This window comes from Nyctereutes procyonoides, unplaced genomic scaffold (genome assembly GCF_905146905.1).
Source record: "Nyctereutes procyonoides isolate TBG_1078 unplaced genomic scaffold, NYPRO_anot_genome, whole genome shotgun sequence".
Classification (NCBI taxonomy): domain Eukaryota; kingdom Metazoa; phylum Chordata; class Mammalia; order Carnivora; family Canidae; genus Nyctereutes; species Nyctereutes procyonoides.
Window position 1 is genome coordinate 17608321 of NW_026575139.1, and position 72089 is coordinate 17680409.

A 72089-nucleotide genomic window follows, 5' to 3' on the forward strand; every position below is an offset into this window, starting at 1 on the left:
ATTAGAATTGAGAAGCACTTGCATCCCCTTCTCTCCCTCTAGGGTTCTATAATCTCTCTATGTATGCCCAGGGCATTGTGTATCATTATTGTACTTAACTCTCATTGGTACTTGTGTATTTTCTTGCCTATCTAAACCCAAACTACAAACTCTGGCATATAAAAGACTGTCTTTATTGTTGGCATCTAATTTCTTTTTATATTACATAGTAGCTATTGTTATTATTAATTATTGAAAATAATGAAGCCTCATAAAAGGAAGCTAAATACATTAATTTTGACAAGTGCAAATCTATATGTTATCATGGCTATAACTAGCTCATCTGGAACTACTGATTGCCTAGAGCTGGTCTTCAGATTTCAGATATTCAACAAAACCTTTCTTTTGACAACTGAATTTGATAGCCTAAAATGCAAGACCTCTTGATCCCAGTAACTCACCTCCTTATATCAACAGTAAAATAAAACTTGGATAAATCCCTATGATAGCAAGTGTGAGGAAACAGAAGTTCTAATCTTCTGTACCTATAGACTCCAGAGTTTCTACAAAGGATAGAGAGGCCCAGGGGGGTAACAATGTTCTGTAAATTTCCTTTCCCAGTTAAAATGCCCAAGGTATTCTTCTGCTTCAGTGTCCTTAATGCCTGGAATTGACATGAATGTTTTCATGCAAACTCATCAGGAAAACTATTTATTAAGGAAAATAAAAATAAATAAATAGATAGATAAATAAATAAATAAATAGATAAATAAATAAACAAACAAACAAACTATAATATAGCCAAAAAAAAATATCCCTACAAAGCTATTCATTCTACTGTGTTACTTGGAGGCTCCTGCCAGCATATGCTTTCAAAACAGCTTAAGTGTCCCTTAACCATAAATCTAACCTTTGGGCCCACTAACTTCACAGTGCCTCTCCCCAGCAGCCATTACCCACTCAGACTAACCAGAGCCCAACAGCATTTGCCCTCATTTATGGCAAAGTGAATGAAGTGAAAATAGATGCTATTAACTAGTCTGGTCTGGACTTGAGAACCTGGAGACACAGGGCTGCAGAAGTAGAGAGATTTATTACAATCTTTTAATTTTCCTCTATTAGTTGGATACACAGGCAGTAGTTAAAAGAAATTGTTTGTCTCCCAAAAAGGTGCTTTCATGTTCCAGCAGTTTAAAAAAAACATTTAGTTATTTGTCTTATGGACATCCCACTTTTACTCTTTTAATTCACCCAGCTGATAGCTTATAGAAAGTGGCCCTGGTCTCATGCTCTCTCCCATTGAAGAATTTTAGAGAAACGGCCATCTTTCTTTTTTTTTTTTAAGATTTTATTTATTTATTCATGAGAGACACACACAGAGAGAGAGAGGCAGAGACATAGGCGAAGGAGAAGCAGGCTCCATGGAGGGGGCCCAATGTGGGACTCAATCCCAGGACCCCAGGATCATGCCCTAAGCTGAGGGCAGACACTTGACCACTGAGCCACCTAGGTGTCCAAGAGATGGCCGTCTTTCATTTAATAAACTATCAATCTAGCACACCTAATTTTTTTTTAAGATTTTATTTATTCATTCATGAGAGACACAAAGAGAGTGGCAGAAACAGAAGCAGGTTCCACGCAGGGAGCCCAGCATGAGACTCGATCCCAGGACTCCAGGATCACGCCCTAAGCCAAAGGAAGACACTCAAACACTGAGCCATCCAGGCATCCCTAGCTCACATAATTTTAGTTGACTAGGTCTATTTCTTCTCCACTTGTGCATAATAGTAATGATTTTCTCATCTATCCATGGCCTCTCTGCCTGTTTTTCCTTTATGGAAACCTTTTTTTTTTTTTAAAATCCTGATTATTAATACTGAATTGCAACGATACTTAATTCAACCACAAGAACACATATGATGTATTTAATGGTCACAAATGACCATGATATCTCTACTCTTTAAATATGAAACACTTAACAGCATGTCATCTTCAAGTGTGCCAAAGTACTGCCTTGGTACCACATTCAGCAACAGCAGAGTCTCCTTTAGACTGGTTTTTGTATTCCAAACAATGGTGCTCATTGTTCCTTAGTGAGCTGAACCCAGGTGTTCACCAGGTAGAAATACACAAGTGTCTGTTATTCTTGACAAGCTCTTAGATTTACAAATTGTGTTCATTTCTTTAATTTGTCAGTATTAATGTCAGAAAGCATCTGTAGAATTTATAGAAATGACCCCCTTGAGTTTATCAAAGATAAAACACTCTAAAATGTCAAACTTTGTTTTAGGTAGTTGCTATCTGAATACTGGTGTTGGGAGGGAAGTCTGAAAAGGGAAGGGAGTTGGAATGATTAAGTAGGCTAAAGACAGGAACCTTGTGAAGTAAGTGAAAACAGATGGGACTTATGGTTTAGCATTGCTCATTTTAAATGTCACTGCTGGTCAATGATTTGTTTCTGTATCACATAATATTTATTATTGATAACCAGTTAGAGATTTAGGTAACTCAGATTCCCAGAAGGCAGAGAAGAAAGAGCGCATGTAAAAACTAGTGAAATCTGAATAAGGTCTGTATGAGTTAATATAATTGTACCAATGTCAATTTCCTGGTTTTGACAATGTATTATGTTTATGTAAGATGTTATCATTGGGAAAAACTGAATGAACCATACACAGAAACTCTCTGCATTATTTTCACAACTTCTTTTAAGACTTAACCAATTCCAAAATAACAAATATTTTAAAAAATAAAGAACATAGGCTATCAAATGGGGAAAAAAAAAAAGATTCTCATAGAAACGTAAGGATGGCCAGTTATTTACCGTTTAAGAACAATCGGCAACAGAAATTAATGAAGAATATAAGTGGCAACCTTCTTTTACTTTTTTTAATCTTTCAAATGTTTTAGGTTCAAAATAGCACTTGCATTTCATTAGCTATTGCCCTCCCAGTAAGTAGTACCAGATTTGACAACACTGCTAATAAGGAGTTGGTCTTCTTAATCTAAAACATATCTTAATGTTTTTGATCTTTGCATCATTTTTTATTGTGACTCAGGGCATGATTTGACAGCTCTTTCAAAATTCAACATTCTTACCTAGTGGCAACAGAGCAAGTCTTCATATTTGCCAAGGTCTTTCTTGAAAGCACTTGCTTTGCACTTGTAAAGAATTTGACAAAGGTGACAGGCTTAAAGACTAAAATACTTTTGAATAAAGTTTGACAACTGCCAATCTCCACAATACCAAAATATTTTGTCATAAGATGTGTAGCTTGTTTCAGAAAGTTGAGAGTGTTCCTTATTTCTGAAATCACTAAAATATGACATAAATCAGCACTGTCTCACATTTGCTGTGAACTCTTCCCACCTCCAACAATACATGGGCACACAATCCTACAGGAGACACACACACATATTTTGTTTCCTTCACAGCCCAAATTCTTAGATTAGAAAATATGTAACAAATGAGAATTAATAATCAGTTTCTTTAAACTAGGGATGTTTGAAATAATGTACTGAGATTTTTCCTAGATTCCAATTTCTTTTTCTTTAAAGCCATAATGTCAGTTTCAGACACTCAAAGGGAAAGCTTTTCTCCACCATGCACTTCTCATGGGTATTTAGTAGTTTCTTAGAGTACAGATTTCTAGTTAGCTTTTTTGCTTGTGTTATTTTTCTGTTAAGTTTTCTACTTTGCATTCAGAAATACTTCTTGAGCAGATGATATGTGTTCTTTGCAGCTTCTGAGATGAGTAGATTGCAGCCTTGCCCTATCCTACAACAGATTTTCTATTACATGGCGAAGAACTTAAAAGCTAAAATTATAATACAGCATCTATTTTGCCCATCTGATATAATTCCTTGTTCCAAAGATAATACTAACATTATCTGTTTTTTTTAATCTTATGCCTTTCTTGGGGGAAAAGTGATTCCTCTGATTTAAATTTATTTAATTTTCACAATAATTCTACTAGGAATCGGGAGAGCCACTTGAAAGATGACATAGCTGAGCTACAAGAGAAAGTATGATTTGCCTGTTTTTATACACCTAGACAGTGCTAGAATCCAAAAAAATGATTCAGAGGTCTTTCAGCCCTGTGCGTCTACCACTAGGCTACAGGCATTGCGAGCAGGCTGATGATGGATGTCTGTGCATTAGAACAATGGGACTGCTCTCTGGCAACTCATGCCACAGACCAAACATTCCTAATTAAGATGTTGTCATTTTACCTAAGGGAAAAGCTTTGGCCACATTCCAACAGGCCCATAAATAAGAAAGACCACTAGAAATATGAGTAAGAATAGTTTCAAGCAAAAGTATCCTTCCATGATTAAGAACATAATTCAACATACTACCCAAACTGATTTATGGTACACTGTACCAGCCTAGTTTGTAACTCAGCCCTTTGTACAGTGTACCTTCTGCTGGCCAAATTTGAAACTACACTTTTAAAGCTGGAAAATGAGCTCATTTATTTAAAGAATACCCCGTTTTTTTCTTCCAAATGTCTCCCTTTTTTTCTAATGAAGAATTATTACTAAAAATTTTGCTTACATATATATATATATATACATACCCTTACATATATATATATATATATATATATATATCCCCTTTTATTTCTCAATGTCATTCTCTAAAACACAAGTATATGCATAGTCTCCTTCAATACCTGATTGCATCTTTTATTTTTTGTGAAAAATGTGTTACATTGCACTCTTTTAGGAAAATATGAAAGATAATCTCTTCAGTATGAAATCCAAATGAACTCCCTTAGTTTCACTACAGATATGGCATTCCACATCTTCCCACTTCATACATATTTCCTGTCCTTAGTTTCTTTCAACTGTCCATTCTTCTTTTATGTCCTGTTGCATTGTACATCAGCAACAACAAACACGAATTTATTTCACTATTTGATCAGACAATTCTAACCTGAAAATCATTAATATAAAATAGTGACCCACTATAGAATTTTTTTTTCCTAAAAAAATATCCACATCATGTTTTAAAATATGCAGAATATAATGAGTTGACTGGTCAACTCTGTATTCAGGGCATTAAAAGAAACATCTATGTCTTTCTCTTTTATGAGCACAATCCCATGGATGCCATAATATTAAAGAGGTTTCCTAGGGAAATCTGCAGCTGAAGAAAAAGGAGTGTTGAATTATTTCAAACTAGGAATCCTGACCTTGTGCTTTTGAAATCTCCATAGGAATCCAGGTTCACAGTCCTAAATCAGATGAGTTTGACGGTCTTTGCTTCATTCCATATGGAGGGCAGAGCATCTCCTGCATGTCATAATGTTAGTGCAACTAGAATTCCCTTCAGAAGGAAGCTGGTGCCTTCTCCACAGCCACTGTCCATTAACTATGCATGCCTAATTACTCCTTCACTGATTAGCAGCAAGAAAATCCCTGTCTGGACTGTGGAAGTGTTTCTAATGGCAACAGTCACAGACAGTGGCTGCTTTGGTAAAGTGAGTTGCAATACTATCAGGCTGGGGACAGGCTCTCCCAGCAGCAGCAATAGATCTTTGGCAGTGAAGATGTCTGGCCCCAAGAATCTCCTTTCCTTTTACTCTAATAGTAAAACCTTTAGGAAGGTCTCCAAACCTTTAGGAAGGTCTCAGCTGTCCCATCCGGGCATGTTTTCCTGACCCTAGAAGGGAAGGCTGAAACGCAGTACCCAGACATCTGTGCATGATACTTGGCTTGGAGGGCCAAGCCCCTCAGCTCAATGCCTCCCCCTCTTCTTTCTCTGCAGGCGACTGAGTGAAATAAGAAAGCCTTCACTTTTATTAGTACCTCTCTATTTGGCTTTTAAAAAATATGATTCTTTTTATGATGCATAGTACTTACTCACTTTAGTTTCCCTCCTGTAAAATGATAAAATGCATTAACTTGCTCTATTCCCTTTGTTGTTTGAGCAATAACATTCCTTAGATTTCATGTGGCAGTTCCTAGGCATTTATGATAGGGAAGAAAAATATTAACGATAATGAATAGAGATATAAATCACTGTGGTTATGGCATCTTGACATTTGTTTTCCTTAAGTTCAAATCCACAAGTTTTCCAGAAACTGAGGGCTTGTAGCTCTGGAGTCATGAGTCAACTTTGCTCCAACTGAGTTGGGAAAAGGATTAAAGATGTGAGAGACAGCCTGGAGTTGTTTTTAGAGTCTGTCTCTGTAGAAGAATTGAAAACTATTTACACCTGTTCCTAAATATGCAGGCTGCCATTGTCCCTGCTCTGGGATAATCTGCCTAAAGACTTTTGGAAGTTTCCATGGGAATTCAGAATAAAATAGCTCCTCTATCTTCCAAGGGTTGATGGCAAAAACATTGTGCAGTTACAATCTTGCTTAGGGAATGAGGAACAAAACATGACTTTATCCTAAGAATCTATAGAGTTAACATCCCTCTGTTCTCTTAAACAAGAACTGTGTACTTACTGGAAGATGGTTAAATAAATACAGGGTTAGAATGGGAGACACCTTTTCAGAGCAACACCTTTTCAGAGCAAGTGAAGAAGCGATCCAAAGATGTTGTCTCAGGGTTTTTTACAGTGAATACTGTCCTATTACAATATTTCTACTTAGAAAGATGATCATTAGTCCATGTTTTTTATTATTATTATCCCAGCATCTTTGGGTTCATGAGAGGAGGTATTCACTGCAAAGGATTTTTTTTTTAAAGAGTTGTGAGAAAAGTAGCTATTCAAAAGCTTGGAAGAGCACAAATCAATCCCAGAAGAACACTTTAATCTTTGCCAAAAAGGGAGGTAAAATAATCTCCCAGGTGGCATTTTCTGAGTTTTCATAGCTCTGAAATTCCTACAGGGGCTGAAGAGATCTTTGTTTTATTGCAGACAGATGGACTGGGAATGGCCAACAAAATCCATTAAAATCAATAGTTAGCAGAGGCTGAGAAGCCTTTGGAAGTGTAAGCACTCTGCCAACAAAGGCAGCTAGAATAAACCTTGCTTACCAAACCTTTTGCTCTAAGACAACTTGCTAGCTAAATTCTAAGGCAGAGTGTGGAGAAAGTCATCTTAGATGTTAAGGGAAAGGGGGCGAAAGAAATACAATAGTTTTCCTTTTAATACAGTTAGGCTAAAAGTATTTTAAAGAGCAGATTAAAAGTTGCCACTCTGGTAGGGGGTGCTGATAATGGGGAAGGCTGTGCATGCATTGAGGTGGGGGTATAGAGGAAATCTCTGTAAAATTCTCTACAATTTTGCCATGAGGCTAGAATTGCTTTTAAAAATAAAGCCGAAACAAAGAAACAAAGAAAGAGAACGGAGAAAGGGAGAAAGGAAGAAAGAGGCTGTTTCTAACAGGCGCATGAAAAGGTAAATGAGTTCATTAGAACGACAAGACTATGGTTAATGTGGGTTTGTTTGTTTTTTTGTTTTGTTTTGTTTTGTTTTCCAATTTTACTACTGAACTTCTATTTCCTCATTCCTAATGGGCAGGTTCAGGGTCTATTCACCACTTGAAAGGTGCCACAAATAAAATCCTGAATTGGGAATGAAATGTGCATATTTAATTTAAATAGAGTTAGAAACAAAACAACTGACACTTAAGAGAAGGCTAATATGTTATTTGTATGTGCACATTCAATGAATGATAACAATATATTGTCTGTGATATATTTAGCAAGAACACTGACCTATTAACCTGGTCCCCAAAATTGAGCTGCTGGCAAACTCCGAACACTTGGAGGCAGGACTATCCTGGGTTCTCTAAGGATATACCAAAAAAATATTTACTTTAAAAGGACAAAAAGAATTTAGGGGATAAGAGTAATTAAATTTTATCCTTGTAAATACTGTTGATACTTGTTAATATTCTTGATTGTTCTGACTATGGGGTTTATTTGGAAAGACTTCCATAAACTGCAATTCAAATTTAGACAAACCTTAGAGTAAAATGGAGATATTAAAAATAAATTTTCAAATACAATATATTGATGATAAACTGATTTTCTTATATTACTTATGTTTTTATATTATACTGTATGTGTCAATTATATTACATATATATACACAGTTCTATTCAAATGTATTTTCAGAATTATTTCTAAAAGTTAAAATACATCTGAGTACATGAAAGCACAAAATTTTTTAAATCTCTGTATTTATTTCCAAACACTAAAAAGATATGCAAAATGGTTCCTTTATTATATACTAAAATAATTTAAATAGTTTCTTAGCTCTATCTGTATTTTAATGAAAAATCTAGTTTTTCAATATAGTCTTATTCTTTATCATAAAATTGCCTGTAATTCCCTTCAAAGTTGGTCTTATGGATAATAAATGTGTAATTTAAAAATATTCAACTTATGATTTTCTACAGCCCATCATATTTAAGATTTTTGAATTGAGAAAATGATATTTCAGATTCTGGGGTAACTAGTAAACTCAGATAATATTTTGGTGAATGGAGAATATTCTAAATTTTACCAGTATTTATATTGACATGTGTGACTACTTCACTCAAAATATTTTCACAGCTGCCTTTCTTTATCTATCATATTAATACGTGTTGATATTTCACTCAAATATGTTTACAGATATTGCTTTATTTCTAGAAAATTTTTATAGTAGTTGCTTCTACTTAGGACTTTAAAAATATATTTCTTTAATTTACAAGTTTCAAAGTTATAAACCTTTTAGATGAAAAATAAATATATCCAATTAATAAAAGAGTTCAAACTAAAAGTTTTATCTCTAGGTTAAGATAGTCACAGAATATTCACAGAACTCCAATATTAAAACTCTTGTACCAAGAATGCACTTAGTTTAATTTTTTAGCTTCTCATTTGCTTCACAGGGTTAATGTCAATGACTTCCTGTCTGCAAGCTTTTTTTCCTCAATAACTGTGATTTACTAAAAGCTTGAAAATCTGAAGCTTCTACATTCCATCATTTCTACTTTGATTAAAAATTTCCAACTTTCTTGAACAGTATCTTGAACAAAACCTGAGAATTCTTCCTCTAAGTCAGGAACAAGACAAGGATGTCCACTCTTGCCACTTCTATTCAACATAGTACTGAAGTCCTAGCTAGAGCAAACAAACAATAAGATATAAAAGGCCTTCAATTGGTAAGGAAGAAGTAAAACTTTCACTATTCACATACATGATACTACATACAGAAATTCCTAAAGACTCCACCACTAGAATAAATAAATTTAGTAAAGTCACAAGGTACAAAATTAATACACAGAAACCCGTTGCATTTCTATACACTAATAATAAAGTAACAGAAAGAGAAATTAAGAAAACAACCCATTTACAACAAAAGAATAAATAACTAGAAATAAACATAACCAAGAGGTGAAAAGACCTATACTCCAAAAACTATAAAACCTAGATGAAAAAAATTAAAGATGACACAAATGGCAGGATATTCCATGTTCGTGGATGACAAGAACCAATATTGTTAAAATGTCCATACTTCTCAAAGCAAGCTACAGATTTTAATGCAATCCTAATCAACACCAATAATATTTTTCGCAGAACTAAAACAAATTATACCAAAACTTGTATGGAACCACAAAAGACTCTGAATATCCAAAGTAATCCTGAGAGAGAATTACAAAGCCGAGGTACCACAACCCCAGATTTCAAGATATACTATAAAGCTGTAGTAATCAAAACAGTATAGTACTGGCACAAAAACTGACACACAGATTAAGGGAACAGAATAGAGAGCCCAGAAATAAACCCACACATATATGGTCAATTAATCTATGACAAAGGAGGCAAGAATATACAATGGGGAAAAAAACAGTCTCTTCAACAAATGGTGCTGAGAAAACTAGACAGCAACCTGAAAAAAGAATGAAACCTGGAAAAGAATGAAACCAGGCCACCTTCTTACATCATACACAAAAATAAACTCAAAATTGGCTAAGGACCGAAATGTGAGACCAGAAGCCAAAAAACTCCTAGAAAAAAACATAGGCAGTATTTGTCATTGACCATAGAAATATTTTTCCACATATGTCTCCTCAGGCAAAAGAAATAAAAGCAAAATTAAACTATTGGAACTACATCAAAATAAAAAGCTTTTGAACAGCAAAGGATACCATCAACAAAACAAAAAGGCAGGGCAGCCCGGGTGGCTCAGCGGTTTAGCGATGCTTTCTGCCTAGGGTGTGATCCTAGAGACCCGGGATCGAATCCCACCTCGGCTCCCTAAATGGAGCCTGTTTCTCCCTCTGCCTGTGTCTCTGCCTCTCACTGTGTCTCTCATGAATGAATGAATAAATAAATTAATAAATTAATAAATTAATAAATAAATAAGGCAAACTACTGAATGGTAGAAAACATTTGCAAATGATATATCTGACAGGCAGCTAATATCCAAAATATATAAAGAACCTATATAACCCAGTACAAACACACACACATACACACACCCCCAACTGCTGAGCCTTCCAGGCATCCTGACAATTTAATAGTCTTAATTTAATGAACTGAATGAAAAAAAAAATCTATCCATTCTTGGCATTAATATCACTGATTTTCTCTTGGATGCACCTGATGCTAATGATACTAAGTTGTCATTAATTTTCTGCCTTTATATGATTTTATTAACGGAGCCAACACTAACCGTTATAATAGCACCAGAAAACAAGAGAAATTGTGCAAGTATTTGATCTAGATGAAAGACCATGTTTAACAGGATATTCCACTACGTCCTTCACGCTGGGTAGTAAACGCCCACAGACATTTTACAGAACACAAACTTTATCTTTTGTTGAGACGTACACTTTTGTTAACTATGCACCTTTCAGAAGTCATCGCTGTTGAAAGGATTTATGGAAGAAGAAAAGAAGAAAAGAAAGAAAGAAAGAAAGAAAGAAAGAAAGAAAGAAAGAAAGAAAGAAAGAAAGAAAGAAAGAAAGAAAGAAAGAAAGAAGAAAAGAAGAAAGAAGAAGAGAAGAAGAAGAAAGAAGAAGAAAAGAAAGAAGAAGAAGAAGAAGAAGAAGAAGAAAAGAAAGAAGAAGAAGAAGAGAAGAAGAAGAAGAAGAAGAAGAAGAAAGAAGAAGAAGAAGAAGAAGAAGAAGAAGAAGAAAAGAAGAAGAAGAAGAAGAAAGAAGAAGAAGAAAGAAGAAGAAGAAGAAAGAAGAAGAAGAAGAAGAAGAAGAAGAAGAAGAAGAAGAAGAAGAAGAAGAAAGAAGAAGAAGAAAGAAGAAGAAGAAGAAGAAGAAGAAGAAGAAGAAGAAGAAGAAAGAAGAAGAAGAAGAAGAAGAAGAAGAAGAAGAAGAAAAGAAGAAGAAGAAGAAGAAGAAGAAGAAGAAGAAGAAGAAGAAAGAAGAAGAAGAAGAAGAAGAAGAAGAAGAAAGAAGAAGAAAAAACGTAAAGCCATCCTTTCATTTCCTGATCCGCGTGTGCTGCCTGCGGCTCGGGTCGCGGAGCGCAGGGTCTAAGGCACAGCCGGCCGCTAAACCCAGTGAGGAGCAGCACGAGGGGAGCAACAGCAGAGGCCGCTCTCATCGACTGTCCCGCGTTTTGTCCCTGAAAGAGAAGCTGAAGGAACGTTTATAAACGTGCACACGTACGTGACTGCAAAGGGTCGGGAGAATGGGGCAGGCGTCGTCTCTGTTCATCTTTCAGCTTTTACCGCGTGTGAAAACAGCAACTTTTGTTTCCCCACACGAGGTATTTCAGAGCTCTAGATGAAAAACGGCACCTGGCGGCCTACCAAACGCACCGTGCTGCTTACTGAAATGCAACTATTGTTACTGACACACCGTGGCTCACCAACTAGGATTCCACACCGACCCCAACGCCTGTGCTCCGTCCCCACACGAAACAGGCGTCCCTCCCGTCGAGGCGCCTCCGGCTTGGCCGGGTTGTGACACCGACAGTCGGGCCGAGGTGGGTGGGGCAGGCGAACGGCGCCCTCTGACGTCATCTGGGCGTGACCAGACGCTCTAGCGCGACGGGGTCCGCTCGGTGGTGCGACAGAGGACCGGCTAGAGGGGGATTGCGGAAGATGGTGGCTCAATCGAAAGAGACTACACCACCTCTCTGGCGCTACCCAGCCCCTGCTCTCTTTAGTCTTCTGGGTGAAGTAGTTTGAATCACATGTGACTCCCTTTTAAAAATGAAAAAAAAAAAAAAAAGAAAGAAAGAAAGAAAGAAAGAAAGAAAGAAAGAAAGAAAGAAAGAAAGAAAGAAAGAAAGAAAGAAAGAAAGAAAGAAAGAAAGAAAGAAAGAAAGAAAGAAAGAAAGAAAGAAAAAAGAAAGAAAGAAAGAAAGAAAGAAAGAAAGAAAGAAAGAAAGAAAGAAAGAAAGAAAAAAAATCAGGTGAAAATGCTGAGCTGGACTGGAAACTGGGCGATAGACATGAACTGGTATTGTTTCAGGCCAACTGGGAAGTGCCTCCAGCTTATGGGGATAGAATCCCGACTATAGGGACGACTGGGTGGCTCAGTGGTTTAGCGCCTGGCTTCGGCCCAGGGCGATGCCGTCCCCCATCAGGCTCCCTGCGTGGGGCCTGCTTCTCCCTCTGCCTGTGTCTCTCATGGATGGGTGGATGGATGGATGGATGGATGGATAGATGGATGCATGAATAGATAGATAGATAGATAGATAGATAGATAGATGATAGATTAGATAGATAGATAGATAGATAGATAGATAGATAGATAGATAGATAGATAGATACTTGGATGCATGAATAGATAGATGGACAGATGGATGAATGGATGGATGGATGCATAGATGGATGGATACATGGATGCATGGATAGATAGATAGATAGATGATAGATACATGGATGCATGAATAGATGGATGGATGGATGCATGAATAGATAGATAGATGATTGATAGATGATAGATAGATAGATAGATGTGTGAATAGATGGATGGATGGATGGATGGATGGATGGATAGATAGAGGCATGGACACATGAATGGATGGATGCATGCATGCATGCATGAATAGATAGATAAGTAAATAAATGAATGAATAAATAAATGAATGAATAGATAAATGAATGAATGAATAGATAGATAGATAGATAGATAGATAGATAGATAGATAGATAAATAAATAATAAATCCTGACTATAAAGACCATGATGAGATTCACTCTTGGAAAATATGTCCTTCTTAAGTCATCGGTAATTAATTCCCTCTAGTTACTTAAATCGAATGTATACACAGACATTTGAACCTAGAAGTAGTACTTTTATAATAAAGAAATAAATAAAAAGCACCGTGTCAATACAGAGAGAAAGGGAAAACCAGGAAAGGGTTAAAAAAGCTGGCCAAGAAGGCAGAGGATGGACCGCTATATGAAAAGTAGTTTTCAATTCCAAAATAGACCCAAGCCCCTTGAATGTTTTCAAAATACCTATAGTTCTAACTAAGTGATTTGCTTAACACATTTATTTGTATTCATCTGAATCCATTTTAAATTTGACATATCTCTTGCATGGGTAAATTGTTATCGTTCATTCATGTGAATATGAATTAGTGTAGCCTGATGGTGTTGCCTCAAACCTACCTTACATTGCCTGCTGGATGAGGACCTGAAATAATGTTTAAGTGGGTGGGAAGCAATACAGTAGTATTTTAAATTTGGGTTTGTATTTACAGACTCTGAATCCTTTCTACCATACCAGAATAAGTTGGGGTTTTGTTTGTTTTGTTTGTATAAAGGATAACTACCTTTTTTAAGCTTTGCTGAGGAATGGCAGAAAAGCTGTGGTATAATTTGCATGATAACTGAAAAATTTAGAATTTGACATCAGATTGGTGGACCTGAATCTTTCAAAAGAACTGCTTAGGGAATAACCATAGAAATTGCTATATTCAAATATTTCTGGTATAGCATTAAAAAGTGGTTACATTTTTCTATCAGATAAGATCAACAGCTGGTCTCTCCCACTTGCTCATGGACTTATTCAGCTATTATATTACCAGCACCACACACACACACACACACACACACACACACACACTCATGCACACAGCCCACATATACAATGCATGTAAGTATTTGTTATGTCACTGTTGCATAGTGTATTCTGAAAAGCACTGTCCAAAAAACAATGTTCTGCTTCATGTGGTAACTTTGGAGATTCCTTCACTGGACAAGTATACTAACTTGGATAAGGTAGAAATGATCTAAATGATACATCATGACTGAATTGGAGATATGTATTTATAGTTTTATACAATTTTGAGGCACAAGAGTATCTCTCCATTTCAATTTCCTAAAGGCAAAAAAAAAATCATATCTTTGGGGCAAGAAGCTAGTATGAAATGTGCTTATTTGTGTCTTTCCTCAAAGCCTAGCTGAAAAGAACTGATTTCTCTCAAACTGTTTAAAAGCTTCTATCACCATTCTCCTGCCTATTTCCCAGTAGTTGTATTTTTCATCCTCCTACGCTCAAAATGCACACGTGGAAATATACAATTAAGTATACCTCTTCATTCTTAATAAGTTTCTTTTCTCTTTAATAGTTTTTGATTATCGTGTTCATCCCGAGCACACATATCAATTTTTCCCTAAACAAGAAAGGTATTCTCTTAGGCCATCGTCTCCGTGCCCTGCATAAATATTCCCACGAAGAAAGTGACCTGTTAATTATGAGTGATTGCTTTTCCCATCCCAGGGTGACTGAAGAATAATTTCAACTAAGTATTCATAGTCAGGGATCATCAAGTGATTGCTCTCCAGATTAATCTCCCTGGGCCCAAATGCTGCCTGGTTGTAGCCTGAACATGGCACTGCATTATATCTGTCCTATTCAGCCCAAATAAGAAGACCTTATTTGCTAAACCATTTTAATTCCTTCTGCACAATTTAATTATGCTTCAGTGCAAAACCACCTGTGACCTTGGGCTTAGTAATGAAATCCACTCCCCAGGCAACACTACAGAGCGTAGTCTGTTTGGTAAAGATGGTGCAAAATAGGAATCTTAAGTATTGCTCATAACTGAGAAATAATCTTCTTTTTTACTTGTTCTCTTTTAGTTTGCTTGCAGGCATCTGGCTGTTTTGTAGAAGAGAGTTTATATAAGAAGTACCTTCACTGGAAGATGTGAATGAAATTCAAAATGACTCATAACTGTTCCAGTGAGAAAACAGGGGGAAATGTGGGGTATTTTCCCCCTGTATATTGTAAACCAAAGGGTATTTTTTAAAAATAGTCTTTAATTTCTGTCCCTATGAACTAAGATAAAAGAGAATAACGTAATTAAATGCTACTTTTGTATGAATCTAGGTCATTTGATAGTCAATTATTAATTAGAGGTGTTATTCAGTTTACAATGATTCAGAACCCAGTTTATTTGGCAAGTTCTACTTGATCAAGGTATGGAATACTGGTTAGAAAAAGTCATTGGGACACAATGCAGCTCAGATCATGATCTCATGGTTCTGGGATCCAGTCCTGCATCAGGCTCCCTGCTCAGTAAAGAGTTTGCTTCTCCTTCTCCCTCTGCCCCTCCCCCCCACCTCACTTATGAGTGCCCTCTCTCTCTCACACACACACACAAATAAATAAAATCTTAAAAAAAAAAAAAAGAAAAAGGCATTGGGAATTTTTAGATTCATACACGTATGCCTTTTAATAGATCTTTGTATTTGCCATTGTATCTGCCATTTGTATCTGCCATTATTTTACGTGTTACATATTTTATATGTCCTGCCCACCCACCCCCACCCCCAGCTTTTCTTCTCTGGGCCTTGTAATTTTTCCTCCAAGCAATGTCCTCACTTCCTTCCATATAATCCTTTGCCATTCTAGCCACTAGCATAAACACCCCATGGCCTTACCTATAAGATATGTGCTAGTCCATTTTGCTGATTTTTAAGATTAAGCACATTTATTTTGTCATATTTTAGCATCTCTGAAATTACAGTCAAGAGCATCTATCATTTCTTTTGGCCAGGTGGCAGTTACGACTAATTGTTGTTGACTATGTTCGGATAAACTTGGTCATAGCTGTTCAGGTGATCCTTTCTCTTATATCCAAATTGGAATAATGAAGCTTTTTTTTTTTTGATTGAGCTATAACTGACATATAACATTACATAAGTTTCAGTGTGTGTGTGTATATATACACATATATATCATGATATATATAAGGCTTATATATGAGGCTACACATATATAAGTTTCTGTGTGTATGTATATGTATATACATGCATATGTATATATATGTGTACATAAGGCTTGTGTCTATATATATAAACTTAGATACTTAAGGCTATATATATGTATATATGGCTTATATATATTTAAGGCTATATATATGTATATATAAGGCTTATATATATATAAGGCTACATATATAAGTTTCAGTGTGTATATATATATGGTCAATTCATATATATATATGAACATAATGATTCAGTGTGTGTATGTGTGTATATATATATATCTTTCATAAATAAATAAATAAATAAATAAATAAATAAATAAAATCTTTTTAAAAACTCAACTATATGATACAGTATTATTAACCATAGTCACCATGCTTTACATTACATCCCTAGGGCTCTTATTTTCTAACTGGAAGTATGTACCTTTTGACCATTTTCACTCATTTTGCTTACTTCTTGCTCTTCATCTCTAATAATTACCAATCTGTTCTCCATATCTGAGTTCTTTTTCTCTGTTTTGTTTTAAATTTCACATATAAATGAAATCATATGGTATTTATCTTTTTCTGTCTTACTTATATCACTATGGTGCCCTCAATGTCCACCCATGTTCTTGCAAATATATGTATATAACATTTTATTTATCCATTCACTCATTCACACATCCATGGGCACTTAGATTGTTTCTGTATCTTGACTATTGTAAATAATGCTGCAGTGAACATGGGGGTACAAATATCTTTTTGACTTAGTGTCTTCATTTTCTTTGAAGAAACACCCAGAAGTGGAATTGCTGATCATAGGGCATTTCTGTTTTAAATTTTTTTTTTTGAGGAAACTCTGTACTGTTTTCCATAGTGGCTATAACACTTTACATTCCAACAGTGTATAGACAAGGGTTCCCTTTTCTCCACATCCTTGCCAACACCTATTCTTCTTGTCTTTTTGATAATAGCCATTCCAATAGGAGTGAGGAAATATCTCATTGAGGTTTTGATTTGCATTTCCCTGGTGATTAGTGATGTTAAGCGTCTTTTCATGTACTTGTTGGCAATGTGTATGTCCTTTTACAACCAAATGGGCATAAAGGAGCTTTTTAAAAATATATAAAGTTAAAAAGGAAAAGATAACAAAGCACATAGTTGTAGTTTAATTGGTAGTATTTCACCTTTTAGCAATGCATAAAATAATAATGTGTCTTATACAGGCATAATTTGAAGATATTTCAGGTATGATTGCAGACCACTGCAAGAAAGCAAATGTCACAATAAAGTAAGTCAAATAAGTTTTTGATTTGTTTCCCAGCATATATAAAATTCATGTTACACTATACTGTAGTCCATTAAGTGTACAATAGTACTGTCTCAAAAAACAATATATATACCTTAATGAAAAATATCTTACTACTAAAAAAATCTGAGCTTTCAATGAATTGTAATCACTGATCACATATCACCATAACAAATGCAATAGTAATGAATATGTTGGAAATATTGTGAGAATTACTAAAATATGCACATATACAAATACTATTGAAAAAAATGATCCCAAAGACTTACTTCATGCAGAGGCTCTACAAACCTTTAACTTGTAAAAAACAATCCCTGCAAAGCACAATAAAATGAGGTATGCCTGTAATTGATGATATTATACATTTGATGGAATATGCTAAATCCATTATTTCCTCTCTCTTAGGCCATCCACCCTCTAACTTCAACACTGGCCCGTTTTTGCATCCTCCATCAACCCTTTCTAGTAACTGCAGTTGCTTTTTCCCCCCACTTCCTGATCATACATAGAATTATCTGTCCTATCCATGAAGGTTGTGTATTATATTTGATTTGGCACTCTGTGGCTTACTGTCTTGCATGATTCTTATTTCAAGAATCATGGAATGTAAAAAAAAGAAAGGATCATAGAGCCAATTTAGTGTAACCGTTTAATTTACAAAGACATTGAAATCGATGGAGTTTAAGTGTTGGTGACAGGTCTGAGACTGTGTGACCATCTCTCATAAGCTAAATGTAATCCCAAAATTAGTTGTGATTCTGAGCTTACAAGAGCTTACAAGGATCTGGTAGTATGTTTCCGTTTTCTCAAAGCATGTTATTTCAAATATACCAAACCTTCTATGTCCTTGAAGGATGTTTCATTGTGCCAGCTATTGTGCCTCCCCTACTATCTAGCTGTATACTAAATGCTTGTTTGGTTGAATTACATTAAATGCTCGTTTGGTTGAATTAAACTATCAAAGAAGTTTAAAATGTCTTTAAAATGACAGGCATGGGTGAAGTTTGCAATACCTCAAACCCTGAACAGCCTTATTTTAGTTGTCAGTCTTCTCAGACTGTGTGCTTTCCCCCCAACTCCCAAAAAAGTGAATGACAGAGAACCAAGAAGCATAACAAATGAGCTCCTCTAGCCCAGTCTGAATGAAAATGCCAAGATTCTCAGTGGATGTTCATAGACATCAGATTCTCTTGATAATAAAATTGCAACATTGTAACTTGTTCAAGCATTATAGTCCAATCAATGCCCTCCTTGTTTTGAGGGGAAAAAAAGATAATAAAGTTTTTGAAGGATGCAGAGGACCATTAGTAGTGACTAATTATAAAAAGATTAAAAAGAATGGCAAAAAAACAGTGATTAAAAAAACACTAAGAGGAAAAATACTGGGATCCCTTGTGATCTGCATAACTATTCTTTTGAGAATGAATTTTTTAAAAGAAATAAGATTTTCAAACTAAGATACAAAAAGGACAAAGGAAATTACTTTCCTCCAACCCTGCTCCAACCTGAGTGAAGGTTAATTCAGTGTTAAGAGTCAAACTGGGGATCCCTAGGTGGCTTAGCAGTTTAGCGCCTGCCTTCAGCCCAGGGCATAGTCCTGGAGTCCTGGGATTGAGTCCCACATCAGGCTCCCTGCATGGAGTTTGCTTCTCCTTCTGCCTGTGTCTCTGCCTCTCTCTCTCTGAGTCTCTCCTGAATAAATAAATAAAATCTTAAAAAAAAAAAAGCCAAGTCATGGTTTGAGTTTAATTCTCCTAAAAGTAGAAGCAATGGCATTATATGTAGTGATACATTTTTTTAAAAATTTTATTTATTTATGATAGTCACACAGAGAGAGAGAGAGAGAGAGAGAGAGAGAGAGAGGCAGAAACATAGGCAGAGGGAGAAGCAGGCTCCATGCACCGGGAGCCCGACATGGGATTCGATCCCAGGTCTCCAGGATCGCGCCCTGGGCCAAAGGCAGGCACTAAACCGCTGCGCCACCCAGGGATCCTCCATGGTACATTTTTATATGAATTTCTTTTCTAAAAAATACTTAATTAATCATGAGAGACACAGAGAGAAGCAGAGACACAGGCAGAGGGAGAAGCAGGCTCCTCACAAGGGGCCTGATGTGGGACTCGATCCCAAGACCGGGATCACACCCTAAGCCAAAGGCAGACGCTCAGCCGCTGAGCCACTCAAGCATCCCATGCAGTGACACATTTCTAAGAGAACTGCCTAACTTGAAACACTAAAATTTGGCATTAAGGATAGAATCTTGAAGGAGGACTAGTCTTCCTCAAAGGAGTCCTTGAACATAGGTAAGATTTTAGAAGGTCTCTCTCACCAACCAGAAAAGGATGCACCCATGCTTTGAAATTTGTTCAGGTTGAATAAGGAAAGTTAAATGAAAATGAAAATGTACCAGGCCATAGTTAATACTAAGCAATTATATACCATTAGGATCTCAGAGTGATTTCATTCATCAGATGTTGTTCTAAAGAGATAACTAAATAATGACACTGTTCTCCAGGATATACTCAATGGATATAATCTCTTAGGAGAGGAATGAGTGAATGGTGGTGAGGCCAAGGGAAGAAATGTGAATCAGTAAGAGTAATTTAAGGCATCAGGAGATCTTGGGCTGACCTAATAAGTGACAAAAGACATATGCTAAAAGGCTTCTTCATCTACATTCAGTCTTCTAAAGCATGAGACAAACAAGAAAAACGGGATAGGTATAATATTGATGGGAGGGGTGGAGCTGGAGGGAGAGGGGGAAGGAAGCAAGAAGGAGGGATAGGAGGCAGAAAGCTGGAGAGTTTAATTCTCTCTTTAGGATGCTATGAGTCCATGATCTTACCTACTGGCTTTATTGAATTAACCTAACTAACTGGAAAGCCATTTTATTCTCTCTTGGGTAATACTTTCTAATATTCAGTTAATTTTAAAAAATCCATCTGTAAAAATATTAAAAGATTTCTGTGGTTTAGCTTTTTAAACCCACGAGCGATCGATCGATCGATCTATCTATATACACATAAAACCAAATACTGCACTTACGCAACAGGCTAAGTTGTTAAACCATCGCAGATCATTCAGAAACACTGAAGGCTCGTTTCTTGTTGGATTACTCTGTACTAGGCACTTATCAGTATTCTAAGCACCATACAAATATTAACTCATGCATTCCTCACAATAAGCCCATGAGAAAGTTCTTCTCATTATATAGGTGAGGAAGCTATGGTACAAAAATATTAAATTACTTGCCCAAATGAGGAATAGATAATAAACCATGGAGCCAGGACTTTAACTCAAGGAATCAAAGACATAGAGCCACATTCTTGACCACTGGGCTCCTCTGCCTCATGACCAACACTTGCCATTCCCTACCACCCACTCAGAGCTTCTAATGACTCACTTTATATAGACTAGATCTTTTAGGATTCAGAGATTTGCAAATGTTGTCCCTCTTCTTGGAAAATCTCCCCCCCTGTGATGGTTAATCTTATGTGTCAACTTGACTGGCTTAAGGGATGCCCAGATAGTGGGAGGGTGTCTGTGAAGATGTTTCTGGGAGAGATTAGAAGTTGATTCAGCAAGCTAATAAAGAGATCCACTCTTAGCAATGTGGACAGGCAACATCCAATCTAGTGGGGGTCCAAATAAAACAGAAAAGCAAAGGAAGTGTGAATTCTTTCTCTCTTCTTGAGCCGAGACATCTGAGTTTCTGATATTCAGGCCTTTGGACTCTGGGAATTATACCAGTGATTCCACGGTTCTCAGTCCTTTGATCTCAGACTGGAGTTACGCCATTTCTTAGACATTTGGACTCAGGCTGAAATTACACCACTGGCTTTTCGGTTCTCCAGTTTGCAGATAGCAGATTGTGGGACTTCGCAGTTTCTATAACTGCCTGAGACAATTCCTATTATAAATCTCTTCTTATCTATAATATGTATAAATATCTGGTGAGAGGAAGAGAGAAAGACAGAGAGAGAGAGAGAGAGAGAGAGAGAGAGAGAGATGGGCTCTGTTTTTCTGGAGAACTCTAATACATAATCTTTCTCTGTTTGGTAAAACTCTGACCAGACTTCAAGTCATAGCTCAAATGCCCTTTCTTCTCTGTAGGCAGTCTTCCCTGATCCGTACTGCACCCCCCACCAAATAGAGTTAGGAGTTCTTTCCCCTCCCAACTTCCCAAATTACTGGCATTGGCTTATATTTCTGGCTCTTCTATACCAGAGTCCATCCAGTTGGCATTAAACAATTATCTTTTTTAACTTTATCACTTGTATCTAGCACACTGCCTCTCAAAGAAAGAAGTACAGAGAATATTTGCTAGGATTCCATAGTCAGCATATCAACTCAGTCACCTGGTTTGATGACACCTATTTTGCAACATAAAGGCTTATCCATTCCACCATTAGAGTCTGTCTTCACATTATTGATGTGCTTTGAAATATGTGGCATCCATCATGAAAGCTTCCAGTAATTTTTCAAGAACATGAAACCTTATAACCTATAGGATAAGAAGTGTAGGAAATGTTTTTACTACTTCAAGCTCAAATCATCAGGCCACTGCACCTCTCTGTTTGAAGTACTAAAAATTATTTATGCTAATTCAATTCATTTGGTTCTAATGGTCAGTCATGATTTTTTTCTGTAAAAACAATGGACAATTCCAAATTTCACAGCAATTTTTGTTCTCCTTATAATTTTAAGAACTAAAGGTTGGGCTTAAAAGAAGTTATTTGGCTTCCTTGTCCCTATTATATTTATTATGCAACTCAGTGGGAGTAGGGACCTGGTCAGGGAGGTACGTTATTTCCCACTTAGCTATTGTTTTTTATGTGTTTGTAGCTGATTTTTCATGCTACCTAGGGGGAAGGAAAGGAGAGTAGTCAGATTTGGGTAGTATTCTCATCCCATTTACCATAGCTATTATTATTATAAAGAGGTTCAAAAATCAGAAGAGAGAGAAAAAAGTTAATTCAATCAAACAGGCCTAGAGAGACTTGGAAGAGGAGTTAATAACTTTCTAATAACTTAGAAAGGCTTTAAGCGAGTGTGTATATAGAAAGAGGAGAAGACATTCCGAGTGATGGGAAGAGTAGCATAAGCAAAGCTGTGAAGAAGAAAAGTTTGAGAAATACTTGGGACATATGACTTGTCTCTTTGACTTGACTGTAGGACACAAGCATAAAAGTCAAAGGAGTGAAATTGGAAGGAATGTTGGAATTATATTATATTATGAAAGGAGTTATAAGACAGAATGAGGAATTTTATTTGATTCTTGAGGACACAAGGAATAAGATACTGTCTTAGTCATCCTAGGCTACTAGAACAAAATATCATAGACTGAGTAGCTTCAACAACAAACATTCATCTCACAGTTCTGGAGGCTGGGAAGTCCAAGATCAAGGAGTGGTCAGATTCTATGTCTGTGTGGGTCCTCTTCTTGGTTGACAGATAGCAATTATCTTAGTGTATCTCGTCTATGGTAAAGAAAGAGATCATCTCTTCAGTATCTTTTATTTAAAGGCACTAATCCCATCATGAAGGCTCCACCCTCACAACCTAATTGCCTCCCCAAGGCCCCACTCCTAATAGCGTCAAGTTGGGAATCAGGGCTTCAACATGAATTTTGGGAGAGCACAACATTCAGCCCATAGTAGATAGTGATTTTAGGGAGGAGGGGCACGATGGCGGAAGAGTAGGATCCCCACATCACCTGTCCCCAACAAATTACCTAGATAACCTTCAAATCATCCTGAAAATCTACGAATTCGGCCTGAGGTTTAAAGAGAGACCAGCTGGAACGCTACAGTGAGAAGAGTTCGCGCTTCTATCAAGGTAGGAAGACGGGGAAAAGAAATAAAGGAACAAAAGGCCTCCGAGGGGGAGGGGCCCCGCGAGGAGCCGGGCTGAGGCCGGGGCGAGTGTCCCCAGGACAGGAGAGCCCCGTCCCGGAGGAGCAGGAGCTGCACCAACCTTCCCGGGCGGGCGGAAAGGGGCTCGCAGGGAGTTGGAGCAGGACCCAGGAGGGCGGGGATGCCCTCGGGCTCCCGGGACACTGACAGACACCTGCGCCCCGGGAGAGTGCGCCGAGCTCCCTAAGGGCTGCAGCGCGCACGGCGGGGACCGGAGCAGCTCGGAGGGGCTCGGGCGGCGGCTCCGCGGAGGGGGCTGCGGGGCGGGAGCGCGAATCCCACAGCGCAGGCCCCGGAGCACAGGGCGCCGGGACACAGCCCAGGATCCGGCCTCCCCCGGGACAGGCAGAGGCCGGGAGGGCCCAGGACAGCGAGGACGCTCCTGCCCCGAGCTGAGCAGATCAGCGGCCCCGCCCCGGAGCCTCCAGGCCCTGCGGACGGAGAACCGAGAGCCCCGAGCCCCGTAGTTCCTGCGGAGGCTGAATCCAGGCTTCCAGAGTTGCCATAGCAACCGCAGCTGTTCCTCCTGGGGCCCCACGGGGTAAACAACCCCCGCTGAGCCCTGCAGCAGGCAGGGGCAGAGCAGCTCCCCCAAGTGCTAACACCTGAGAATCAGCACAGCAGGCCCCTCCCCCAGAAGACCAGCTGGACGGACCAGTGATACTCCCCCGTGTTCCAATACAACTTGTTTCTGGCCACTCCGCACTGAGCAAAATGACTAGAAGGAAAACCTCACCTCAAAAGAAAGAATCAGAAACAGCCCTCTCTCCCACAGAGTTACAAAATCTGGATTACAATTCAATGTCAGAAAGCCAATTCAGAAGCACCATTATACAGCTACTGGTGGCTCTAGAAAAAAGCATTAAGGACTCACGAGACTTCATGACTGCAGAATTTAGATCCAATCAGGCAGAAATTAAAAATCAATTGAATGAGATGCAATCCAAACTAGAAGTCCTAACGACGAGGGCTAACGACGTGGAAGAACGAGTGAGTGACATAGAAGACAAGTTAATGGCAAAGAGGGAAACTGAGGAAAAAAGAGACAATTAAAAGACCATGAAGACAGATTAAGGGAAATAAATGACAGCCTAAGGAAGAAAACCCTACGTTTCATTGGGGTTCCCGAGGGCGCTGAAAGGGCCAGAGGGCCAGAATATGTATTTGAACAATTCCTAGCTGAAAACTTTCCCAATCTGGGAAGGGAAACAGGCATTCAGATCCAGGAAATAGAGAGATCCCCCCCTAAAATCAATAAAAATCGTTCAACACCTCGACATTTAATAGTGACGCTTGCAAATTCCAAAGATAAAGAGAAGATCCTTAAAGCAGCAAGAGACAAGAAGTCCCTGACTTTCATGGGGAGGAATATTAGGGTAACAGCAGACCTTTCCACAGAGACCTGGCAGGCCAGAAAGGGCTGGCAGGATATATTCAGGGTCCTAAATGAGAAGAACATGCAACCAAGAATACTTTATCCAGCAAGGCTCTCATTCAAAATGGAAGGAGAGATAAAGAGCTTCCAAGACAGGCAGGAACTGAAAGAATATGTGACCTCCAAACCAGCTCTGCAAGAAATTTTAAGGGGGACTCTTAAAATTCCCCTTTAAGAAGAAGTTCAGTGGAACAATCCACAAAAACAAGGACTAAATAGATATCATGATGACACTAAACTCATATCTTTCAATAGTAACTCTGAGTGTTAATGGGCTTAATGACCCCATCAAAAGGCGCAGGGTTTCAGACTGGATAAAAAAGCAGGACCCATCTATTTGCTGTCTACAAGAGACTCATTTTAGACAGAAGGACACCTACAACCTGAAAAATAGATAGTGATTTTACCAACCCAAACTTTAAAAGAATTAAACTGATAGAAATGACTAAAATGAATTCAAGTCAGAGGAGACACTAGAGGTGACAATATCAGAATATTAGATAGGAGACTAAAATTTTGTTCTTACATAAGTGACCTCAATTAGCATGACACAAGAGGATTAATGGGAAAACACAGCTTAATGTAATGACTAAATAACTGAAATAATGTGACTATCACCTAGCATTTGTTATTTGTCAGGCATCAAGCTCAACATTTTTATATACTTTACACATTGAAACCTCATACTTTATCAGGGTATAATAATAATAATAATAACAATAATGGTATTGATCACTAAAAATTATATGATGCTTAATAAATGGAGACATCCTAAACACTTCAAATAAATCCTGAAAACAACCTTAAAAGAGAGGAAATATCAGTGTTTCCATTTTATAGTTTACAAAAGTGAGGTACAAAGAAAGTTAGGTAGTTTTAATCTCTATTTCATAGATGAAGAATCATGGTTAAATAGATGAAATGATTCATCAAAGAGCAACCATTTAGCAAGCGATAGCTCAATAATTTGAATCCCAGTCTAATTTTAGAACTGTTCTCTTTCTTTCCGTACAGAAAAATAGGTATTATAGAAAGTTAAGCAGGTACTCATCTTTACTATCTTTTTTTTTTTTTAATTTATTATAGGCACACAGTGAGAGAGAGAGAGAGAGGCAGAGACACAGGCAGAGGGAGAAGCAGGCTCCACGCACCGGGAGCCTGACGTGGGATTTGATCCCAGGTCTCCAGGATCGCGCCCTGGGCCAAAGGCAGGCGCCAAACCGCTGCGCCACCCAGGGATCCCTTTACTATTGTTTTAATATACTTTCACATATATCTCTGTGCATAACTAGATACATTGCTTAAAAGCCCTGGCTTCTGTAACACAGCCTTGAAAACATAAGTGGCTTCAACAAGCTAGCAGTTTATTTTTCATACAAGACTGGCATAACGCACTCATGGCTGATACCATGATATCAGTCTTAAAATATTGTCAGAGACCCAGTTAGCTTTCATTTTGTTGCTCTGCTAGTCTGAACCGAAGGATTATTAAATCTGAGATGTTACTCTGTTTCCATCCATAACCCTTGCCAGTCAACCAATAGGCAAGTGGAAAGATTAAGGCATACATTCTTTGAAGACATTTCAGAAATTACACATATACTTCCATTTTACCCCATAATCAGAATTTAAGTAACACCCTTACATCTGGTTACAAGGGAGACCAGGAAATGTCTTTAGAGAGGCTTCCCTTTTCAAGGAAAAGGGTGTAGGTAAAAACTAGGAGCTTTTGCTACATTTTCTTTCATTAATTCAATGTTTAGCTTATCCCCACTGCTTCTAATTTAATTATTAGTTCTGTAATAACCTTGTTTCATCTCTAATTTGCTTCCTTAGCTATGCAATCTCACTTTTCATCTCTGTTTTAGTTTTCTCGGTCTGCTGTAACAAATTACTATAAACTTGGTGGCTTAAAATAACAGAAACTAATTCTCTGGCAGTTCCAGAGGCCAGAAGTCTGAAATCAAGTTCTTAGTAAGATTGGTTCCTTCTGGAGAGTCTGAGAGAGAATCCATTCCATGCCTCTCTCCTGGCTTCTGCTGACAACTGGCAATCCTCAGATGTCTTGGCTTATAGTTGCATATGCCTCACTTTTGCCTTCATCTTCACATGGCCTTCTCTCTCGTATCTCGATAGCTGCTTCTCCTGTGTCTCTGTCATCTCTTATAAGGAACCGGTCATTCGATTTTTCCACCAAAATCCAGAGTAATCCCATTTGAGATCTTTATCTTATCATCTCTGTAATAACCCTTATTCCAAATAAGGCCACATTCTGAGGGTCTAGGTGAACATATCTTTGGGAGCCACAACTCAGCGCATTATAATATCATTTTGTTGTTTTGTTACCTTTTTGGTTTTTGTGTTTATTAAGTTTATGTTTCCATTAAGTTTTTCTATGGCATAAATCATTCGTTGGAAATTTTTACTTTAATTATTGCATTTTATGTTATTTTAGATTGCATTGTTCATATAAGTTCTCATGCTATTTTTCTTCCTCTCCCCCACCTTTCTCTTTTGGCTGTCTACAGGACTATTTTTCTTTCAACTTTTTCTTTTCTTTTTTGATGGTGGGGAAACGGACATAATTTGCATGGTTACTATGTGATTCTTTTTCACATCTTCATCTTATAATTCTTTGTCTGGACTTTCTGTTAGTTTTGACATGACATGGATGGTTTTTCTTTCTCTTCCTAAATATCAGAATAGGTGCCTGTTGTTCCTTCTCCAAGTATTTAATATTTTGTCATTATTTAAGTAATCTGAAAACAACATGGAGGAGGATAAAATAACAAAGTTGTGTATACCAATAAAGTTGTATAAATTACTTGACAGAATATTTGGCCTCTCTCCTCTCTTGTGAGGTGTTACAAAGGTCAGGTACCAGGGTTTTCATCCACTGGGAGGAAGGTGAATTCTGATTATCCTTTGCTTATGATTTAGGCCATTTTTTCCAGTTCAGATCAAGGAGTCTTCTCTTCCATCATAGCATCTTTATGGATTTTCGACTTCAAAATTGTTCTAGAAACCCATGCCTATTTTTCCTATACACCCAGGAAGTGCTCCAGCAGACCTCTGTCGTCCACAGGTACACTGAGCATCACCTAGGGATAGAGTTTGATTTGCCTCTCTGCTTCCTCCAAGATCAGCATCTTGAAGCAGCAGGCATTTTCATTTGGTTCTTGCTGATTACGTGGCACTTCATATAGGATTTCCATCAAGACTTGGTCCTGCAGGAAGACCCAGGCACAAGTGGCCTTTTAGGATTCCTAAGAACTCAGATCAGACCCAGGCCACTGCCTGCAGGAAGCCTTCCCTAACCAGACTTCCAACTTGGGTTAACCTGGAGGACTGCCCCCCTTGGTGTGAGGCTTCTGTGCCTTGTTTGACTCCCCCAAGAGGCCAGATGGAGGAAATGCAGAAAATCCACTAAGTTTGCTTTCTCAGGCTTAGTGGCACTTGTTAAGAATTCATAGCAGTTACCATAATGGCTTGTGGGTCAAAACAATGTGCCTAAATTCCATGCCAAAGTCCTAAACCTGTCTCTATCTCTGTCCTTTTCTGTCTGTCTTGATATATATATATATATATATATATATATATATATATATATATATGATCTACGTGTGGTTGTACTCCTTTCTTTGATTGCTGAGGATGATTTAACATTTAAAAAAATGTTTATGTGTATTTCATCAGGTATTATGAGAATACTTTGATTTGACATCACTATATGATCTATTGCCCTAGCTCCTTCTCTTAGTTCATGTTTGATGGTCATGATTCAGAGGGGAAAGAAATAACTGGAATCAAATGGATGATTTCCTTAACAGTTCATTATAAACCTCAAAGTAATCAAAATGCCTTTCTAGAGTTGAGTTCACCTCCTTTGATGTACATATATTTTCCCAGAAAACATTCATTGGTACTATTTTCTGAGACCAAGTCATGGTGTAAAAGAAACTGGTGAGTTCAAAGTTCCTAATATCAGTGCATGTTTACAATGAACTTTCTCTAGATATTAATTTAACATTTTTTCTGCCAAATGTAAGGTCAAAAAATAATATTTCTGGCAGGCTTAAAACATAATATCTTCTTAATGCTGAATATGAGTGAAGCTATAGAGTTATCAAAGTTATGTCTCTGCCTTAGATCACAGGCACTTATGGTATAACAAAAACTATTTCAAGGAAACTTAAGGAAATGTGACTAACTATACAGATTACACACCAAATTGGCCAAGTAAAAATATGGTAAGTTAATAAATATGCTTTAAAATACATATAAAGTAAATAACTTCACTTTACAAGGATAAAGGATGTCGCCGACTCTTTAATAACATATAGCCTAAAGCATAATATCATAAAGTATGCAGAAGATAAGGGAAGAAAAATTATGACAAGTTTGACTTTCAACTGAAACTCAATGGTTTTGAAATTGCAAGGGTGCAGAAGTCTTCAACACATGTTTGAGGAAGAGAATTTGAACGTTATGTGGGTCAGCATTTGGTTACCCAAAGTGGGAATGGAAGGCACCCAGCCTTTAGCCTACCTAAGAATGTCAAACTTTGCATTTACTTAGATCACCATTCCCACATTATCAAAGTATATTGATTCTTTCCTAGTCCTTGAAGAATATCTTAAAATACAAATATATGAAAATAATGTGCATATAGCTTCTTGCTGAAGTTCTGCATTTTTCTTGGGCACTGATATCTAACTCAGAATTGCAGCTCATTTAATTACAGGCACCTCAAATGTCCTCAGATTCTCTAGTCTTGAAAGGGCAAAGATAATGAACTCACTTAAACTAAAAAGTGAGGATCTGTAAATGGTAAACCTTCTAAAGCAGCACAGATTCAAAGAAAATCTTAACCCCAGGAATAAACTAGAAGTTTGGAGTCAATTAGGACAGTAAGAAGATAACTTGGGTGAGAAGATCTCAATCTATTAAAACACACACAATTTCAAGCGTGCCTGGGGAGCTCGGTTGGTTATGCATCTGTCTTCGGCTCAGGTCATAATCTCTCCAGGTTTTGGGATTGAGCCCTGCATTGGTCTGTGGGGCTCCCTGCTCAGTGGGGAGGCTGCTTCTCCCTCTCCCTCTGTCTCTGCCCCTCTGCTTGTGTGCTCTCTCGCTCACTCTCTCTCAAATGAATAAATAAAAAAACCCTTTTTAAAAATACACAATTTTAAAGATATTATTCTTACCCCCCCCCAAAAAAAAAGATTGGAATAGACACTGTTTCTCTATGGGGCCTTTGTTCTTGAGACCTTAGAACTGAGTCTGGGGAACAGAGCAGGGTAGTGAGTAAGAACCTGGGTTACAGTGTTTGATACACTGGGTCAAATGCAGGGCACACGACTAAATAACCAGATGTCCTTGGTTAATCGGCTCCCCTGGAACTGTTTCCTTGGAGGTAAACTGATACTGTAATATTATCTGCCTCTTGGACTTGTTGTAAGGATAACATTTGGCAGATAAAGTTAGGTGTTTTGTGTGGAGCCAGACACATACTAAGTGCGCTATAAGAATCAGCTGTTATTTTCATTAAGCTATTTAAATCATTCACTCCTGCATCTTTGAGACATAGGTGCTTGGTAGCTTTTGCTTATGGTGAAGTTTCCACCATGTTATCTTAATGAGAACATACTGGCTCCCAGTGGGTAGTTCTATAGACTTAAGAATAGTTTAAAAAACTATGAAAGCCAACTGTGTCAAACACCCAAACACAACTGGCTTCTGCAATAAACACCGTGACAATTTAGACATTACTGAGGGGATGCAAAAAGGAGTTAATCTGGAAATAAGTTATTTTTTTTTCTTTTCAGAAATAAGTTTTATAATAGAATTCTTCAGAGTTACTGCATTACTTTTTCTTTTGTATTCTAAATAATCCTTTATTCTACTTTTGCTATTTGCTATTTGCATGTATTAATTAAGCAAAGACGGCAACTCAGGATATAATTATAATCTAATAAGCAAGGTTATTGGGCAGGAAAAATATGCAGAGAAATCAATAATGGAAGATTCTGGATTTCCATAGGTTGGGAAATAGCAAACATGAATCTATGAAGGCAATCTGATTCAGTATTTGTCAGGAAAATAAATTCTGGGTGGAAAATTGGGGCCAGGAGCTTTAGTTACAAGGAGATGCTAAGAAAAGAAAAGCCACGGCAGAGTTAGATTAAAAGAAGAAATAATGATTCTAGAGGACTGCACTTCCTCCTTGGAAGGGATTTACTGAGCACTATTTCCCTCAGGGTAGAGGGAAACTACTACTGTAGAGTGCTTCCTGAACAGAGCCATCCTTAACAGAACTCCGAATGCATGAGTGCACCTGCTACTCTTGCCGCTCCCCACAGTCTGTTCAGCCTGCCACAGTTCTCTGACTAGCCCAGGCTCTCCAGTTCCAAGGGACCCATTTGCAATGAGTTAAGGAGCAGGGCTATGCTACTTAGGAAGTGTTGGCTTTGTAACCAAAGGACAAAAGTGAACACATAAAGGAAAAACATGAATACAAAAAAAAAAAATCATTCCAATAGTGAGTATCAGTTTCCAGATTGCAAAACAAGGTAAATGTTGGTTTGCAATCTTCTGGGGAGCCTCTTGGGTAAAATATGAAACTGGCCTCCATGAAACAGTCCCCACTTATGTAGAGGAAGAAGTTGGCCACTGCAGCTTGGTAAGTGGCAGTTTTTGTAAGCAAAGGGAGCTTATATTATATACAGGCATGTCTTGGGTGGCAGCAAGATAACTGGATCCCCACATCCATCTTCTTAAACATTTTTAAAGAGGCCCTAAATGGGGTCAGTCATGTATACCATGCAGCTATTTTCAACACCACATTATTATCTCAAGGCCATGTCCTCAGTGAAGCCTTTGTGAGAGGGATAGTCAAGTGAAACTCACATTCCCAGGATAGGAGAGGGGCTGAGGAGCTTCTGATTGACTGCTCCAGCTGACAGGACAATCTGAGGTTGTGTCTTTTCAATGACCTCTCCACTAACAACACAGATAGAAGGAAGAAGGAAAGTGTTATTTTTGTATTCCTTCTATCCCCTTGTTTACTTTCTTCTGATTATAATTACCAATATATATCAGAGATATTACAACTGTTTGATTTTCTCTAACAACATGATTTGGGAGAAGGTGACTTTTCTCACAACGATGAAATTCTCATCAGCAACAACAGGCCCAGATAGAGGGAAGAGAGAGGCCACCTCTAGTAACAGCCAGTGAGTTAAACAGCACAGCTCCTAGCTTGAGTGCTCTGTGCTTTGTTTTGCATAAGGATAGATGAAAGAATAAGTAAGAACCACTGTATCCCTATTATAAGAAAAAGCCTCGCCTCTTGAAAAAAAAAAAAGGAAAATATTCAGACAATGAATGTGCTCTGAGATTTTTAGGTTTTTAACCTAAAAGGACACTTTTGTTCATGAAAATCCTGAAGGCAGCTTTGTTTTGCTGCAATGGGTCTGAAACTCTCCTGTTCTAGTACCTTTTTTAATCTTTGAAAATATTGTTTATGTCATATGATTTTTTACCACAGCAGGGCAGTCTCTGATCTTTTCCACTTCTTTGTATATTTTCAAAGTTTAGATTACAAGGAAAGAAATTGGATCAACTTTATAGTAATTTCAGTGGATTATTATATTTTATTTAACTCTTTCTGTTGCACTTAACAGCAATGACTATAAGATTTCTGTAGTGTAGGTTACTTGGAGGATGGTACTTTCTTTTCTTCCTCTCCTTTCTTTCTTTCAATCTTCATAATTGTTCTACACATATTTATTGAGATTTTTTGTAGCCCACATGCCATCCTAGGTGTTTTGATAATGCAAAGTTGAATATATTAATGATTTCTGGCTATGAAAAAATTCCATATGCTCTTTAAGAAGACAACATCATGCAACATTAGTAGTAAGCACCTGGTATTAGGGAGATAGAGTAAAAATAATGAGCACATAGCCCAGCTAGGAGGTTAGGAATAACTTTTTGGAGGAACTGTGTCAAATTTAATTCTTAAAACTTGAGTAACAGGTAGTCAGGTAGCTAAGATGTATATGGGGATATCTGAGTTACTATCAACAATACAGTGATATGACTAGTTACCTGAAAAACTACAAACAATGTAATACTCTTAGACTGCAAAATTTTATCAAAGGAAAGACAATGTGTGAGTATAGAAATAGGAAGGCCTAGCTAAGAGCTAGGCATACTTACTATGTTAAGGCTTTTGAATTTTATGTTATATGATATGAAGTGTCAGGGTGATATCTTAAAAGTGCCTTAATAAAAAAAAATAATAAATAACTAAATAAATAAAAGTGACTTAATATCACTGGGTGGCTCAGTCGATTGAGCGATTGACTCTTGATTTTGGCTCAGGTCATGATCTCAGGATAGTGAGATCAAGCTCTGTGTTGGGCTTTGTACTGAGCATGGAATCTGCTGGCAATTCTCTCTCTTTCCCTCTCCCTCTGCTCCTCCCCTGCTCATATTGTCTCTCTCTAATAAATAAATAAAATCTCTTAAAAACTTTTTTAGGGGGTCCCTGGGTGGCGCAGCGGTTTAGCGCCTGCCTTTGGCCCAGGGCGCGATCCCGGAGACCCGAGATCGAATCCCACGTCGGGCTCCCGGTGCATGGAGCCTGCTTCTCCCTCTGCCTATGTCTCTGCCTCTCTCTCTCTCTCTCTCTCTCTGTGACTATCATAAATAAATAAAAATTTAAAATAAATAAATAAAATATAGTTTAAAAAAATTTTTTAAAGTGCCTTAATATACAAAAGGATATCTTTGTGTTAGCTTCACACACTAATGCTTTTTCATTAAGAAAATACACAGTCTCTGAATTTAAGAAGGCTCTCTATTGATATTTTCCAAACTGATAAAGTGAGCAAGTAGTGTCCAAGTGATATTACTAAATTGGTATTGACAACCCCTAATGGGATAGGCAGCTTCTAAGATAGATCCCAAAGACCCCTACCTACTGATATTCATGCCTTTGTGTAATTCCCTCTGCTTGAGTATGCACTGAACTTAGTATTTTGCTTCTAATCAATACAATGTGGCAAAAGTGATGAGGGAACACTTCCAAGAATAAATAGATTATAAAAGACTGTGACTTTTACATTGCTGGCATTCTTTCTTTTCCCATCTTATTTATTAGTTCTGTTGAAATCAAAATTCATGTCGTGAGCTTTCCTATGGAGAGACCTACAACAGGGCAAGGAGCAGAGGGAAGCCTGTGGCTAACAGCTAGCAAAGAAGTAAGAGTCTCAGTCCAACAGCCCCAGGAGTAAGCTGGGAAGTAGTTCTATTCCCATTGACCCTTAAGATATGGCATCTCTGCCTAACACCCTGATGGAAGCCTTGTTAGAGACCCAGCAAACCCAGCTTAGTCATATCAGACTCTAGCCCCAGACATATGGTGAGATAATAAATGTGTATTGTTTGAAGCTGCTCCATTTTGGGGGTAATTTGTTACACAGCAATAGATAACAAATCAGCGACAAACATCTTCCTGTCTCTGCTAACAATGTTCAAAGCTCTAACACAATAGCTTTATTCTCTTGGGTTGTACGTCATTTATCCATGCTAAGATTCAGAAATGAAGACATTAGTAGTGAACAAAATGGAGAGGAATTAAGAGCACCCTAGTCCTTAACATTTTCCTGGATCACCAATGGTTGCTTATCTGTGAAGGACCCAAATATCTTCACCATTGAAGAAAGGAAAAATGTGGCTCTAAGCTACCTGTCATCTGACTGGGCATTGTCTCACAAAGGCCAGTCTCTTTTGAGAGCATATTACCAAGAAATACCAAGCTTTCCAAGTGAATTAATGGTTAAATATCACAGGCTTGTTTTGTATATGCCTTGCTATAAATGAGGTTGTGTTTGACATACATAGAGGAAAGGGGCCAGAAAAAAGATAGAGACGACATTTTCAGCCAAATATTTAGCAGGGCCATTTTAGACTGTCTTCTTTGAAACTTTTCTACTTAAATGTACCTACCTATCCCTCTGGGCATTTATTCACTTGTCTATTTTTGCATTTATATATTTTGTGAATAGCTAATAGCTAATAGGGGTGCCTGAGTTCAGTCAGTTGAGTGTCGGGCTCTTGTTTTTGGCTCAAGTCGTGATCTAAGGGTTGTGAGATCAAGCCCCAAGTCACGCTCTGTACTCAGCATTCAGTCGGCTTGAGATTCTTTCCCCCTTCCTCTCCCTCCTCTTCCACTCTTCCCTCTGCTCTAAATAAATAAATAAATAAATAAATAAATAAATAAATAAATATATTTTTTAAATAGCTAATGAATGAAAATACTGTCCCAGATGCTATGCCAAGTGCTTTTCACATGTTAACTTAACTTAGTCCTTACTACCCTTTTGAGATCTAGGTGATTTTCAGAAATTCTGAATTGGTCTTGGGCAAAGCCGGAATATCTACATTTCTAACAATCTCCCTAGGTGATTTTGATGCCCATTTAATTTTTAGGATTTTTATACTACACTGTAAGTTTAAAGTATTGATATGGAACATACCTTTTTAGAGGCAAATATGATTAGTTTGGATGTTTATTTAACACTGTTATGTTTATTAACACTGTTTATTAACACTGTTCGGTGAACATTTGTAAAAAGCACCAAGATAGAAGTGTACCGATTTAGTAACAGAGTGTTCAACTGAACAGGCAAAGAATTAGTTGTGGTTGATGATGACTAATGGAATTAGTGTTAGTGACAAAGAAAATCAGAGACAGCATATTACATCCAACTCCCAACTCTTCAGGGGAAGAAAAGAACAAACTAAATATTCCAGCTTATGAAAAATAATTTGCTACTTTTCAAATATCACATATTTGATATTTGATAGAACTTCAAGAAGTTCTATTTTTCCTCCATTAAATTTATTCATTGTTTTTAGCATCGGTCAATGATTCTGTTTAACTTCACAAATATTTATCAAGAAGTTAGTTAGGGCAGCCTGGCTACTCAGGAAAAACTATGGAGAAACATCCCTGTCTTTCAGCAGCTTATAGTCTAACAGGAAGACAGGAAGACAAACAAGTAAATATTACAATATGGAAGAATATCAGAAAGGAGTAAAAAGTTCAGAGGTGTGTAGCTCTATCAGAGGAAAAACAAAATCAGAAATAATGCTTACCTTCCCAATTTGTTCTTTTTTTCCCTAAGATCTTATTTATTTATTTATTTATTTATTTATTTATTTATTTATTTATGAGAGACAGAGAGAGAGAGGCAGAGACACAGGCAGAGAGAGAAGCAGGCTCCATGCAGGGAGCCCAACATGGGACTCGATCCCGGGACTCCAGGATCATGCCCTGCACCAAAGACAGCGCTAAACTGCTGAGCCACCAGGGCTGCCCCCAATTTGTTCTTAGAACACAAACTTTACAATCATTCAAACAAATCTCTTCATCATAATCTTTACCATTCCAAACCCTGTTTCTTTTGGGTTGATGCCGAATGCTAAAAAATCTCACATAACCTTCTGTAACTGACTTCTTGTGTAGACAAGAGTTAAGAAAAGTCAAGAAAAAAAATGCATATGTTGTTCTGTGCACCAAAACAGGACTGGAGGGTTATCAGGGACATTTAAATTTCTCTCTCAGATGACTGAGAGAGTGCAACCAGCTGCACTCAAATTGCATTGAAAATAGATACTTTGCAAATTCTCATCTAAATGAAAGTTTAAATTACCAAAAGCAGTCTGACCGGTTATCTTTGACTAAAGTGGTTTACGATTTGCATATAAACTTCATTTCTTTTTCTAATTATGCTGAATAAAATGCATTCATTTTCTCTGTGATTACAGGCCAGCCCTGCCAAACACCTGTGACTGCCACAAATCCTAATTTGATATTTATTTACTTCAAAGCAATCTTATTATCTAAATGATTTAAAGCATCAAAGGCCTTAATTATTGATAGTCAGCTTGATAGGGTTAGCTTCCGTGTCCTTGGGTGGGGGTTTCTGATTGGCTCTTTCCTTTTTAAGCCTTACTTGGCTGCAAGAGGCCATATGATTCTGCTATTAAGGGTACTGGAAATCACATTCTTATTTAATTGGAACTAGATTTAGACAGTTTCAAAGAGCCAAGATTGACAGCTGCAATCTGTAGGCTTCCAGGTAAATTTTTTAAAATCCTGTTTACACTTAGTCTTCAAAATAAGCATTGTATATTATATGTATTCCCCAACTCTATGGAGAAAAGGAACAACTTTCTATTTCTCTGAAATTTTAGGATCAGTCTAGGATCAGTGGGAAAAACAGGATAATGTAAATGACATCCCATAAGCAAAAAGCGGGTATTGACAAGGAAGTCATTGATGGCTGGCTATTGTTTTGAAGCAACATCATTTCTATGCCTGGAATTTACAGAAATGGAAGAGATGAGAAGAGTTAAATATAAACCTTTGTAAAATTTTACAACTTTCCAATACGTCCTGTGTATCAATGTCACATAGCTAGTTCATCAATTTCTAAGCAACATTTTATTAGAAATTAATTGAGCTAATTGAAGCTTTGAGTGGAGTTTCAAAACACTTACCAGAGTTTCTTAAAGTGTGGACCCTTTCAGGGATTCCACGATGTCAAAACTATTTCCTTTTTTTTTTTTTTTAAAGTGCATCATCCGCATTTTCTTTTTTAATTTTTATTTTTATTTATTTTTTATTTTATGATAGTCACAGAGAGAGAGAGAGAGAGAGGCAGAGACACAGGCAGAGGGAGAAGCAGGCTCCATGCCCCGGGAGCCCGACGTGGGATTCGATCCCGGGTCTCCAGGATCGTGGCCTGGGCCAAAGGCAGGCGCCAAAGCACTGCGCCACCCAGGGATCCCCTCAAAACTATTTCCATATTAATAGTAAAAGTCACTTGCTTTGGGGTGCCTAGGTGGCCAGCAGGTTAAGCATCTGACTCTTGATATCAGTTTAGGTCTGGATCCAGAATCCTGAGGTCAAGACCATGTTGGACTCCCAATAAAAAATAAATAAATAAATAATTTAAAAATTATGTAAAGATAAATAAGAATGTTTTAAACTTTACAATTATGAAAAATAAAAACTCTAAAAATTAACTAATTAAAAAAAGTCATTTGTCTTTTTCACTATCATTCTCTTAAAAGTGTATGAAGGAGTATTTCAAAGGCTACACATTACATGTGATATTGCAACAGAGTGATTACAGAAACCAGTATGAGAATCCAGCTGTTTTCCGTTAAGCCAATTGTTAGAGATTCACAAAAATGTAAAAATAATACCACTCTTCCAACAAATTAGTTTTCTTTTTTAAAGATTTTTTTAATTTAGTCATGAGAGACACAGAGAGAGAGAGCCAGAGACATAGGCAAAGGGAGAAGCAGGCCCCCTCCAGGGAGCCTGATGTGGGACTCCATCCAAGAACCCTGGGATCATGACCTGATCCAAAGGGCTCAACCACCGAGCCACCCATGCATTCCACAAATTAGTTTTCTTATAGATATTATAGATATTTTAATAAAAATATGGTATTATATTACCATGCAATAGGTTTATTACTTCTTTTAAAAAATGGGTTCATAAATGTTTTTAAATATCATATCATTTTAATATGGCAAATATTAATAAACATAATTCATAAAAATGACAGCTTTTTTAAAAAAGATTTTATTTACTTATTCATGAGATACACACAGAGAGAGAGGCAGAGACAGAGGCGGAGAGAGCCTGATGCGGGACTCGATTCCTAGTCTCCGGGATCACACCCCAAACTGAAAGCAGATGCTCAACCACTGAGCCACCCAGGCATCCCTAAATGACAGCTTTTGAGTGATTGACACTTCAGTAGTTTTTAAGAGTGTAAAGAGGTCCTAAGACTAAAGTTTTTGAGAAATTCTGATTTATGTAAATGAATAAATTATACATCTTCTTAAGATTTTTCACCACTCACATGTTCTTTGACCAAATTCTTAGTTAAAGCTCTCTGTTTACTCTGCTTTGTACAGCTCCAGTAAGAAACAATGAGGATATAGCTTTCAGAAGCATGCAATCTGGTGTTAGAATGCTACTTGCAAAAGATAGTTCTAATGAAACTGATATGCTGTTCAGTTGCTGTGGTAACAGAGATGATTAATATGACAAAGCTCAGCTTGGAGGAGTCAGATGGGACTTGATGGACAATGTCTGACTTATAGGATTTAACCAACATTAAACCTCTGCTCCTTCCTTTCTTCCAATCATCCTCTCCTCCCCACTTCCCAACCCACTTGGTACGATCCCCTTAAAAGACTATTGATAGCTCATGTATGACTCCACCCATTAGCGTTGGATAAGTACTTCCAGCATTTCTTCCTGAAAAGCAAACTTTTAATGAAGCAAAGGCATAGGCAGGGGGACACTGGAGCAGGGCAGGACAGTGAAGGCTTACATATCCTGCTGTAGATAAAAGCAGCATCGTCTTAGTGGCCACTAAATCAATCTAAATGGCCATGTGCTTAAATCATATTGGCAAAGAAAGGGAGAGGAAAAAAGATTATAATGCTCTTAGGATTTGCAATAGTTGTCAGGCAAATGGTCTGTGGGTTCTTCCTATAGCCTCTGCCAGATCAATGCAATGCTTTATTTATGCTTGCTTTAAGCTATCACTTGTCAGGGGTGATCGCTTATTGTGTGCTTCAGAACAGAGGTAACATGAACACAATGTGACACTCAATTAACCACATGTGTCAATCAGGAGAAAGCCAATGGATCCACTTTGTCAGCAGCCACACTCTGTGTGTGTGTGTATGGGAGACAGAGCCCTTTCATTACTAGCACTTCCTGGAGGCTTCTTGTTTCTAGGCATCGCCCAGATCAATTCTGTAGACCTGAACTAATGTTTCAGTACGGAAATCTAAAAGGTGAACCACAGGATTTCATTTATCTTCTCTGCTTGTTACATTGCTCAGGCCACAATACAGTGCTGAGAGAGGTTCGCAAAATAACTCCTCCTTTTCTCTTCTGCTTTAAACTCAGATTTCTCACCCTTTTAACTGAGTGTAATGATGACAGTGATTAGTTGAAGGTAGTGCTTTTTCTTGGGCTCAGTCAAACTCCCAGCCCCCAGCTCCTACTTCTTTTCCTCTGGCCAAGATTAGGACATTACTGCATTGGGTAGACTCAGCCTGGTAAAATGAGATATTTTTAAACTTTTTTTTTTTTTACATTTTCTTAAATCCCTCTCTCCAAGGAGCTGGAAGGAAACCCCAGATGCTTTCTTGATCTCTGTTTACTCAAAAACAATTTTTTGTTAAACAAATGAATGAATATTACCACATTTTACAAAAACACAAGTAAAAAAATAAGGACTTAAATCTCCAGGAACAAAACTTTCATTACATTTAGAAAAAAAAAATGTGTTGGGTATTATAATACATTATTTAGCCCACTTTATACCATTTTCCCACTTGTATGGATATATAGGTGATATATATATGGATATATGTTCACTTTTCTAAGTTGAAGACTTTCTCTTTGATTTCTGATTTACTTCCTGAAATAAGACTGAAGAGGTTGGTCTGCCTTCACACTTATACAAGTAAATTATAATTCAAGATTATAAGAATTAACATGCATTAATTAAAGGCAGTACATTGTATAATGGTAAGGAGAAAGCACTTCTCTCACTAAAGGTTAATAAAGCAGAAGACATCACAGGATCTAGCAGCTGGAAAGTGTTTCCATGTAGAAGGTACCCTGTGGTAGTAAAACCAAGAACGAAGGATCTAAGACTACTTTTGTTTAAACCCCGACTCTGCCATGTATGATGTATGATGTATGTGCCTCAAACAAGTTATTTAGATTCTCTGTGCCTCAATTTTATCTTTATAGAATGGAGATAATGCCATTACCGACCTTGGGGGTCATTGTGATTAGTGTATGAGTGATTGCATTTAAAACACTTATAACAGTGGAAGAACCATTCTAAGTGATATATGTTTTCATTCTTCTTACTACTTTATCCTTTCTGAAATAACCCTGTCATCCAAGGACTACTAGCCTCCAGTATCTTATTAACTCTAATTTTATTGCTCATCATTTTTCAACATATTGTCTTTTGATTTGGAGTTGAAGTGCTTGTCTTTGTAAACTCCACCCATTGTCTCAGTTTCATCTTTTTGTAGTATCCAGTGAAAATAGATAGCTTCTTCTACCTGGTAAGCTTTCAGCCACTTAACTATAATAATCGGGTCACCACTTAGGCTTCACTTGTCTGAATTAATCATAGGCATATTTGACTTTGAGCTCATGATCTGGAACTAAGTTTCCCAAGATCATAGACATGGAATGTGGACACTTGTTCTTTATTTAAGCTTGCCTATTCCTTGGTTTCTTCATCCATAAAATAGGATAATATTACCAACCTCATAGTCTTTATCTTGATAATTCAATGTGCTAACCCATGAAAAATGCATATTATACCCCCTTGAGGAGGTAGGGCATAACTCCCCATCCCTTAAGTATAAACTGCACATAGTAACTTCTTTCCAAAGACTACAATATGAAAAGAGGAAAAATAAGTAAATTTACAGTGGAGAAAATCTAACAAACCCTACTGTGGCAATGTAATCAAGGTTAACATCAACAGTGATAACTAATATAGATGGTATTATCCTTAATATGATGTGGTGAGTATGGTACTTTACTTCTGTGGTCTTCCTCCCCAAAATCCATAGTCCCAGTTTATTTGTGGGAAAAAACATCAGACAATCCCAATGGAGGGTAATTCTACAAAATACCTGACCAGTATTCCTCAAAACCATCAAAGTCCTCAAAATTAAGGCAAGTGCAAAAAACTGACACATAGACGCTTAAGAAGACATGATGAATAGATGTAATATAGTACTCTGAATGGGATCTTAAGACAAAAAAAGAGATTATTAGGTAAAAACTAAAGAAATGCAAATGAAATATGGACTTCAGTTAATAGTAATATATTGGTATTGGTTCATTAATTGTGAAAAAATTTTATTAACATATTATCTAAACAATAGAGGAAACTAGATGCAAGGTATAAGAAAATTCTTTGTGCTTTCTTTGCAACTTTTCTATAAATCTAACACTATTCTAAAATTAAAAATGGAAAACTGGTATATAACAGTGCCTGAACATAGTAAAAACTCAATATGTGCTATTATTATTACATTTTTATTAGACCCATTCTCATGTGACATGGATTCCACTTTAGATATAACAAGTCTTGAGGAGTGTGTGCATGTGGGCAGGGGGAAGGGACTTGTTTGTGAGAGGGATTATCCACAGTCATTGACCAGGATTTCAGGTCTTTGCACTGATATGGATCCAAAAGATAATTCTTGATTTGGTATTGTACTCGCCAAGCAAATGTTATTATTTAATAATTTTTTTTTCTGGGAGGTCACTTGACTATCCTCTAAGTATTCTGAATCAAAATCTCATGCTCTAAATGAGCGGTGGGATAATAAAACTTTATATTAATGTATTAGTATGAATTTTGGCTCAATGTTGTGTCGAAATTAAAGGTGTACAGTTGACCTTAGAGGTAGAGTTTGAAATGACTGGAATTTGCTCGACTATAGGCAGCTTGCCGTCACTGAATACCTGGCTGTGATTAATAAGTGCTGGGTTTGTATGCAGCTAGCTTCATAAGTAGAGGTCTTCAGGGCTCTCCTGGTAAAGCAGCCTGTGGTAAAAAGATATCCATGCCACCTGATGCTATTGCCCTTACATCTTCTGAAGCTCTCACATAAATTTATTGTACTTCGTAGGACCTGACAATATAGATCTAGGTCTTCACAGCCTAGATTTTGTCACTTTTTGATGGACAAAAATTCCCACATTTTTTTCTCTGTCATGTGAATACTGATCCCTAGTCTGGAATAAAGGGAAGTATATCCCTGTGCATTCTCTTTTGGAATTATTTTGTTTTCAATCAATAAAGACAAACATTATGGAGGCAAATTGTTTCCTGAAAATCTGTAAATTTAGTGACTTCTGCATAGTTATTCTCAGTACTTGTGTTTTTTCTTTTTCTTTTCTTTTTTCTTTTTTTATTTTTTAAAATAATTTTATTTTTTATTGGTGTTCAATTTACCAACATACAGAATAACACCCAGTGCTCATCCCATCAAGTGCCCCCCTCAGTGCCCATCACCCATTCACCCCCACCCCCTGCCATCCTCCCCTTCCACCACCCCTAGTTTGTTTCCCAGAGTTAGGAGTCTTTATGTTCTGTCTCCCTTTCTGATATTTCCCACACATTTCTTCTCCCTTCCCTTATATTCCCTTTCACTATTATTTATATTCCCCAAATGAATGAGAACATACACTGTTTGTCCTTCTCCGATTGACTTACTTCACTCAGCATAATACCCTCCAGTTCCATCCACGTTGAAGCAAATGGTGGGTATTTGTCGTTTCTAATGGCTGAGTAATATTCCATTGTATACATAAACCACATCTTCTTTATCCATTCATCTTTCGATGGACACCGAGGCTCCTTCCACTGTTTGGCTATTGTGGACATGGCTGCTATAAACATTGGGGTGCAGGTGTCCCGGCGTTTCATTGCATCTGTATCTTTGGGGTAAATCCCCAGCGGTGCAATTGCTGGGTCATAGGGCAGGTCTATATTTAACTCTTTGAGGAACCTCCACACAGTTTTCCAGAGTGGCTGCACCAGTTCACATTCCCACCAACAGTGTAAGAGGGTTCCCTTTTCTCCGCATCCTCTCCAACATTTGTGGTTTCCTGCCTTTTTAATTTTCCCCATTCTCACTGGTGTGAGGTGGTATCTCATTGTGGTTTTGATTTGTATTTCCCTGATGGCAAGTGATGCAGAGCATTTTCTCATGTGCATGTTGGCCATGTCTATGTCTTCCTCTGTGAGATTTCTCTTCATGTCTTTTGCCCATGTCATGATTGGATTGTTTGTTTCTTCGGTGTTGAGCTTAATAAGTACTTTATAGATCTTGGAAACTAGCGCTTTATCTGATATGTCATTTGCAAATATCTTCTCCCATTCTGTAGGTTGTCTTTGAGTTTTGTTGACTGTATCCTTTGCTGTGCAAAAGCTTCTTATCTTGATGAAGTCCCAATAGTTCATTTTTGCTTTTGTTTCTTTTGCCTTCGTGGATGTATCTTGCAAGAAGTTACTGTGGCTGAGTTCAAAAAGGGTATTGCCTGTGTTCTCCTCTAGGATTTTGATGGAATCTTGTCTCACATTTAGATCTTTCATCCATTTTGAGTTTATCTTTGTGTATGGTGCAAGAGAGTGGTCTAGTTTCATTCTTCTGCATGTGGATGTCCAATTTTCCCAGCACCATTTATTGAAGAGACTGTCTTTCTTCCAGTGGATAGTCTTTCCTCCTTTATTGAATATTAGTTGACCATAAAGTTGTGGGTTCACTTCTGGGTTCTCTATTCTGTTCCATTGATGTATGTGTCTGTTTTTGTGCCAGTACCACACTGTCTTGATGACCACAGCTTTGTAGAACAACCTGAAATCTGGCATTGTGATGCCCCCAGACATGGTTTTCTTTTTTAAAATTCCCCTGGCTATTCGGGGTCTTTTCTGATTCCACACAAATCTTAAAATAATTTGTTCTAACTCTCTGAAATGTCCATGGTATTTTGATAGGGATTGCATTAAATGTGTAAATTGCCCTGTGTAACATTGACATGTTCACAATATTAATTCTGCCAATCCATGAGCATGGAATATTTTTCCATCTCTTTGTGTCTTCCTCAATTTCTTTCAAAGTGTTCTATAGTTTTTAGGGTATAGATCCTTTACCTCTTTGGTTAGGTTTATTCCTAGGTATCTTATGCTTTTGGGTACAATTGTAAATGGGATTGACTCCTTAATTTCTTTTTCTTCAGTCTCATTGTTAGTGTATAGAAATTCCACTGACTTCTGGGCATTGATTTTGTATCCTGCCATGCTACCAAATTGCTGTATGAGTTCTAGCAATCTTGGGGTGGAGGCTTTTGAGTTTTCTATGTAGAGTATCATGTCATCGGCGAAGAGGGAGAGTTTGACTTCTTCTTTGCCAATTTGAATGCCTTTAATGTCTTTTTGTTGTCTGATTGCTGAGGCTAGGACTTCCAGTACTATGCTGAATAGCAGTGGTGAGAGTGGACATCCCTGTCTTGTTCCTGATCTTAGGGGAAAGGCTCCCAGTGCTTCCCCATTGAGAATGATATTTGCTGTGGGCTTTTCGTAGATGGCTTTTAAGATGTCGAGGAAAGTTTCCTCTATCCCTACACTCTGAAGAGTTTTGATCAGGAATGGATGCTGTATTTTGTCAAATGCTTTCTCTTCATCTAATGAGAGGATCATATGGTTCTTGGTTTTTCTCTTGCTGATATGATAAATCACACTGATTGTTTTACGAGTGTTGAACCAGCCTTGTGTCCCAGGGATAAATCCTACTTGGTCATGGTGAATAATTTTCTTAATGTGTTGTTGGATCCTATTGGCTAGTATCTTGTTGAGAATTTTTGCATCCATGTTCATCAGGGATATTGGTCTGTAATTCTCCTTTTTGGTGGGGTCTTTGTCTGGTTTTGGAATTAAGGTGATGCTGGCCTCATAGAACGAAATATGGAAGTACTCCATCTCCTTCTATCTTTCCAAACAGCTTTAGTAGAATAGGTATGGTTTCTTCTTTAAACGTTTGGTAGAATTCCCCTGGGAAGCCATCTGGCCCTGGACTCTTGTGTCTTGGGAGGTTTTTGATGACTGCTTCAATTTCTTCCCTGGTTATTGGCCTGTTCAGGTTTTCTATTTCTTCCTGTTCCAGTTTTGGTAGATGTGGCTTTCCAGGAATGCGTCCAATTCTTCTAGATTGCCTAATTTATTGGCGTAGAGCTGTTCATAATATGTTTTTAAAATCGTTTGTATTTCCTTGGTGTTGGTAGTGATCTCTCCTTTCTCATTCATGATTTTATTAATCTGAGTCTTCTCTCTCTTCTTTTTAATAAGGCTGGCTAATGGTTTATCTATCTTATTAATTCTTTCAAAGAACCAACTCCTGGTTCTTTTGATCTGTTCCACAGTAGTTCTGGTTTTGATTTCGTTGAGTTCTGCTCAAATTTTTATTAACTCTCTTCTTCTGTTTGGTGTAGGATCTATTTGCTGTTTTTTCTCTAGCTTCTTTATGTGTAAGGTTAGCTTTTGTATTTGAGTTCTTTCCAGTTTTTGAATGGATGGTTGTATTGCGATATATTTCCCCCTCAGGACTGCTTTTGCTGCATCCCAAAGATTTTGAACGGTTGTATCTTCATTCTCATTAGTTTCCATGAATCTTTTTAATTCTTCCTTAATTTCCTGGTTGACCCTTTCATCTTTTAGCAGGATGGTCCTTAACCTCCACGTGTTTGAGGTCCTTCCAAACTTCTTGTTGTGATTTAGTTCTAATTTCAAGGCATTATGGTCTGAGAATATGCAGGGGACAATCCCAATCTTTTGGTATTGGTTCAGACCCGATTTGTGACCCAGTATGTGGTCTATTCTGGATAAAGTTCCATGTGCACTTGAGAAGAATGTGTATTCAGTTGAGTTTGGATGTAAAGTTCTGTAGATATCTCTGAAATCCATCTGGTCCAGTGTATCATTTAACGCTCTTGTTTCTTTGGAAATGTTGTGCTTAGAAGACCTATCGAGTATAGAAAGAGCTAGATTGAAGTCACCAAGTATAAGTGTATTATTATCTAAGTATTTCTTCACTTTGGTTATTAATTGATTGATATATTCGGCAGCTCCCACATTCGGGGCATATATATTGAGGATTGTTAAGTCCTCTTCTTGGATAGATCCTTTAAGTGTGATATAGTGTCCCTCTTCATCTCTCACTACAGTCTTTGAGGTAAATTTTAGTTTATCTGATATAAGGATGGCTACCCCTGCTTTCTTTTGAAGACCATTTGAATGGTAAATGGTTCTCCAACCTTTTATTTTCAGGAAGTAGGTGTCCTTCTGTCTAAAATGAGTCTCTTGTAGACAGCAAATAGATGGGTCCTGCTTTTTTATCCAGTCTGAAACCCTGCGCCTTTTGATGGGGTCATTAAGCCCATTAACATTCAGAGTTACTATTGAAAGATATGAGTTTATTGTCACCATGATATCTATTCAGTCCTTGTTTTTGTGGATTGTTCCACTGAACTTCTTCTTAAAGGGGAGTTTTAAGAGTCCCCCTTAAAATTTCTTGCAGAGCTGGTTTGGAGGTCACATATTCTTTCAGTTCCTGCCTGTCTTGGAAGCTCTTTATCTCTCCTTCCATTTTGAATGAGAGCCTTGCTGGATAAAGTATTCTTGGTTGCATGTTCTTCTCATTTAGGACCCTGAATATATCCTGCCAGCCCTTTCTGGCCTGCAACGTCTCTGTGGAGAGGTCTGCTGTTACCCTAATACTCCTCCCCATAAAAATCAGGGATTTCTTGTCTCTTGCTGCTTTAAGGATCTTCTCTTTATCTTTGGAATTTGCAAGCTTAACTATTAAATGTCAGGTGTTGAACGGTTTTTATTGATTTTAGGGGGGGGGTCTGTCTATTCCCTGGATCTTAATGCCTGTTTCACTTCCCAGATTAGGAAAGTTTTAAGCTATGATTTGTTCAAATACATATTCTGGCCCTCTGGCCCTTTTGGCGCCCTAGGGAACCCCAATTAAATGTAGGTTTTTCTTCCTCAGGCTGTCGTTTATTTATTTTTTATTTTTTTAATTTTTATTTATTTATGATAGTCACACACACACACACACACAGAGAGAGAGAGAGAGAGAGAGAGAGAGAGAGGCAGAGATATAGGCAGAGGGAGAAGCAGGCTCCATGCCCCGGGAGCCCGACATGGGATTCGATCCCAGGTCTCCAGGATTGCGCCCTGGGCCAAAGGCAGGCGCCAAACCGCTGCACCACCCAGGGATCCCGGCTGTCGTTTATTTCCCTGAATCTATCTTCATGGTCTTTTAATTGTCTGTCTCTTTTTTCCTCAGTTTCCCTCTTTGCCATTAACTTGTCTTCTATGTCACTCACTCGTTCTTCCACCTCGTTAACCCTCGTCGTTAGGACTTCTAGTTTGGATTGCATCTCATTCAATTGATTTTTAATTTCTGCCTGATTGGATCTAAATTCTGCAGTCATGAAGTCTCGTGAGTCCTTAATGCTTTTTTCTAGAGCCACCAGTAGCTGTAGAATAGTGCTTCTGAATTGGCTTTCTGACATTGAAGTGTAATCCAGATTTTGTAACTCTGTGGGAGAGAGGACTGTTTCTGATTCTTTCTTTTGAGGTGATGTTTTCCTTCTAGTCATTTTGCTCAGTGCAGAGTGGCCAAAAACAAGTTGTATTGGGAAAAGGAGAAAAAGAAAGGAGAGAAAGAAGGAAAGAAAAGAGAAAAAGAAAAAAGAAAAAAGGAAGAAAAAAAGAAAAGAGAGGAGAAAAAGAGAAAGAAAAAGAAAGAAAGGGAAAAAAGGGGGTGGGGGAAGCAAACAAATCAAAAAGCAAAAAACAAAAACAAAAACAAAAAACCAACAAACAGAAAAAACACGGGGGAGTATCTTCTGATTCTGTATACTTTAAGTCTCTTGACTCCCCTGGAACTGGTCCGTCTAGCTGGTCTTCTGGGGGAGGGGCCTGTTGTGCTGATTTTCAGGTGTTAGCACTTGGGGGAGCTGCTCAGCCCCCTGCCTGGTGCAGGACTCAGTGGGGGTTGTTTACCCTGTGAGGCCCCAGGAGGATCAACCGCAGTGGGGGCGGCCAGCTCCCCAGCCCTGGAGTCAGCTCCTGCAGTAACTACAGAGCTCTCCATCTGCAGGGCCTGGAGGCTCCGGGGCGGGGCCGCTGATCTGCTCAGCTCGGGGGCAGGAGCTTCCTTGCTGTCCTGGGCCCTCCCGGCCTCTGCCTGTCCCGGGGGAGGCCGGATCCTGGGCTGTGTCCCGGCGCCCTGTGCTCCGGGGCCTGCGCTGTTGGATTCGCGCTCCCGCCCCGCAGCCCCCTCCGCGGAGCCGCCGCCCGAGCCCCTCCGAGCTGCTCCGGTCCCGCCGTGCGCGCTGCAGCCCTTAGGGAGCTCGGGGCGCTCTCCCGGGGCGCAGGTGTCTGTTAGTGTCCCAGGGAGCCTGAGGGCATCCCCGCCCTCCTGGGTCCTGCTCCAACTCCCTGCGAGCCCCTTTCCGCCCGCCCGGGAAGGTTGGTGCAGCTCCTGCTTCTCCGGGACGTGGCTCTCCTGTCCTGGGGTCACTCGCCCCGGCCTCAGCCCGGCTCCTCGCGGGGCCCCTCCCCCTTGGAGGCCTTTTGTTTCTTTATTTCTTTTTCCCCGTCTTCCTACCTTGATAGAAGCGCGAACTCTTCTCACTGTAGTATTCCAGCTGTTATCTCTTTAAATCTCAGGCCGAATTCGTAGATTTTCAGGATGATTTGAAGGTTATCTAGGTAATTTGTTGGGGACAGGTGATTTGGGGATCCTACTCTTCCGCCATCTTGCCCCTCCTTCCTCTACTTGTGTCTTCTCTTTGATACTTTAGTTTTTCTCTTGAAATGTGGCAATATTACTACATCACAAGAAAAGAGAACTATGATGTCTTTTCCATTTTACAAATGGATCCATGTTGTTTTGACAGGTTTCTCACAGATGCTGACGGTGTATTTACCATCTGAGGATGTGAGGATGTATAATTCTCATCAACCCCATTTTACAGTGGTGCTTGTGGTTTCTCATTAGGTTGTTTGACTGCCTTAAGAGGTGTTCCAATATTCCAAATAAGGTACATGAACCAGAACATAGCCATCTAGGGGCAGTGACCCAGATTACAGGGTGAGCAATTACCTTAATTTACCATAATTCCTCACTTGCATTAATGTAAAACCAATTATATATTGTATCTTTTTTCCCCCAGTAGAGTGTCTCCAGCTTGTGTCTCACATATTCCATAATAACCACTGGCAGGTCCAGCCACACCTGTGTTTGTGAAATCAAGCTGTATATCATGGATGATAAAATATCTGACAGAAATTCCCCAAGGGTTTTTAGTCTCTGGAAATTGGTACAGAAGAGCTACTTAGTATTCCACTTTTTAAGTGGAATACATTTTGAACATGCTGGAAGCACAAAATTACTAGTCTCGAAAAGCTCATAGCAGACTGTGGCGTCAAATCTGTGACTAGAAGGACCAGGAGGTGGTGCAGGGCTGTAGGAAGTACGAAGGGTAGGAAGCATTTTAGGGAGAGGCTACTTGCTGCTTTGTGGAGAAGGTAGTATATGTTTGAGGAATGAAATTTTGAACTGATGGTAAGAACAGTAGAGAGTCTCTGTCATGTTACAAGATTGAACTTCAGGAGAGGGCTGGAAAAGGCTAGGTGGATGATGTTTTACGGCAAATAATGGCATTGCAGGTGAGCATCAACTGTACATGAAAAACTGCCCATTGGAAACTCAAGGTTATCTTTAAAAAGAATCATGACTGTTCTCACCAAATGTAACACTTTTATTGGCTCCAGGAGGAAACTTTTGCTCAAAAACATTTCCTCTGAAATTCCAACATTAGAGATTTATGCACATGTCTTAAGAAGCTCAATTTTTAAAATGTCAATTCTACTTGAGGTTAAGGAGAGCTATAATTCATCCATGGTTTGGTGTGGAGTCCTGTGATAGATATGCTTTTTTTCTCTTTATGGCTTAATCATACCAATTATGACTGGAAAATGGGAATTTCCATGGGAGGGTAAATGGAAAGGTCACCCTTCCTCTTTGAATTATCAGAAAAGGGATCTGTGCAAAGAACAGGCCACTAGGTACCAAAGGATACCTAGTGAAGAGAGGTAGCTGATTAGAATAATACATGTGAACTCAGTCCTTTCACTAGATCTCTGGCCAAGTACCAATAATTCAGTTTTTTTTTTTTGTCTTCAAATCTTATCAAGATTTCAAAATTTTTTTAGATAAATGACTTCCTTTTAATTGGCAAATCAATATTATATTTAATATAGTCTCTTTATTCCTATAAGAGTGACCTACCTACCCATAATAAAGAGACCATTTGCTGCTAATTAGTATATCAGTAGCATATTACTGGCAGCATATTATATACTCTAGATAAGAAAGCAAGACAAAAAAAAACTTTATTTCCAGTTTTCTTGTTCATTCACAAGGAGCTACCAGTAACTTTTTATTTGATAACCAGGAATTTCTGAGAATAGAGGGACAAGAGAGTGAAAATGTGATAAATTAATAATCTTAGTGGAAAGACGAATGGTTTGAAATTTAGACAAACCTGAGTTTGAATCTCAGCTCCTGAAAGTAATATTTAGTAAACTCTATGAACCTCATTTCTCACATTAATTAAACTTGAATAATACCTATTTTATAAGGCTGTTGTGAGGAATAAATATAGAAAAATAGAGTCTATCACAGTAGCCTGTATATATTAGGTGATCCACTAATTATAAGTAATATAATTACAATAATATAATAGTGATGTGATTTAAAATGCTATTCAACACTGCCCAATTGTAAGAGTGAAAAGACAGAAGAACAACAGATTTCTGAAAGAGAGGATGTAAACATACTAGTGAATCCTTATAGAGAGTTTCCTGTGGTCAAAAAGTGATTTTACTGTATATTAATTAAGACCTCCCATGTATTAATTTATTGAATTATCAGAATAACCCCATTAAATAGAGGGACTATAATCACTCACCTATAACTAAGGGAACTAAGACATTAATAAGTTAATTTTATCAATGCTAAAGAAAGAAAGAAAAGAAAAAACCACTAAGTAGCAAAACTAGTATTTGAGCCAAAACAATCTGGTTCAATACAGAGCTCTTAAGACGTTGTTCAATAATGCCTCTGTCATATATTAAATTCCCTGCTCATACTCCAAAATTATCTTTATTCTGCATTATATTAACATTAAAACTAATGCAATCATACTATGATTTGTCACTTTGTACATACCCTTGTGGAAAGTATCAAAAGTTAATTTAATTAATTAGTGAGGATACTTGAAATTATGGCACATTTTTATTTAGATTATGCATAACTCAAAACACAGAGATGGCTGATGACTGTTAACCCAATATATATTGCAAACATATTGAGGAGATCTTTAATGCACACCATCCATTTCTTTTATGTGTGCAATCTTCCTTGTGACAATTAATTATTATTAATTCAGCATATATAACAAGAACAATGAATTGTCTTTGTCCACAGGCAGATGAGAAACTTCACTTCTAAATGAGTGCTTTCCTCTTTCCTCAAAATAGCCACTTTTTAAAGCCAGATGTTTATTTCCTCAAGGGTAATTTTCTTCGTTGCTTCTATTTTATTTTTTAAGAAGCCTACAAGTCTGAGATATAGTTATTACTTTTAGTATTCTCAATGGTAGCAACATTTCCTTTTTATATTTAGAGATAGATGAATAGATGATAGATGATAGATATATAGATAGATAGATAGATAGATACATAGATGATAGAGTTGGAGGAGGTCATTGAGAAGACATGACTGCTGGTTGGCCTGCAAGCTAGAGCCAGACAATTAGAGGCTTCTCACCCCCCTCTCTGCCCTTGGAATTCATGTTCTGCCCACCATTCCCCTAGCTAGGCTGTTGCCAAGGATGCAGCCTTAAGAGAGCAATGTGTTATGAGAGACCATCTGGATTGAATACATGACTGAGTACCATTAAGGTCTCTATGTTAAAAAAAAAAAAAAGGTCTCTATGTAAACTTTTAAGATTCTGGCAGGCAGTATGGAGATATATTCATCCTTGTGCCCTCCCAAGACAAGCCTGATATATAAGTTCATTAAACTTGCCACCTACCAATCTGGAGTGGCCTGCCTCTTCAGTCTCTCCTAGCCTTCCATATATGGGGGGCAGTTTGCAAGCCAACAGACAGATAGATAGATAGATATGTGTATGTATACCCTTATTTATTATATTTAATTATGATTATCTAGAGTTATATATACTTATATATCCATATATCTATGTCCATAAACCATTATCTATCTACCTATCCCTCCATCCATCTTTTTTTTTCATCCTACATGGCTCAGGTCTTTCTTGTCAGAAGAAAGGTTTGGATGAAATACTGACATAACTTCTGTAGTACTTGTGAATAGTAGATAGATAATCCATGTTTTTAATCATTGTAAAGCACCATATGATGTATTGATGTGCCGTTCCCCTCATATTAGATTCCTAGTGTTTTATATGGATGCTCCTTATCCTCTTCCTCCTCCCCTTCTTCCTCCTCTTTCTCTTAGTATTTATTCTTTTTTATTGCTTTGGATAGGATTTGCCATATAATGCTCAATAAAGCATTTTAACACATTCCCACCTTATTTCAAATCCTAGGGGTAAAGTGTTCAGTCTTCCACCATAAACTATGATATCAACTGCAAGTTGTTTGTAGGCGCCCTTTATCAGATTAAAGCAGTTTTCTGTATTTCAACTATGCTGAAAAATTTTTATTGCAAAAAGATATTGAATTTTGTCAAGTACTTTTTGTGTATCTATTGAGGGTTCTCTCCTTTATTTAATCACGTGTACACAAATTACACTAATGATTAGTGAATTTCTGAGAAAATTCCACTTGATTCTAATGCGTTATATTTTTCTATTGTTGGATTCAATTTACTGATATTGTATTAAGCCACTTTCTATCTGTATTCATGTGCACTTTGTATCTGTATTCATGTACCCTCCTGGTACACAAGGAGCTTATTATATTCAGTTAGTTTCCAGGGGACTCCTCTGAAGATTGCTAGAGTCCCTTTTCTGTGCAGATCTCTTCTCTCTGATATCCTGTAAAGCTCATTCAATTTTCTTATGCATCCCTGAATTCGAATCTCAGTTTCCTCTGTCAGACAAGACCCTGATTTCTTTTTGGGCTCCAATGTCTCTGTTTAGAAAGTGAATTCCAGACAGAATCTCAGGTGAATATGGAGCTCATCTTATGTATTTATCTTCTTTTAAGGATCATGGCCCTGCACTTTATAAACGGTTTCTAAATACATTTGTCCAGCTCTATAGCAGCTTGCAGTGGGGGGTTAACTGGGGTAACCATTACTGACACTTGGCAAGCTAGTGATCTCTTACAAACATTTAAGAGCTGATAGAAAAATCCCTCTATTCCAAAAAGAAAGTTCATTTAAAGAGCATCTTTTAAAATCCCTTGATTGTGTCTTTATTCATTTCCATTGACTTAAACTACTAGAAGATATTTCTCTAGTTTGTGTTTGTAATTTTATGCACATCCACATGCCATATCTCTACAAAACCCTAGTTTTTGTTTATTTTTGTTTATATTATTCTCAATACATGATAAAGATAAAAAGTAGTGGATTTTTGAGTGGAGAAGATAACTTCATACTTTTATTGGTTACTCAAGAATTTCTCTGTACTACTATTGTATAAAATAAACTGGGAAAGACTCATATTCATTTTTACTGTAAATTCATATTAATCTTACTCTCCAAACATTTATTTTAGAGCAGTATATATTGCTTAAATGCCAAAACATGTATGTAAAAATTAGAGTTAACTAAAACTCGCTTTCTATTTTACACAGTGCATACATGGTAAATTGAAATGCTGGCAGTAGCAAAACAGAGAACTGGATGAGCTAAAACAAAAGAACAAGCTTAGGTCATATCTGATGATTAAGTTATTTCACATGTAGTCAATTTTAAATTTTTGTTTTCTTATTCTGATCTTGCTTTAGAGGCAAACACCAGAATTGGGTCAGAAGTGATTTTTTTGTTGTAAATTATTCTGGTGTTGAAATCCTAGCTATACAGACATGTATATCCCAAAGGTGCTATATTATTACTGTGAAGTTAACTTAAAATATAGTAGCTCTATCAAAATACCAACTGAGAAAAATATGAGGCATCCCTATTATAAACACAATACTTATACAGTTGAACCCTGTGGATTACCTAACTTTTGCTGTTTAGGAAGATATTTTATTCAGAATGCCAGTGTAATTTATAAGCATATGCTTGCAAAAACAGATGCTAATGTAAAATATTTAGGACATTAAAATTAAATATTTCATGCCCTGACATAGGAATAAGCACTTTCGTGTCAATATTTACGTTATTTGTAGTTAAATGTATGTTTTCCCATATGTTCAAAAAGAAAAAATAGCAGGCATCAATTTTTCTCTTCACAGGTTTATAACACAGCAGGTTGCTGCTTAAATAAAACATGATGAAAGTGGTCTTCTATAAAGTTTTTTTAGTTTAATTTCAATGAAAACACCACACGTGTGAGTTATAATTTGGAAAATACAAAAAGTAGAAAGAAAAGTATCAATACTACTCATAGAGACCAATCTATCACTCATACTTTCTCTTTGTTTGAAAATTGAAGATAAGACCAGACCAGTAAAACTAGGCCTATTATCACTGACTTTTTGATCGCTATCTAAAAGCAGCTATTAATAAAGTTTTAATTTTTCCAATTTCCAGTGTATTTTGTGTATTTGTAGATGGATGTGTATATGTAGGTAAATTTACATGGTTGTTATCTTATTATTTGTTGGGTTTCTGAGGGGTTGGAGAGGACCTAATAAATAGCATTTTTTTAAAAAACCCAAAGGTACACAAATTAGGAAAAATAACGAAGTGTTAAATGCTGACCAAATTTCAGTGTTATTTCTGATAAAGACGAAGATGGCAGGTATAGCTTAGTACAAGAGCAAAATGCATAGGGTATATAAAGCCCCTATATATAGGCAGGTGTACACAGGATTAGGCAGGCGTGACCACAGGTGAAGCTCGCCCGGGTTGCACTTAAGATATTAAGAAACAACATCGAGGAGAACTCATTCTGACAGGTAGCTTGTTCCTAAGAGAAATAGGGAGTTACCATGGCAAACTTTGTTTTTCCAAATCTACTCTTCCCCATGGAGCAATCAGATAAGTGACTGTACCTGTCCTGAGCCAGCATAAGTAGGGAAAGAAAGGTCAGGAATGTTACACTCTTGAGCTTTATTCATACGAATGGAATTATTAGGAGTGGAGAATACACATTCTCCCCCAACACTCTACATATTTATGTATATATTGATTATCTTTTGTATTTTTCTTTGATTAGAGAACTTAAAAAGAAGGTTCAGAATAACTTTGGCTGTAAGAGATAATTAGGTTGGCAATGATGTTCAATTCATTCTGTTTAAGTGGAGATATGGTGGAGTGAAGGTTTCCTAGTTGTTCGGACATGGGCAAGCTACCCAAACTGTTGAGTGTCTCCTTCAATTATGAAATAAGGATATTAACACCAAATTCATTGAGTTGAAAGAAAGATAAAATAAAATGAGGCACATGAAACATAGTAAATGCTTAATAAGATTTTTAGTTCATTAGGATTATAAACAAATTGTTTTTCAAGTTTAGTTCAAGCTATTATGGACTCCTTGAGGCTTTAATATGCATTTCAACATACTTAGCAAAATATTCATATAATAAGCAGTGGTAGTAAATTAAAGTAAGCAGGTTGTTTTCTAACTATATAAATATTATGGTGTGAAAGAATTATATGATCAATCAAGTAAATACAAATATTTATAGTATTTATTTCAATTTTTTAAAACGAAGTAGATAGGCTCTTTTATTAATCTGATTAAATTTAACAGGTAGTTTTGATTTTTTTAATGGGATATCTTTTGTGACATGGAACCAAAAATTCTTTTAGAGCAGTTGACCAGTATCCATTTTTGATGTGTAGCTTCAGGATCGGCTCTGGAGAATGTATTCATCCTTAACTTACAAAATGGGTCTTGATCTCATATTTCTCAATGACCAAAAATGTAATTTCCCTTGGTGTTTTAGAGCCCCGGATATAGGTGTTAATGAAAGTATGCAAGTAGCAGGCATGCAAGAACACTTATTTGAATGCAGTTAATTATGGCAGCACTTCACTCTTGTTCCATAGAGTGAAATATTGCCAACTCCTAAGCTTATAAGTTGACATAAATATGACCCATTATAGAATGTTTGGGAATTTGGGATGGGGTATATGTTTATTTCATATTTCTCTGAACACCCAGGGAAATGTTAATAGGCCAAATTATTTCCTTAGTGTATTGTTAATATATTAAATAAGCATTCTTTGATTTTCATTCATTTATTCATCAAATATTTTGTTCAAAAAATATATATTTATCACCTGTTAAGTATCAGACATTCTGTTCTGTTCTTTAGGTGGTAGAAACACAAAGATGATTATCTTACTCCCCTTGACTACAAAGAACTCATAATCTTCTGGGGTTTTTTTCTCTATTTTTTTTTTTTTTAATAAGGACTTTCCCCTTTTTTGGAAAGAGAGGGCCTCATATATTTATTTGATTTTATTTTACGAATCATACCTTATATCATTTACTACTTCCTGACACATTTCCATTCAGATGATGCATTTACTCTAAGCAACACAAACCTGTATTTGCATCTTTGACAGCAAAGGAGAGACTGACTAATGGAATTGATGCTTGGTTTGAATAATGTAGGATGTTGTGACAATGACAGTAGCAACGAATCTTAAATAATAGGCCCTACCTGGTGCAATTTAAAAATATGCACACTATTGTCTTAGCTGCAAATATGTTGGATTTCATTGCTGCTTCTGCAGTGCAGCTGAGTGTAATCCATCTCAATGACAGTTGACAAGAGAAACTAATTTCTCTTAAAAGCACTTCCCAATTACTCTCTTTCTTTTTTTTTTTTTTTAACTAAGCACTAAGCAGTCTGAGGTATTTGAGCACAAACTCTTTCTTATGTCTTTTCTCTTTGTACAAAGAGGAAATTGAGTAATATGGCTAGTATTAGGTGTTCCTTCACTGGTTTGCAAACACTGACTTCCTATAGTAAGTGACCTGTGGACACTTGATTATATCAAACTTTTGGGTAGATGTGGTATACATTGCTAATGAGAATTATTTAAAGGAAACAGATTTATATACCAACTTCCTTTTCACTTAAAACAAATGTATCTTGGAAGGAAAAAAAGAGGGAAGGGAGAGATGGAAAAGGGAAGTGAGGGAAAAAAGAAACAAAATATTTCTTCTTCTCTATCCTGAAAGCAAAATCTCAGAACAAAGTGGAAAAATCTTCCTTACTCATGTATATATTCACAAAAGCTGTCCAAAAAATTAAAAGAAAACAGCCAAGTTTAGTAGCATGCAATATTAGAAAGGTCTGAAGTATACGTACTATATAAGTGGTAATCACATAGTGTTAGTACCCATAAGTATAAAATATGCTTCATCTCAAGTGTCATTGCTTGAAATTTAAATACTGAGAGAATGAGTGCTCCCAGAAAATTAGCAGTCTTAAATATTACTCAACAGACTGCATATATCATTTCAGTATCATTTCATTTTGTATATTCATCCAAATTTATATCAATCTTTCCTTGACAAAGTTATAATTAATTTTGTAACTTACATATAGAATTTGGGTGATCTTTTCCTTCAACTCACAGTGATTTAGCATTAGGGATGAGATTGATGGTATTTTAATGAAGAAAAGAGAATAATAAAAGACTTTAAAAGAAAATGACTTGTTTTGGTAATGAGACATGATATTATTTTGATGAAGATTAAGAGAGTTGGAGCCCATGTAAGGAAAAAAATTCCCAGAGCATGTAAAAGGACAGACAACCATAACAAAAGATGAATAAAAGAAAGTGTGCTACTATAATAGCTTATACACGTGAATATGATATTTTTTCATAGCACAATTCTAAAAATATAAATAACATCACAATATATTTGAAACAGAATACAGATAAAAGTATTAAAACATGTGAGGCATATTCCAAAGGAGATGTTAAAAAACAACAAAAACATTTAGAATAGCTGATGAACTATATATTAGAGGACCTTTGATCCCCTCCCTCAAAACAAAGATATAGCTGATGAAGGGACTTTAAATTTGAGAGAGGATTTTAAATGATTTATTTGAAATGAGCCAAGCTGGAAATCTCTCTTCCTGTTCTGCTCTACCCACAAGGAGGGGGAGGCTGGTTGCTACCTCCAAATTCCAAAACAAGGTAGAAGACTTCTAGGAAATTATTCAAAAACTATATGTAGAAAGATGTGTGGGTGAATTAGGAGTCTCTTCCATTCAAAAAGGAGTGCAGCATTGGAGGTAATCCCTCTTTAACTAAATTAAGAGACTTCCAGGAGAGCATATGCAGCTTTATGTGCACTCCTGAAGTTTGAGGAACACAAAGACTGGAGGATCTAAGGACAAGAGAGTCCTAGATAGCTACTTTGCAAAGACAGTGAAGGAAAGATTGTTGAGTTAATTATAACATGTTCTCCAACATTAGCACAAAAGTGGACCAACTGTAGGCCGACAATGAGAGAAAACTTCCACAAGTCATTTTAGGTCTTGTTCAAAAGCCATTCTAGAAGAACAGTAGAGAACACAGAGGTGACATTAAATCTTAGTGATGAAAATGGAGGGACCAGCAGAAGTAGAGTACATTTAGTTCCTTATAAGGACAGCAAGTGAGTAATTCCTCTAAAGAATAGGGACATACTCTGAAGAGCCTACAAAAATGAGTCAGATTTAAGTATCTGCCAAACCCAGAGATAACCAGTCAATCCCCACTACAGTCTCCACTGGAGAAGTTTCCTTGATCCCTTACTTCTTCTCTTGTCGTTGATCTAGATACTGATGGAAAGGAACAGAAGAACTATAGAGGGAAAAGAGAAAGACAGGTAAGTAATCTGGGATGGAGGGATTAAAAAATGTAAACTGCTGCTTTCTGCCAAATTTCAAGATTCCTTCCAGATTTAAATTGGGAAAGAAAAAAAAGCCACATTGACTTTAAATCAAATTTGGATCTTAATTATCTTCTGGGAATGGATTTTTTTATTACTTGAGATTGTGTTTTAAGACTTAAAGTAACTATAGACTGGTTTGGTGGGGGCTTCTTGTTTTTATCTAAGGGCGTGGAAAAAAATTGCCCTCTGTAGGCATTTAAAATGGAAGAAAACAGTAAGAGGTTCCTCAAAAAATTTAAAATAGTAATACTATATGACTTAGCAACTTTGCTTCTCGGTATTTATCCAAAGAAAATGACAACCTTAACTCAAAAAGATATATGCACCTCCATGTTCATTGAAGCATTATTTACAATAGCCAAGATAGGGAAATAACCTAAGTGATAGATGAATGGATAAAGAAATTGTGGTATATGTATATGCACACACACAACAATATTATTCAGGCATAAAGGTATGAAATCTTGCCATTTGCCACAACATGAATAGACCTTCAGGGTATTATGCTACGTGAAATAAACCAGAAAAAGACAAATATTGTATGGTGTGTTTTATATATGGAATTTAACTTATGGGTATAGAAACAGATTTGTGGCTGCCAGAGATGGGGGGATGGAGGATGGAAAAAATGAGTGAACTAAAACCTTTTTTAAAAAGATATTTTATTTGAGAGAGAGGGAGAGTCTGTGTGTACTTGCAGAGGTGGACAGATGGGCAGAGGGAGAGAATTTTCAAGCAGAAACTTTGCCGAGTGTGGATCCAGATGTGGGGCTAGATCCCACCACCCTGAGATCGTGACCTGAGCTGATAAGAAGAGTAGGATGCTTAACTGACTTAGCCATCCAGACGGCCCTGTTTTTGTTCTTGATTTAGTTTAAATCAATTGAATTTTTTTAAAAAGTGTGGCATATACACATGGAATAAGGTTTGTCACAGATAAATAATTTTTTTAAGCATCAGACTCTTGGTTTCAGCTCAGGTATGAGATTGAGGCCAAGGTCAACTCCATGTTGTTTAGAGTCTACTTGAGATTCTCTCTCCCTTTCCCGTCCCTCCCCCACCCTCTAAGATAAATAAATAAATTTTTAAAGAAACATCAAAAATCTTTCATAGTTTCATCAACTAGAAATAATTATTGTAATCATTTTAGCATATTTCCTTCCAGTCTATTTTCTCTGTTGAAATTTTATGTATTTTGTATTATAAAATGTATGTATTATATAATAATATATTATGAATTTGCATGCTTACTATAAAGAATTCACATACAGAAATGAATAAAGGAAAAACTAATACTTCCTATCTTCACAACTTATAATAGTTACAAAAATAACTATAGTGAAAAGTTAATATTATCTATTATACATACATTATATATAATATGATCTATTATATATGTTATATATAATAATAATATGCTTATATATAATATATAATATATTATATTATATATACTATATACCAAGATGAATATATTATACATTTTATATCATATATATTATATATAATAATATATTATCAAGATGATATGTATTATCTAATATATATTATCTGTATACTCACGATATTTTTACTGAATGGTTTATACTATACATTCTCTTCTGTAATTTGTTTTTTTTTCACATAATAATGTATCTAGACATCTTTCAAAGTCCAAATATGTCTACTCCATTCTAAAAATGGCATATAGTATTCTAATGCATAAATATACTATACTTTATCTTAATCCCTACTAATAAAGATTTGTTGTTTCTAATTTTTTGAAAAGAAAAAAAATGGCAGATTAAAATGTATTACACTGTTAGGAGTTTACATATTATTACAATGAATGACAGTGATCATAAATTATTGAGATTTTTCCATTCTAAACCTGCACCTTGGTCATGGATATTTCCTTCTCTTTATGTTGTAAAGTCACAGCTACATCCTCCACTTTGTATACAGTAGACTTGCCATTGTTGGTTTTGAAGAGCTTTTTAGCTAGCAATGATTTAGTTTCTGAAATAGGAAAAACTCTTCCATAGTTATCCCCAAAACCCAACTCTGTGGGTTCTCCTTGAAAGCACAATGATTTTACTAAAATATAAGGTGGTACATTTTTGTTCCTACCCTTAACAAATTCTATTGTGCTACCACATCCTATCTTCTTGATCAGTAGTGGAAATATTGTTCTCCTCCCAAACATAAATTATTTTGCCCCTAATAAACAATATATATGCATAAACAAAAATCAAGTATACTATCTCTTAATAATGGTAACACCAAGTTGATCGAAGAAATACCAGGAAAAAGTTTACATATTCCAGACAGTATGTATATTGACTGTTACCTAGTAGTTTGTGACATCACTAAATGATTTCTAATTATTTTAGGAAGAAGAAATTCTGATAAACTCTCTAGAAACCTAATCAGATTAAGAGCAATGGCCTTTTCTAAACAAGTAATCTACTTAATAGCCTAACGTAACCAACAATAAAAACTCAGAAAGAAATATACCCCCAATTTTAGATTCCTAGTATTTGCAATTGGTTCCTCTCACTGATGGACAATTTTTTCTAAAGCATTAAAATGTTTATTTGCAAAATACACAATTGTTGCAAATCACTGTGAGTCCTCTGGGAATATATTTTAGTTCAAGTGCATTAAGTATCTAGAAGCTATTCTGTTCTAAATTTGTTATGGAACAAGACCTTCTGGGAAAAATGAAATAAACATGTGGATTGCTAAGTATTTCCATGCACTTTTCCGATAAAGGTACAAAACAAATGATATATTATTTGTGTGCCCTTTAAATGAAGAGGGACTTGGCCATGAAGGTGGCTCCCATGAAATGACATAAATTTCCGGAACTACTTGATGTATATGCGAATGGTGACCAGGTAAATGTGGCTAGACATAAAAGAAGCCTTAAAATAAAATGTCTGCATGTTGGAGATTTCCTTATTTATTGATTTAATTCCTGAGGTTGTCGATTTAATTCCTCGTATTTCTTCTTACTTTGAATTTTGAATTAAAACAGATTTATCCTCTCCTTCTCATTCAAAACCAAAATAGGCAAAAAACATCAAGATGTCTTTAGTTTATCGACAATCCTTAGAGCACTGAGACTGAGGGACCTATTTGGGCACTGTTTAATATGTGACACATACAACCTTATCTGGGGAAATGAGAACCAATCAGGGACCTATTTAACATATCCCCACTGCCAGAGAGCATATATAGTGCACGTAATAAAACTAGAAAAGCAATTAATAACAGAGAAAGGGCCTGTACGAACATATGAAAAAGGAAAGAGAAAAGTGACTGAAACAGAAATTAACTAACAGGCAGTCTTTCCAAAATTTAATTTAATTTTATTCAATTCAGCTTCCTTGGTTGTGGCATTGTATAGTCCAGGAGTTCTTTCTGCAGAAATGTCTGGTCTCCTCATCGAGGCTAAGTTGTCCCATTTCTCTCTATAAATCAATTCTGTCATTTGTTTTTGCCAGTCCCTGCATTTGCCAGGATTAGCTCTTTTTTTTTATTTTAGCTCTTACACTTTCATTTTGGAAGCATATCTGCCAGGGATTTTATTTATGAAGTGGTACGCAAGAATGAGAGGCCAGGCAGAGAGACGGCACAGCATCAGGAGTGTTTGGCAGCAGAGAAGGAGGGGAATGCAATGGTGGATGGGCAAGTGGTGCGGCCCTAGGTTGAGTGAGTGAAATGAAAAGATTTCTGTCAAGGACTCTGGAGAGGCAGTATGGTACTTTAGTCCCGAGAAATATTGGTGTTTCAATGTAAAACAATGAGTCAAATGAAATTGAAGTATGAGACAAAGAGCCAAACAGAGCAAGAATTCATTAAAGAACTGGTACCTGGGCCAAGCAAGGGGGTCTCCCTAGGGCCAGGCCATCTCGTTTATGAGAATATTAGCCAGAGTTTGAAACAGGGCAGGATCCAAGAGTGCTATGGTGAAATTCAGAAGACATTACTAACCAAAACACAAGGTTCTTTTCTTCTTTTTTTCTTTTCTTTCTTTTCTTTTCTTTCTTTTCTTTTCTTTTCTTTTCTTTTCTTTTTTTCTTTCTTTTCTTTTCTTTTCTCTTTTCTCCTTTCTCTTCCCCTTTCCCTTCCCTCTCCTTCCCTTTTCTCCTCCTCCTCCTCCTCCCCCTCCTCCTCCTCCTCCTCCTTCTTCCTTTCATCCCAGGTAATGCTCACTTGGGACTATTTTGCCTTCCAGATGACATTTGGCAAATATCTGAATATATTGTTGGTTATCACATGGACCCAACTCAAAATGTAAATAGTGCTGGAACTAAGAACCCCAGCATTTTGCCTAATCTTGACTAATCCTGAAAATGCAGTTCATTGCTTCCATCCAATTATGTTCTCATTTTTTTTCCTTTCCTCTGCTATTCACCACATTTTCAAATCTAACAGAAAAGAGAAAATTATGACTGCATATGGAAAATAAAGTTAAGGAGATTAGAGACAATAAAAAATAAAAAAGACTGATTTCATTTTCTCTTCATTTTGCTTTACCCAAAGATCTAACTCAGTTGAAAAGAGAGATGGTACAAAGGGTGTTAAATTAAAACACACACACACATACACACACACACAAAAAGTAGCTAGAAGTTTAGAAAATACCACATCAGAAAATTTTTCTTCAAAGAATAATCTGAAAAAAATTACCAAGTTTATAGATATTACATTTTGGAGAATCAGTAAGATTCTGCCCTCAAAGATAAAACAATTCAAATCCTAGGCCTACCAGTTAATTATCACGTGCTTTTTCTATAAATCTAAATTATCTTAGGTATTGAAAGAGATTGCAAATAGTCCCTCTTGGGGTTGGGGAATGATTTGCAATATTACATGCAATATTCTAACAAACCCTATACCTGACCCAGAGTAGGCCTTAGAACTGCAAAAACTTGCAGCACAAAATGACTCCATCTACATTTCTGAACCAAGAGACTTAACCAAACTTTAGCATGGCTTCTAGAAGTATAAGGCCAGGTTCCTAGAATGACCTCAGACTTCCCTTAAAATCTCTACCTAAGAAGTTTCAACATTGCTGGGTGAATTTGCAGTTTGTTCCAACCAAAACCTGGTAATAGGTGGCTAGGGCCTGGAATGCCCTCTTAGGCAAATTTGTTTAGAAGACTTGCATTGATAAATCCCTTCCTGTCCTTTTGATACAGATCTCCTACCACCCAGCACTGTCTTCCCAAGGACCTAGAGGTAGTCTCTGAAATGCAAACATTCAGGAGATAGCTCTGGTTGGGGAATAAGGACCTAACTTCAGTGGGCACATTGCTCTAACTTAACAACTACCTTCATCAAAAGGCAGGAGACGTCTGTTCCTCCTTTGGATAAGCACCAATTAGCAAACCCAGATGACTGCCTGACTCATGTGGACCCAATCCCCCTCAGTGTCCTTGTGCCTTTCCTTTAGCACACCCCAGCATTTAAAAAGTCTTGTGCCCTTTGTTTTGGTGAAGCTGAGCTCATATACTCTGGACTCTATTCTCAACTGCAATAGTTATCACCAAATAAAATCTGCCTTTACCACCTTTTACTGCTGTCCAGGTTTGTTTCTCTTGGATAGCCCTTATAAGCAACAACAGCAACCATAATAGGAACTGTTCAAGTGTGGAGGTTTCCTAAAAATACCACTGGCAGAATACTGAAAAGGATAATGAGATATCTGTGAATGGGAATTTTCTTATAGAATACTGTTCTGACTGTTCCTTTTAGAAAATAATGAAAAACCCCATTAGTTAGGCTCAGGCTAGATATTGTGGACACTTGTTTTAGAATATATTGTCCATCAAAGATAATTCTGTCCTGGTTACCATGATTGGATCAGAAAAACATTTTATGAAAAGTAAGCAGAATGACAAAATCCAATTCCTAAAGTGATACAAACTGATATGATTCCATTTATGTAATTTTTTTGAAATGACAAAATCATAGAAATAGAGTACAAATTAGTTGTTGCCTTTAATTAAGGAAGGGGTGGAAGGCTGGCAAGAAATGGGAGGGATTTTTGTTTTGTTGGAAATGTTCTGTATTTCTCTATTAATGTCAATATCCTTGTGGTGATATTGTATTACAGTTTTGCAGGATGTTACCAGGGGAGCAAAGTAGGTATTGGAATGACGATGGAATGACTGTATTATCTCTTACAATTGCACTTGAATCTACACTTATAACTCAAAATAAAAGTCAAAAATTATGGTAAAATAAAGATTTTCAGACCAAAAAAAATTAGTGTTTAAATATTAGTTGAACACTAGTTTTTCCAAATTAAAAAAATCAATTAAGTCTATGATGATTTATAGATAACATTCCTCCACAACTAGATCTTAGGAACAACTTAGTCAATGAATTAATAGCTCTCTGATTCAGCAGAAATCTTTAGTGATCAGTTAGATACAAACAGGAACAGGAAACAAGTGGGAAACAGGGTTGAAACCTCAGTCAGAGGTGGGTTTTCCCACTGATAATTTAAAACTGAGTTAACTCAGTAATTTTCCACATGACAACAAGGAAGGGAACCAAATACAGGGGACCCAAATAGCCAAGCCACAATCTAAAGAGGCCATAAATATCACACTCAATCTCAGTTGCTCTATTCAAAAGAAGAAAATAGATGATTCTTAAGAGTGGCCTGCTTGGAAGTGGCGGTGGAAGAAGAGATTATACATACTCTTTTCTTCCACCTCTGCCTTTTTATTACAAAATATCTAAACTTATAGACTTGATCTTAGAAAGAATTTGTTATAAGGATTGGTCACTTTATTTTAAGCAGTATGGTTATATTAGGAGGAGTTTAAAAGTCTAGTTCAGAACCCACTTTGAAAATTATTTTTATTCAATATACTACCATAATCACTTATCATACCCAAAACTTTCTGAAATCTAGGCACTTAGGAGGGGCAGCCTGGATGGCAGAGGAAGGGCAGATTCAGGCAACAATCTATAAGTCATAGTTGTTCCACCTCACTAGTAGTTTGCTTTAAGACTTTGAATCTTTACTGACCTACTGAGAAGAGCAAACTGTTTGTTCTTGACTGGGACATTCTTATTTTCCAAAGTGTAGGAATTTGAAGATTAGTGTTGGGGCCACTGGAATAGGAATGGAGACCTAAACATAAAATTGCAACTATGCACTTGCTAAAGACTTCTAAGAGCTAGATCATTTCTATTTTCATCTTCATATTCTTCTATGATTTTTATTATAGGACTGCTTTCCAGAAAGGGACTGAAGCAAAGAAACAATTATAGACTGTATAAAATTAAATCTCCTTTTATTTTTTTAAAGATTTTATTTATTTATTTATTCATGATAGAGAGCGAGAGAGAGAAAGAGAGAGAGAGAGAGGCAGAGACACAGGCTGAGGGAGAAGCAGGCTCCGTGCAGGAGCCCGATGCGGGACTCGATCCCCAGACTCCAGGATTGCGCCCTGGGCCAAAGGCAGGCGCCAAACCACTGAGCCACCCAGGGATCCCCAAGTCCCCTTTTAAAATAGAATAAATACAATCTCATGCCAAAGATTAGAGTTCATTAAGGGATTACATATATTAAGGGATGACATATGGTCATCTATATTTCCTCAGCTCTGCTAGATTTTAAAATAATCCAGTAAACTGGATTTTTTTTCAGTAAACCAGTTTGTATTATTCTCTGAATAAATTAATGCATACCTAGTGGTTAATGTTTTTAAAAAATTATTTTTAAATGTGCTACCTCATTGGATCCTCAATTCTTTGACAATAGCCACAATTATATGTGTGATCAAACCACTGTTAATACCCTACATTACAGATTAAGGATGTTCAACTTTGTCTAATGGTGTGGAGAGGCTTAGTAAGAAAAGAATCAAGAATTAAAGAGATAGTATAGGATAGAAAACCCTGGTACTTTGAGCAACTGGGGGAGGGGAGACGATTAAAGACCTGTTCAGAGTGAACTAAGACAGGAATGACAGATGAAACAATTGAAGCGGCTGGTATAGACAAGCCATTTATGAAGCTCTTTTCTAAAGGAGAGCAGAATAATAGTGGAAAGCAGGTAAAAGACATGGAAACTAAGTAAGGGAATATTATTGCATTTTGAATGCTGATGGGAATGATAAAGTAGAGGGAAATTTGCAGAGGTAGAAGGATTAGCTAGAAAACCCCTGGGAGAAGTAGACTTTAGCTAAATTATGAGTTCTCATTGCATATGTGGACATGGCGTCTGTGCTGAGAAGAGGAGTTCAAGATCCTATAGAGTATGAGCAAAAGTAGAGAAAGAGGAGAAGATTCTAGGGCTTTTCAGAGCTAGTAGGATCTGAGCAATCAGATTTATTAGAGGAAATTTCTCTCACCAAGCTTAGTCTCCTCTTAGAATGTTGCTTTTCCATATAACAAAATCCTTCAGTCCAGTTAAAATGTTTCGGGAAGTTGATATAGTGGTGCATGCACGGGATCCATTTAGTAAGAGGAGGGAGGAGGAGATTCTACTGGCCTGGCATTTTGACAGTGGCATAACCTAGGTTTGCCCTTCCCTGCTCAGTGTTGACTAACTGGGCACTTTGAGGGGTGTGCATGAGGAGTTCAGGAAAAACAGCCCCAAATCTTCACCAGGGTTAGGGAGCAGAACACGGACATTTAGTTAAACACTATGCAATCTGAATTTCTTGTCCAGAATTCAGCTTATCATGTTAGTAACATCCCCAAAGGCATTTAAAGTTGAAATGTTATAGATACTATCGGGCTCTACACCATCATTATGCATGAGAGTTTTCAACGGACCTAATACCTGTAGCACAATATTAGAAACGGACCTGTGGAAAATGGTGTTCCATAAAATAAGGAATATGCTGCCCTATTCATTTCCCAGTATTCAAATATTATCCATTCAGTTTACAACTTTAACCCTTATGTCAACTGGTACCTACTCAACTTTTGGCAATCTCTATATAATCAGTTAGGAATTACTTCCACAGGGTATAAAAACCCAAATCTCTTCCCAAATATTCTTTATTTCCTTTCCAAGACTTATGATTTTATGGTCAAGGATCAGCAACAACCTATGCTACATTTGCTGTCTCTCTCATCCCTGTAGTGAAGGTATCACCCATTTCATCATGTTATACAAAATTATACACACTTCAAAACTCCCCTGGTTTTAGGGACAGTACTGTGTCTTTGAGGGAGAGCAGGGCAGGATAAGCCATATGTGATATCACCCTCCTTGTGCTCACTGGAGTTTTCTCTACATTTTCTTCCTCCCTACTTCCTCTATTATTCTCTTAGTATCCTCCATCCTTCCCTGAATGCCCCACATCCTGCATGTTCTTCTCATTTGTGCATTGTAATTGTCCTCACTCAGAAATCTAAGTGTAAGTTGACTCATCCCAAACAGGCTTATTATGCTATTTTCTCAATAAAGAAGACATTTTCAAGGACACTTGGGTGGCTCAGTGGTTGAGCAACTGGCTTGGGCTCAGGTCGTGATCCCGCAGTCCTGGGATCAAGTCCCAATCAGGCTCCCCCAAGAAGCCTACTTCTCCCTCTGCCTATGTCTCTGCATCTCTCTGTCTCTCATGAATAAATAAATAAAATCTTTAAAAAAATGAATAAAGACATTTTCATATTCACCTCCAAGACCATAGAACTTTCCGTCTTGTTACTCAAATATTACCTAGAGACTATACTCAGTGTCTTCAGTTGCTATAATTCCTTTAAGTTAGATGTGTAGCTATTTTCAGGTCAAATGTAACCCAAATATTCAGGAAAAGGAAAGGATCATTTTCTGTCTTTTTCTTCCTCTGAAGGATTATGCTTCATACCATCTTTCCACAGGTAGAGAACACAGTGACTATTCAAATCTCAGACTGGAAATTCCAAGTGAGGAGTCTGACTGGCCTGCCCAGATCAGAGGTGCATGCTGGGTCTCATTCTGAGCAGTCTAGGGGATGGGTTACAGTGGCTGGCTGGTCCTAGCTCATTTATCACATCTGTGTAGCCATGGGACATTGGGTACCATGACTGACCTCTTGACTAGAACACAAAACATGGGGAAAAAATCAAGTGGTGAAAAGAAATATCATTGGTAGAAAAGAATGATAAAGAATGATAATAGGTTTCTCGTGCTATCCAAAAGTAGAATGTACCTATGAAAACCTTCCTAAACAGACACGATGTAAAGCAAAGAAGACATTACCATTAATTTACATGGAAAAAAATTTTGAGCATTCCCAGATCCCAAAAATGGCCTCTTTTAGATTTTTCTGATACCTTAGGACACATCTTGCTAACTCATGCACAAAATAAATCAAGATAAAGCGCAGATGCTCACAGACACAGTTCAAAGCTCTGGCAGCTTGCTGCTGAGATGCTGATGTAGTTCCCAGAAGGATCCTGATGGTGCCACTCTTGCTGCTGGGGGTGTGCACTGCCTCTTTCACAGCTCACTGTAAAACAAAGCTTAAAACTACTTTTGGTTTTTGTGTTTTCTCTTAAGATCAAAAATCCTCTCTGGATTCTCTTTTGGTTAGCGAAAACAGGTTATGATGCAGGTCTTTTGTAAAAGCAAAGTGGCATAACACCAACTTCTAAAAAATGGAGGGTGCCAATAGATAAAAGGTATAGTTACCACAATTAATACAGTGAAGGAAATTTACCCTCATTTACAAAATTTACAAAAGAGGCTAGAACTTGCTAAAGTACTAGAAACATTTTATATGTGTAAATGTAAAGAAAGATATACATATATATGCACTTTATCTTCTCTATATTATATATGTATACGTGTATGTGTATATATTACTTATATACTATATATCCATATAACCTACTATTCATATGTATTATGTACATGTGTTTATACCTTCTAATGCATAAATATGTTTCTCTACTTAAACATTTGAAAATTCTAAAAACCCTAAGCCGCTTCCAAGGAGAAGTACAAAAAAACCTTGAGCAGATACTTGCCATTTCTAACTATTCTGCAGTCCTCTGAAACAAGTTACTCACACAGCTCTGTCTTTGAGCACTTCTAGAAAATCCCATTAAAGAACATTGTTCCCTCTTATAGCCCTGTGGCTGCGAATAATTGTAATAGGGAGAATGACCTGTGTGTGCACTTCTTACTTATGATGGTATATGTGAAAGCCAGAGGAGCAAGGGCCACGTCCTCTGTGTTCAAACCTTTACTTTCATTATTCTTACTATTATCTTTAGCAAAGAATAGCTCTTGCAGGAGTCATATTCCTGCCTTTAGCCAGGGGGAAGTAGAGATTTTGAGATTAGCAGCTGAGATAATACATGAAAGTTAGTTCTTTACCTGGGTTGGTTTATGTAAGACTGAATAATGATGGCAGTTGCTGTATTAAGTGCTTTTGGGCAAAGCCGAGGTCATTACTTAGGGCATGAATACTACTGGACAAATCCCAGCATGCTCTTTGTCTGATTAATCCAGGTGTGTGTGTGTGTGTGTGTGTGTGTGTGTGTGTGTGTGTGTTGCTTTGTCTGCTTTAAATGAACCGTAAGATTCATTTGGAAGGGAAGCAAAGGGTAGAAGAAATTATAGAAGGGAAGGATGCAGTTTGAAAGTGGAAAGTTGAAATAAGCGTCGAATTGCCTTTCATTTTATTCAATTATTTATTCATTTAATCATTGTTCTATTCAATTTACTTTATTAATTGTACCACTTAGTGAAGTTTTGCTCAGTAGCAGCTAATGTACACAGTGATGGAAAAATATTGCTAAGTAGATAACCTTGGCTGTTCCCTTCTTGTCCTCCTGTTTGGTGCCTGGGTACCAGTTAGGTCTTTTATGTCACAGCTAGTGAAGGTGCTTTGCCATCCTCTCTGGGCCACTGTGTAGTTCCAGCTACCAAAAGTGATACGCCAATACTGGGAGCCCCAAAACCTGACACTGTAGTGCTTCTATTAGGTGTATCATCTGGTAAATACATTTATGAACATAATGAGAAAGATTTGCAGTTAGGACATGGGGCCCTTAGAGACATGGGGTAATGTATTTCATAGATACACTCTTGAAATGGCTTTTCCTATTGGGGTTGAGTTTTGGGGTCTAGTCTCTGCTTCCCAGCAGTAGGAAGGGATACATTGATTAAAAAGAAATAAAACTAAGTGCTATGATCTTAGTTTTTAAGGAAAACAAAAAATCCATTTTCCTTTAAAATAAAAAAGGGGGCATCTGTCTTTGATTTTTCAATGCTAACTTAATGCTAATACCCACATCACACTCAAAGTGACCCTGGCAGATGTTTGATAATGAGTCTGCTTAGAAATTCATCCCAGAAAGTGAAGTCTGCAGGGGAAATCCAAGACTCTAGCATGTAGGAACTAGCTTCAAATAAGCCCAAAGCCTGATTGCACACTTGCACTTGTGCTGAGGTTTCCATGGGCCAGTTACTAAAAATATGAGTAATTGAGAGCCAGATACTTCCCCAGTGCCAGTCTTACCACAGGGACCAATATAAACTGTGCCCTTTAT